Source organism: Sceloporus occidentalis, unplaced genomic scaffold, assembly GCF_023333645.1.
Source record: "Sceloporus occidentalis isolate IW3139 unplaced genomic scaffold, rSceOcc1.0.p SCAF_270, whole genome shotgun sequence".
NCBI lineage: Eukaryota > Metazoa > Chordata > Lepidosauria > Squamata > Phrynosomatidae > Sceloporus > Sceloporus occidentalis.
The window spans coordinates 380775-443569 of record NW_028317250.1 but is presented as its reverse complement, the minus strand read 5'-3'; the positions used below and the strand labels follow the sequence as shown (position 1 = coordinate 443569).

Genomic DNA, 62795 nt, shown 5'->3' with positions numbered 1-62795 from the left:
CCGCTAAAAAGATTGGCTTTGCTCCAAACTAGAAACATAGAAACTGCCGGCAGGTCGGCCCCATTCGGCCCAGGTCTAGTCTGCCGTTTCTCCTGCTGTAAAGACTCAAACCTTAATCAGTCGCTGGTTCGTCTTAGATTCAGGAGCCGTATGCCTATCCCGTGCATGTTTAATCCCCTAACTGTATTACCCTCTACCGCCTCTGCTGTAATACTGCCCTCTCAGTAATATAAACTACATGCTTAGAAGGGACGCTCAAACAAATGCTAAAAAATCATGTTTCAGCTCTTGTTTTGTTAATAAGTGGCTTAAACAGTGTTGAACAGTGCTAAGAAAATTTCTCAGGCATCAGGGGGAAGCATTTTTTGGTTGCACCTGCCCTGAGAAGCATTTCCTGTGTATAAGGACGGCTTAAGCTGTTAGCAGGAACTCTTGAGTGTGCAATTAAATCCCTTCCTCCTCCTGGAGAAGAATATAATTCCAAAAGATATTATCACAAATATATATCTAATAAATCATAAAACATTCCTTCTATAAATCAGAGGCTGCTGTTCTCGGCTACGTTTTCTTCAGTGGAAGATTATTGTATTTTAACGTTGATACATATTTTATCTGCTTTAGAAAAACCTGCCTGTTATTAACTTTTTATATACTTTTTTTATGAGACGTGGGATTTATTTTTGGCAAACAAAGAACACCAGACTGTATTAAGGGAAAACGCAGCTGTTTAACTATTGATTAGTTTAGAGTGAAAGAGAATTTATCTTGTAAATGGCAAATTAAATTCTGCAATCAAAAAATATATATTTTCTGGTTAAATATTAAAAGTTATGAGTGCGCGGGACAAATCCTTTCTCTAATTTCACATGCGATATACAAAGATCCTTCTGCTTCATTTTAGTTGGATTTTCTATGATCCCCCCCCCCTTATTTAAGTTCTATCGAGGCAGCATAGACCAGTGACTGGGATGGCCATTTATTATCATTATTGTTTGAGACAGAAACCTAAGTGGTAGAAATTTGGCGGATGCCGTGTTGTCCTCTATCCAGACTTTTGATTTTACTAATGGAAACCAAGATGTGGAATGGACCAGTCAGTCTAGGCGAGGACTACGTCATCCATGGTTTTGCAGCTCCAATCACTTAATGATAGACTTAGGGATTAGTCCATAAAAATATTAATAGCTCTCTGGGGCCCTGGATCTCGATGTTAATGAATGTCAGCTCTTGTGATCCTCAACATTTGGTTGCCTGAAGAACAGGAAAGTTGTAGTTCAACTCCGGTTATCTGCTTCTTGTCACAATGTATCTAAGGGGAATCATTAATCTCCATTGCCATTTGGTAATAATTCCCCTGTAATAATCCTAATATATGTATAGTCTGTGAGTGTTGTGTGTGTATACTGTGGTATCAGTGTGTATGCGTGTATGTGTCGGGATGTGTGTGTAAATGTATAGTACCAGAGTCAGTACGTCTAATGTATTGTAGTGCCAGAATTTAGTGTGTATTTGTCCGTATTATTTGAGTGTGTAATTTTATATATGTATAATGTTAACCTGTGTGTATCCATGTGTATAAGAGTGTGGTGCTAGCGTGTCTGGCATTAGCATGAGTGTGTACGTCAGCATATAGTGTGTGTATTAGTGTGTGGTGTTAGTATGTGTGTGCATGAGCGTAGAAGGTTAGCCAGTGTGTTACTGTAAGGTGTTTGTGAGCATAAGATGTTAGTGTGTGTGTCTGTTACTGTATGGTGTTAGAGTGTGTAAATGTATGTGAGTGTACGGCAAGGCTCGACAAATCCCTGGGGGCCAGGAAAATAAAAACATGAGCTAGCTGACTTTTCTGGCCGGCTCCTAGATCCAAACAAAATTTGTCTACCCGTGTGTTAGCCTACTAAGATTGGCCAAATAGATTCTTGGGGTTTGGGTTCTGATGATTTTAATTTAACATTTTAAATAAGTAAACCATTAATTTCAGTATAAAATCTTTCAACTTTAAATGTACAAAAAATTGCAATTTATATATTTATATATATATATATATATATATATATATATATATATATATAAATAGCCTTTTCTAATTCTATTGACAATATTGGGAAGCTTAATTCATGTATCTCACAACCAACATTATATTCCGTAGAATATTTGATAAATTTTTTGTTTTTGCCTCGGTAGGAGATAACAGATATGGAGACAAATGTAGCGTCTTTAGACAACAAAACCGGCACTTTTTGAAGGCCATGAACCCTAAAATTGATTTAACGAAAGCCGAGTCTAGTGCTTACAAGGAGGCCTAAAATATAAAGGTTGAAAACCCAATCGAAGGTTTAAATGATATAAGGTAGCCAATTTAATACAAAGGGTTTTAGCGATTAAAAAAAAAAAAAAAAGAAAATGTAAAAAAAAAAAAGATTTTTTCGCTCTTTAAACGCTGAAAATGTTCAGAAATATATGTTTACTAAATTACTTAAGTTTTTTTTCTACCCTGAGTCTACAATTCCACATTATAAGGAATCTGTTTACTGTTAAGCTTGAAATAGATCTTCCATTGGATCAATCTTTGCGGTGCTAATATTTTTTGGTTCACTTCATTGATGCTGATGACCCTAAATTAAGGAAAGGTGAACTTTTCGCAGTAAAAGTGCTTTAAGGCCACTGAGATACCAGACACTGCTTGAGAAAAGGTTATCCCAAGGGCTGTTCTATGGAGAGTTGATTCTAAGAACAATATAGAATTGTTTAGTTAACGTGTCTGGGAGCTCCGGGTATGATGGCTGATTTTTGGGCCCCCATGGCGTTCCTTTAGTGGCACCGACCCACCTCTTGCTGCCTTATGGGAAGATCGGGGGACACCTTGGGGTCAGTACTCATGGACGGGTGTTCCTGGTGGGTGATTAGTGCTTACTCCAACTCAGTGAAGGACTCAATGTGTCATCAACTCATCAATAATGACATTGACACTGACGGTATTTGTCCAACATTGGAGGTTGGCCATAACCACTCACCGTCGATCAGGTACGCGCCGAACACTTTGTAAACAACACTAGCCCTTCTATAGGCAAAAAACGACTCTGCCCAATAATATTGATCACATATTCCTGATTATCAATAAAATAATTAGGATATTTAAAAAATATAATAGTAATTATAGAAGCTATAATCTGATTTGTTGGTGAAATGGTGGGACACTCATCTTCTCTAACCATGATATATGTGTAACAATTCTATTTAGAATGTTTCATGACATGGACTGGTTTTTTTTATCGGCTTCCTTGTGTCTTCATAAGACCCAGAACCCTATAGTGTCCCAGTGACTTCACATCTGTGCTTAAACACAGGTGAGTCAATTATAAGGATATTATTATTATGGATAAATCTGGTTAGAGCAAAAAAAAATAAAAATGTTGCCGTTTAAAAAAAAATCCTTGATAAGTCTAGAAGTAAAAAAAAAAAAAAAAAAAGTAAAATAAGTTTTATAAAATAAAGCTCTTTTTGTATAAAAAGATTGCATATAATGAGCTGACATGGGTTGATGGCTTGAAATCTACTTAATGAGAAAAACAAAGATTCGCTAAAGAAATAATTATTAAAATTGTAAATTTTTTCTATGAAATTCTTGATTCTGAAACCATCCAATCGTATCCTGCCCCCCCTGTAAAATATATCAGAAAAATCAAATTTTGCCACCCGCTGAAAAAAAATGGATTAAAAAAGCCTTTGTTTTTCCCATTGAGCAGACGGCATGCGTTCGTAACGTGATTTGGCTAAAATGATTAGAAAATGTTGTCAAAAACCGCTGTATAATGATTCTGCAACGCCACAAAAAGGTGCATTCCGTACAATTAATTACATTCACAAATTTCGGGGGGGGGCAGAAAACAGATGAATTTGCTGGTGAGATAATATAACACATGTAATAACGACATCATATAAACATACACACGTAACTGTGTATCTGTCATGCTTACTGTAATGATACGGCTAAAATCCTGGGGGGAAAAAAATCAAATAATGTATTGGTTTTTGTATTTTTTTTTTTTCCTTTTTGAAATTTAAAAAATTTCAATTTCCACTGAATACTGCAAATATTCCAAGGTCAGAGGTAGATTATGGGTCAAAAAAAAAAAAAAAAGATCCAAAAAATACAAATGAAAACCATTTCTCATAAAACTGAGACAGTCCCATAACTGACCGCTAGCCATGGGATATGATCATATAGTCTACGTTTTTCTCGATTTTCTTTCTCGTAAAGGTACAAATTCACCCCCTCTTAAGTAACACTGGCTGAGGACAGGGCATATTGCTGGCATGAATCAGAATGATCAAATAGTTATTTTCTCCCCTAAAATATATATATATATATTTTGCGAGATTGTCACATACGGATCGTGCAATCCCCCCCCCCCCTTGTTTCTTTAGGCATCATTGTATATTTTTTTCTTTTTTTTTTCAGTTCCAATAAACCCGCAAATTAACTTTCCTGACCATTCTTTTTTTTTTTTTTTTTTTTCAAAGTCCATCAAATTTTATATATATTAGAAAAGCTAGTCTCTATATAATAATACACCATATTATGGATTTCCTTGCATGCTGGACAGTAAAATCCCTACAATATTTTCTAGATTTAGCTCCTAGTGATTCTTTTTGTGCTGCTTCGTTAATTTAGCTAAGAAAAAAAAACTACTTGCGGTTAGCCGTTTTTTAAAGACAATTTCTTACTACAGACGTATTTTTAAATACCCGCTACCCCCCTTCCCTCCCACGATTCAAGTTACTTTCCGTACAGCTTCCATCTAAATATCTGAACGTGACGAAATCCGCCAAGTATCAATATCCCGATAGTTCGGGAGCTGAACCCTGCTTAATATCCGTCCGGCATCGTAGTCCATGATAACAAAAAACCCCCAAAAAATAGGAAATAGAAGAATTCTAAACTTCCCTCAGAAGCCTTCTTTCTTCTTTTGATCTTCGATTAACTGCATTGAACGGTTATTCTTTCCTATTACGTAAAAAGCGAGGCTACCGACGCCCGGGATTGGGACCCTTTATGTTGTCGGACAGCCTTTTTTTTTTCTACCTTGACTTCCGTGTCCCAGAAATCTAATCGCGGCTTTGCCCACGCGTGTCGCGTGGATCACGGGACCGTCAGGGAGAAACTCGCTACCCATTAGCTACGAAAGTGGTTTTCACTCGATATCCGTACTCTACGAGGACCGAAGGTTCTAGTCATATGGACATTCCCCTAAGCGGTTTCCTACCTGCTCTGTTCATTTCTAAAATCTCTTCTTGCGCGAGCGGGCATGTGTCGCTTTGAGTACTGTGGTGCGGAGAGTTTACGACGGATTTACAATAATTGGGGGATCCCAGGTGGGGTGGTCTTGGGATATGCTTCTTTTTTTTCTTTGGTAGCTTCTGCTTAGCCATGGCTAACGAGTAATACATTCCAAAATTGTTCACTATGACGGGTACCGGCATGGCAATGGTAAGCACGCCGGCCAGAGCGCAAAGAGCTCCCACCAGCATTCCCGACCAGGTCTGAGGGTACATGTCCCCGTAGCCCAGAGTGGTCATGGTGACGACGGCCCACCAGAAACCAATGGGGATATTTTTAAAATGTGTGTGTTTACTGGCACTAGGATCGTTTGGGTTAGCACCTATTCTCTCGGCGTAATAGATCATCGTGGCGAAGATTAAGACCCCCAAAGCCAAGAATATTATGAGGAGCAAGAACTCGTTTGTGCTAGCCCGGAGAGTGTGTCCTAGAACCCTCAGGCCTACAAAATGCCTGGTCAGCTTGAAAATTCGAAGGATCCGGACGAAGCGGACAACTCTCAAGAAGCCCAAGACGTCTTTAGCAGCTTTGGAAGACAGACCGCTGAGTCCAACCTCCAGGTAGAAAGGCAGAATAGCCACAAAGTCAATGATGTTCAGGGTGTTTCTGACAAATTCCGCCTTGTTGGGACAGAACGTAATCCTCATCAAAAACTCAAAGGTAAACCAGACCACACAGACCCCTTCGATGTAGGTGAGGAACGCGTCGGTCTCCGATTCTCCGTAGAAACGCAGATGGGTCTCGTTCCCGACAATCTCCGTCTCTGTTTTGTTTACGATGGGGTTGAAGCGTTCGTGCGTCTCCAGGCAGAAGGTGGTGATGGAGACCAGGATGAAGAAAAGGGAGGCAAAAGCCACATACTGTAAAGACACAAAGAATATAATACATGCATTAAATTGTGATTGTGGAATATTTTAGACCAATACAGATTTCCAATTTTTGTTACATTTAATATTTTAATTTTCTCTTCCGTCCACCCTTTATCCGACTATATTGTTGTAATAAAATAATAACAATAATGCAATAGAAATCATAGTTGAATACCTGGGTAAAACAGTGTGCAAACTTCTATCTGTGACTTATTGAACTGTCTAAAACATCTGCAGAAGCAAAACCAGAAACTGAGATATAAGCTTAAAATTAATGGAAAAAGTAACTGATTTGCTATAGGCTTGTCACAGTTCCCAACTTCCATCCCTCGCCAAGTCCTCCCCTCTTTCCTCCCCCAAATGCCTTATTTCCTCCTCTGATGCCCCTCTTTTCTCCTGTAATTCCTCTCTCTTTTCCCTTGTGTCCCCTCTTTTCTCCTCTGATGCCCATCTTTCCTCCCCTGTGCCCCTCTTTCCCCTTCTGATGCCCGTCTTTCCAACTCTGATGCCTGTCTTTCCTCCTCTGATGCCCCTCTCTTTTCCCCTGTATTCCCTCTTTCCTCATCTGATGCCCCTCTCTTGTCCCCTGTGTCCCCTCTTTCCTCCCCTGTGCCCCTCTTTCCTCCTCTGATGCCCCTCTCTTTTTCCCTGTGTCCCCTCTTTCCCCCCCTGATGCCTCTCTGTCCTCCTCTGATGCCCCTCTTTCCTCCTCTCAGCCCCTCTTTCCTCCACTGATGCCCCTCTCTTTTCCCCTGTGTCTCATTTTCCCTCCCCTGATGCCCCTCTTGGAGCTGAGGGGGGGTTTGCTGGGTATGAGGGTCTCCACGTTGGGTGTATCTTCCCCTAATTAATCTTTTTTTTTTAAAATGTTTGCTCCGTATTAAAGGTAATAGAATTCCTCGCTGGGGGATGTTGATATTTCAGATCAGTTTCAATCCCCTACTGGATTTAACAACCTCTGATTATTCCACCGCAGCCTCATCAACTTGGAAAATAATGTTACTTGCACGCATGAGCCGCCCGTCAGCAGCCTTGATTTTCTTGGTTAGGTTCTGCATATTATGAGTGTGGATTCCAGAGTTTGCCGGGGGGCTCATTTGCCTTTCCTGGATGGGGTTTTGGAATCAGACGGGTAATAAATATTTGCTTGTATATTAAGTATGTAATATAAGGAAGTGTCAAAACACGAGTGTGAGTGGACCCTCAACAATAAAAAAATAAAAAAAATAAAAATAAAAATCTGTTCACCTGAATACCATCCAGCCTTTTTACTCCTATGGAAAAGCTCTACCAAAGCCAGACCATAATAGATTTCCCAGTTAATAAGTCATTATGTGATATAATCCAGAAATGTAGAATATAAAAAAAATAATAAATAATAAATCTAACTCTATTTCACAATATTTAATTTCAGAAAGGAAACATTTTTTTTTTTAAACATATGATCAGTCTTAGATTCAAGAGCCCTATCCCTGTCCCATGCATGTTTAAATTCCCTCGCTGTTTTAGCCTCTACCACCTCTGCTGGGAGGCTGTTCCACTTATCTACCACTCGGTTGCTGCTTGTTGAATGCAAATCATCAGTGAGTAATCATGTGCGCTGTTAAAGGCCACAGATGTATCTAGTGAGTAAACGCACGGATACGAGAGGCAGCCGCCTGCTGAGAGGAAGCAGCGTACGCAGATTGTTCTGTGCAACGGAAGGGCTCCAGCCCTTGATGCCTGCCGTGTGTGTGTGATAATATGATTTGTCCCCGGGATACGGCAGTCACAGAAATCAACATTTCCAGTCGTGTGGCTCGGCTTCTCAGGATCTGAGTCACGTAGCCCAAATAATGTGTTTTTCGTAACACCCTCCCCCCCCCCCGGAAAAAAAAAGAAACCATGAAGCCCTCAAGACGACGACTGCTTGATTTCTCAGACGTCTTACGATCCATCCCCGCAATCATCAGATTTAATGAAACTTTAATGGAAATGTTGGGTTTTGATGACCGCGCTTCATTCATTCAGAGGATTCTGGACATCGTCTCAAGAACACTGAAGGGCCGATCATCATGAGATCCCGAGGCCGTGCGTTTCATTGCCTCTGATCGCTCATCAACACTAACACCGGAAACTCTTAGAAACGGTTAATATTTCACGATCTAGAACCTAGCCATCCAGGATTCTGCTACAGTATTCCACTTTATGGAATAAACACCCGTTTCCATGCCGATAAAGGAATAGATACAATTACAATTAAAAAGAACAATAAAAAAATGACAATTCTTATATAATAAGGATTTTTTTTTTAAACCGTTTTCTCATAAAGTTGAGCCTTGTCTGTACCCATTAAATTAAGCGATATTTAGCGCTGCCATTAATCATCTCGTTAATAAATTGCATTAAATACATAAATAGTTAATGTGTATAGTCGGTCAATCTCGGCTACAGGACCGGCACTTAAGCCCTCTCTCTGCTAATCAACATTTCAAGGAGGCACCGTACGGGACGCTATATCATGGTGGCTCCGGCAGAAGAGCAGATCTCCCAGCATCCACTTGCTGCCGAATGGCATGCATCAGACAGTCCCGGGGGCCGTGCTCATCTTCCATGCATTTTTAATGTATCCTCGTCAAATATGATCAAACAAGAGTATGATCAAAATCCAGGTGGGACGGGAAAGCCTCCTCTACGGGGACGTATCTTCTAGAGCAACACATGAATGAAGTTATATGTGTAGATACATTGTGTTAATAAGTATAGGAGTTATGGAGCATGAGTATGCGATAATCCTCTCCAGCATCCAAAATAATAATCTGATAAGATTTTGGGGGCATCGTCCCACAGATCCAGCTGGTGGCCTTGGCGAAACGTGGAGATATTTGTGCCAATCAGTCTTAACCATAATATTTTGGAACGTTGGGACTCCCTCATGTTCTATAGAATTCATAAAACAAATTGAAGAGGACGGAAATGTTGCCTACACGGGACCAGTATCGGGGAGGGGGGTGTGAACAATCGACCAGAAGTCCTTTGTTTTCCGCTCTTGTAAATGTTAATCTAAATCGCTAATGCTTTTTAAATACGCCGCTTGTGATGCCAGAAGCACGTTCGTTATTAGTTGTTATTGACCCATATTGGCTGAGCTGTCTTCAATTGTAAATACTATGTACTTAAGGTTAAAAAAAATCAACCACCACCTTGGGTTAGTGTGCTATACAGTTGAGTCCCAGCCCTTAGTAAACCAAGCTTATAATAACGGAGAAGAAATATGGAAACATAGTAAAGTCTCGATGACTGCTGGGACTTCGCGTCAGTGCCTCCAGTTTCCCACCGAGTGTCTAATACAAGAAGGGTAGAGGTTGTGTAAAATTGGCAATAGCGATGAGCTTTGTTAGATGTTGAGCTTGGTGAGTCCTGCGTAGGACGAGGAATTGGGTGGCTTCCAACTCAACACTGGACATCATTGTCTATCTCCTAAAATGACCATGGTTTGGTTTTATTGGCAGGGATATAAGAGTCCAAATTGTATGTTTATCTACTTGTCCAGGTTTACTCCTTAACAGAAACCCTAAATAATGGATTAGCCATTTTGAAAAATGGCGCCCAGAAGCTTTACGTAGAGTAACAAAAAGTGACGGCTGAGCATGGGGAGTTACGTTGAGTTTTAGGGTCAACGCTAAGAATCTACTTTTGGAATCCTGTCTATAAGTCAACTTACGATCAGAGACATTAGATGATGATCATGTTGTATTTATTGGAATGTATGGTAACTGATCGACTGCAAATAAAGTAAATGTAGGCTATGATGGAAAAATAGATAAAAACATGTTTAGAGTGGTAACCATGGCAACAAAAGCTTGGGTTTGGTAGTTATGGCAACTGTGAAGTAAAGCTTAGAGTACAAGGCTAGCTTGTGACCCATGACAGTTACCAGGTTTAACCCTTCGAGTTCCAAAGAGGCAAAGCCTTGCCGTGAAGCTGCTAAAAGGGTTATTAGTGCCTTGTGCAAAAAAAGTTTGAGTAATTGACGTAATTATTTAACTTTTCTCCTTTAAAATTGAAAGTGTTTTAATGTTGAGAAGGTAAATACACGTTTATGTGTTATCCACCTGACATAAAGATATCACTAGGACAGAGTGAGACATAGTCCTCGGGCACTGTACTAATGAATAATCAGAGGGCCGTTATCGGCTCTTTACTAATGAATGGAATAAAATAAAGAAAAGCTATTAGGACTCCAGGAAGTATTAAAAGATGCATTGGTAGTAAGAGCGGGGATGACATTGTATCCGTTGACTTATAAGAACTTCTGTGAAGGAGGCAGCGTTAAATTACGGGGGGAAAAAATAAAAATATTAGCAACGCGATACATTGTTTCCCACTGTCCTGATTTAATTGCGACAACTCAAGCAGCAGGTCCACTGTCCCGATGGTCACCAAACCCAACCAGTGCTCTGAAAGTCTGTGGCCAACCAGAAAGCGTATTAAAGAAACATAACTTCTTCAAACTGGAAATGTATCAATTAACACGGATACTTAGTTATTACGTAGAATCTGTTTTTTTATGCTGTTTTTTTTTTTTGTACATAGACTGTTTCTGTGAACCCGGCTAAATATTAATTCACCTACAGAACATTCTAAATCTATGTTTGTTTTTTTAAGGTTCTAAGATCTGATTCAAATTTTCTATCTGTAAATATCGCAAATTTGGAGTTTAATGAAAGTGATGTGGGCATTAAAAAAATTGAATCTATTGATCAATTACCGGCTTGTAACTCGGGCAGTCGGCGTTTGCTATTGATTTTATATTTCGAAATGGAATTAGAAGCGTTTACAGTGGTGTATAGTTAAATCGATCTATGCAAATTAGCATTGTGTCTGATATCACACGCAGCTTTCCCTAACGAACCGGTTGCCTCCGAGGGATCATTAGACTCCAAAGGAAACATAAATAACAAAAAAAAGAAAGAGAAAAAGGTCATTTTTATGTCCTCGCCGCCTAACTGGACCTCTCACTCACACAGCTTTTAACACCATTACTTGATATTACATTTTTAATAATTAAAATTTTTCATAACTACTATAGAATTAGTGAAAAACAAAATGGAATCCTTCACTAATATTCGGATTTAATTGGTACAAATTTCCATAATGACAAAAAAAAGCTCAAAATTTTCAATTTGACATTTGTTTTTTTTTGTCACTTTCTCCCCACCTCCTCCGACAACCGCTTCTTCATTTTGGCTTCTCTTTCTCCGCTCCTCCTCATCCGCTGCTCCGGCTCTGCTTCTCCTTCTCGGAGAATCAGAGATACAGCAGATAATGAGCAGCAGAGAAGGAGAAGCGGGCCGGGAGCTTTCTCCTTCATTTGTTTTGTTGGGATCCGTTTTCAGACATTCATATGAATTAACGAATTTAACCAAATTAGTTAAAACGCAAATTTGTGCAAATCCGAATGCACAAGTCTACTAATTAATATAATTAATTAAACAATTTCCTAGTAGCAAAGCATTATAAACCATGTGAGTTTGGACAAGTACTGCTCCTTCGCTCGTTACATAAATTTAACAAATTGTCCAAAAGACCTGATAAATGGCTTTGATATCCAACTATGGGCAAACTTTAGAAAATTCCCAGGTATCTCCCATTCCTCTGTTAGATAATAAAATACGTTTGTCAGAGGATCCCCAAGGGGGTTATCTAAGTGGACACTATATCACAATGGAAGAACAGATCTTAGTTTGGTTGTCCGTGGTTCAGAATGTGAAGTGAAGTCTCAAGCGTGGAACATCCATGTTTAGTAACTTCCCTGCCGAGTTTGAGATATTGTCACATAGTATCTTTAGCAGAACTATTTATACAGGAGATGACTTAAGTACACATTCATAATTGGTCTCTGAAGCATGCGTTTTAAACAGATGTTCACACTTTCTACCCCGAAAATACACAAATCACGGGGGGGGGGGGTTAGGGGGAGCGCGCAGCTCTGACGCCAACAACTTCACAGAATTTGCAGCCGTGTGCAGAGATGGAAAATGTTGAAGGGCTTATCTGAGACCAGGTCGGCCCCCGTCTAGTCTTCCCATTTCTCCTGCTGTAAAGACTCAAACCTTAATCAGTCGTTGGTCTCGTCTTAGATTCAGGAGCCGTATGTCTATCCCATGCATGTTTAAATCCCATCACTGTATTACCCTTTACCACCTCTGCTGGGAGGCTGTTCAACTTATGTACTACTCTTTCATTAAATGAAAACTTCCTTACCTTTAATCTAAGCTTCTGACCCTCTAGTTTTAGACAATGGTCTCCTGTTCTAACATAATATATATGGATTAACCCTTTCAGTTTGTTAACATATGGCATCGTATAGGGTTTTAAACACACCGACGTGGTGGATCGATTCATCTATGCGTAGGTCCTGCCTTTATTCAGATTGCTAAAATGTATGTTTTGTGTTTAGAAACCTGCTTGTCCCAGTGATAATAACAGATTGCTCTAGGGATGAACAGATGGGATGCATTTTTAATTATTACGACTACCAGGATATTCTTTAAAATAGTCGAGTATAAGGAGACTGAAGTCCAACTGAAGTACAACTTTTAATGTTTAATACTTTGTAGTACAAAGGAGGTAGAATCTTCTTACGACCAAAGCTGGAGGGGGGTTAACAAAGTGGCATTGTGGTTTTTGTGTTAGGAAATGGTTGACTGATGGGTCAGTTGTCCCACCTGACATTTCTGGATACCCTGATGCTGGGAATGCCTTAGGAGGGTACAGATCAATTGACCGTCTCACCTGAAGGAACACTTTGATGCGCGAATTTGTAAGGCATCATATCATCCCACATGGACCTCTACTGTGATGATGTCATACCCTTGGATTCCCATTACAGACTCCAGTTGGAGACCATTGAAGACCTCTCTATGGGGAACTGTACCGGTTTTCTCAACGCAGGGCGATTCCCCCTCGCTAAATCATTGGGGAATACCCCACCGAGGAAGACGAAAACAAGAAGAAACGTGAAACATTAAGAATGCGGATGGTGGGAAAGAGATATGGGAAGCTGGCGTCAGAGAAAGGTGGTGGAGGGTCGAGAAAGAGTCTCTAAAAGGTGTTAATTTATATAGAGATGAGATTTTTTTTTATTGACCTTAAAAAATACAAAAAGATTCAACTTGCCTTAATTGGACCACAAACTCTTTGTTTAAAGACTACAGATTAAACTATGACATCAGCCGGGAACATAAAGCCTCGAGCCGAACGCTCGCCGTGGATATATCTCTGCGAGCAGCTGCTACAAAAACTGATATGAATAACAAGAAGAAAATGTTTTCTAATTAGTTTCTGGTTTATCGCCGTCCTATCTCCACTTCTCCTCACTCTGTCCCTTAATATTCAAAGCTTTCTCACAGCACTAACTAGCTCATAATTGCCTGTTATTAAAGCCCGTTATCCGTACAAAGATTTTTTTGGGCCTTTCAGAATATAGCTATAATGTAACAAGCTCTAATTTTCGTCTGTTCCGTATAAACTGAAGGTTTTAATTTAGTTTTGCTACAGAGTTCTGTTTTTTTTTTTAATGGGTCCCCTACAAAGAAGTTTAGCCTAATGTCATAGACGCTGTCATGGACACCGAAAACCATCTGTGGTTCTTAGTCCAGTTAATAGGGAACCGGGTTAAATAGGACTGCCGGTCCCAGCAACCTGCCCTACAAGTTAAGGGCACTCTCCAGTGTCCCAGGCAGGAATTTTCCCCAAATAATGCATATTAAAGTAATTTTTTAGTACTTTAATATGAATTTACTAAATTAAAAATGTTAAATGAATTACTCACCTTTAGAGGAAGCTGCAGCTCCATAGCTGCAGCAAAGCTGATCCTCCGAGGTATGTCATCGCTTTCTGCACAGATCCATGGAGGTCTTATTAGACCCCCCCCCACAGAAACACTTGTCAAACCAGCACTGGAGCTTATTAGAGGTAAGTATATCAGTTTTTAGGAGATGTATTGGGCCAAACGCATCTCCCGTTCTGCAAATAGATGGGGGCAAGAGAACGGGGCAAAAACATTTGGTGGAATCCCTCCATGAATTTGCAAAGGGGACACTACAAAAATTTCAAGGGGCCACTCAGCTTTTGTTGAAGGGCATATAATGGGCTGAGGTGTCCCTTTAATAGAACGAGCAGGGTAAGGACACATTTGGCCTCTTTAACCTTGGTGTGACCTTGGGACTTGATACCTTGGGATCAGAACTTTGCTGCTGGTGGTGAATAAATTGACTTTAAGCCCCCTATCGCGAAATCGAGCCCGCAGGCAGAGCCGGATAAATCCATGTGGAATGGTAGAGTGAGAACGAATATTTAAGGAGCCAGAAAGTTATTACCCCGCGGAGATCAATCTAAAGTAGGACAAAAAGTTTCTGTTCTTGCAGTAGAGTTTCAGGAGCCGTGGGTACCTGTTTCCTGGGATTCTTCCAACCTCGCCTGCGGGAACGAATCATAATGAGCCTCGGAACTTGTTAAATAACCAGATGGGATAATAAGAGCGGAACAAGAATTAACAAGGAGCTTCCCTAAAGCGGCATCGGTGTCCTTCACGTATCAGGTGCCCCTTATTTTGTTTGTAAGATCCAAAGCTATAAATTGCACATTTTTTATGCCAGAACAAAAATAATTTAAGAAACCGAGAAAATGGCGCCTTCGGCAACGTCAGTCACCTTGCAACATTAATCAACTAGACCTACTGGACCTAAAAGAGCCTTTATTTAATGTATCGAACAGGGCATTTTTAAAACTCTTTTAATGTCCAATCACAATGATTTTTCAATTATTGATATGAAATATCTAATTTCAATAACCATGTTTTTCCCTACCATGAAGTGTGAACATGTATCCAACCTTCTCCTCGCCTGTTTATTACCTTAATGCCGCTTGGACGGTGCTTACCTCTACCCCTCCAGGTCTATCTCTGCGCTCACCTGGCTTCCATATGATATGGGAAGGAGACTGCTCTGGGTTAGGTCCCAGCAATGATGTTCCCCAACATATAAATATGCCCTGAGCTTCTGCCTCTCATACCCTAGCTTGCCTCTGAACTCTGAGCAACTGCCCCTCTCATCCACCCCTCTTTACCTTTCCTGCCTAAAAAAATGAACAAAAAAAAATATATATTTAGTTTTTTTATCCACCTTGACTCTACAAGAACATTTAGGCAACCTGGGGAACAAATTATATACTTGGACCTACAAGAGACACAAGCATACCTGGGAACTCTCTGTGTTTTGCCCGAAACTCTGGACCAAGCGCTGTTTCTCTGGGTCTCCAAGTCACTGCAAAAACCTCCGGGTCTCGGGAGCAGTATTTAGGTGCGCCCCATTCCCCATCCATATTTCCCTGTTACCGCTTAAAATTTTTATGCGTTTGGGGATAGCCCTGCCCGCAACATCATCATCAGCAGAGCTCTTCCTTTCCCATCAGCGGAGCCCCCCACTGCCATCAGCGGACGTCCCCACTTCCATTAGCATACCTCCCCACTCCCATCAGCGGAGCCCCCCACTCCCATCGGCATACCTCCCCACTCCCATCAGCGGAGCCCCCCACTGCTATCAGCATACCTCCCCACTCCCATCAGCGGAGCCCCTTACTCCTATCAGCGGACCTCCCCACTCCCATCAGCGGACCTCCCCACTCCCATCAGTGGAGCTCCCATCCATCCATGGAGCAGCCATCCCACCCATTGACCGCGACAGACCCACCAACCCGCATCCCAAAGAGGGATGGCTCCGAGTAGCCAGAGCCTGGATGTTCTCAGGTGTGGACGCAAGCAGCTATCCAAGGACCCTGTCCTACATGCATTTATGACTAGAAATAAAACAGAAGTAGACGGCGCAGACGACTCACATTTATTAATCTTTGATTTTCTGGAGTCTTTAAGCCCATGAGCCGTAGTTACAGCAAAGCCCCTTCATGGTGGAAAAGCAACATGTTTCCTCCTTTCCTGTTCAGACATTTTTCACCCAGTCATGTAGCTAAATAGAGATGTACTATCCCTAATTTCTATATTTAATGGGAGCCGTTGGACTGATGCTACAGATTTATGACCGTGAAGAAACACCTTGTAAAAGCGGGTTGATGGAGTCGTATTAATATTAATGTAAATGAAGCAGATAGACACCCGGCTCGATGAGATTTTGCAAGGATTCTCCCTTTGTTGGCATACCTCTACTTACATCGTTTTTTTTCTTCTTCTTCTTCCCACTTCTCGGATGTGCGGTCTTAAAGTGGTTTTAAATTACTGCACAGAATCTGCCGTTGCTAAGCAAAAATTGCCATAACAACTCGTCTTTCCTAGAAACACAGATCCCGGGTGCTAACGCGTTTAATGGGAGGATGGTGCGGAGATGTCTAATGTGTCAGCTGGAGTCTTAAAGGGATGTCTCTCTACGGCAAAGGCCGTCGCCCGGCAGCAGTTTCGGAGAGATAAGGGTTTGCCTAAATCCAAGATGGAACGCTACATGTTTGTTGTTTGTTTCTGTGCATTCCTTTTTTTTTTTTTAAATTAAAAGCTTTGCCGTATTATCCTGAATCTAAGACGAGACCAATGACTGATTAAGGTTTGAGTCTTTACAGCAGGAGAAACCGGCAGGCTAGACGGGGGCCGAATGGGGGCCGATCTGCCGGCGGGTTCCATATTTCCATGTGTATCTTTTCCTCGGTGATTCTTTATAATTTGTAGAATTCTAATCTCTTTAATTCCATAGTTTGGAGGTCTACAGCCTGGTGTTGAATTAAGATGTATACCCCCCATCCGGGTCTTATCAGGGGCCAAATATCATTATCCCAACGCGAGGGCAAGTAGAGGAGCGAGTGAGTCGGAAAACCGGACAGAGAAACTAAATCAGAAAAGCTCCCATGAGATCTAAAACGTAAAAAAAAAAATGGCCGTTTCTTTGCTTTTTTCTTATAAAGATTTGGACGTTTGTTGCTGACCAACCGTTCCTTTTAGGAATGGGAAAGTTTCAAAAAATTCTGTAAACCTTAAACCCCCAGAACGTCAAGAACTTCACTTCTGGATCCTTCTTCGGGAGAACCAAGATGAGACATTTAGAATTCCTTGTTGGTCACAGTATTCCGTATTCTGGATCCACGATGACGTTGAACCGATCTCCTGTAACATTTTATTACAAGTTCCCCATAGATACAATCATAGGAAGCATATAGAATAAGGCACGGCTAGTATATTAAGCTGCATTTGTGGTCAGACTGGATGCTTTCTGTGCTCCTTCAAGTTTTTTTTGTGTGTTTTTTGTTTGATTTGCTCCATACATTTGCTCCAATATCACTGATCCTCAATATCAAAATCCTTTTAATGAGTGATGCATTTTAGACGACGCAGGAAGGAATGTTTTTCTACAGAACAGAAAACTCTGACTGTATCTTCCATTTTTTTTTTTTTCATCCGCGTGAACAATATTGTCCAAGGACATCTCCACAAGCGAAGTAATCCAATTAATTGAATGTTAATTAATTTCCATTAAATAAAAAAAAAAAAAAATTAATCATAAAAAAAACTCAATGGACCAATTAGCAGGGATGCAGTTGTATCTTGGATCAAAATCGGAAATAGGACGCCGCCGCATCAAAGCGATCCTCGAGCCGAGATTAATTAATATCCGATGTGCGAAAGCAGCAGAATGTTGTATTAAATCCCAGTATTTTTATAATCACATATTATATGGGGGTGGGCAGAAACTATATGGGGGGGGGTTAGGGGTTACAACTGTTACGGAGGCTTTAGAACAAAGGGACGTGGGGGTAAATTCCATGCTGGGGGGTACGTTTCCTATCCTAAAGCATGGGTGCCAACTCAACAGAGGTCGCTGATGTTCCAACCTCGTCCCTTAGAACCCATTTCCGAGCTCTTCAGATAAAATATAATGTATATAACAAAGTAAGAATTTTATTTTTTTTTCCAAATTTTAAAGAATTCTATCTTTTAGATTTTATTAAGAATTCCTTAAGTATTAATAAGTACCTTATGGGTAGTTTTCAGCAAAGTTGGGAGAACTTCTATAACAAGGGTGTCCAACCTGCGGCCCTCCAGCTGCTGCCGGACTACATCTCCCATACTCCTCTGCCAGCTATGGAGCTGAAAGAGCATCATGGGAGATGTAGTCCTGCAGCAGATGGAGGACACCCATGTTCTATAACCTACCAGGCATCATAAAAACCATTGTTAAATTTCCCATTTTTAAACTTTCATTTTAAAGATCCTTGCGTCTCGGGTTCATTCTAAGCTTATTTCACCCCAAGATTTCTTGTGCCTGTCGCACGATCAACCCACAGAACCGCCTGGCAGAGCAGATATAGGAATATGAAATACCAACTTTTTCAATCCCTTTAAATTTATATGGTTTTTGTCAAAAAAGTTAAATTAGGACTAACAGAATTTGGTATCTCGGCTTCCTCCTTTTACCTTTTTTTTTTGGAAGCGTAACCAGCAACAATGTATTTTCCACCCAAATTCTGCTTTTTGCTAAGCGTGTAAATATTCACTTCCTACGTTTCTATTTATAGTGTCCATTTCAAGCCCTTTGTGCAACACATCCAGGAAAGTCTATTAAACCCAGGACTTCCAAGCCGTCGGCACTTAGAAATTCTATAACGATTACTCTAAAAATAAAAAATGCAATCCCTGAACTCCGGCCAGAACGGAGCAGCCGAAACAAATGCGATTTGTGATTTATACGTACAGGGGGATGTATCTACGTATATCCCGGAATCAGGAAAACTATTCTTTTTTTATAGAAACATAGAATTTTGCCGACAGATAAGAACCATGTTGCCCGTCCAGCCTGCCCGTGTTCCTGATGTTTAACCCAATTGACATCCGAGGCATTGTTTTTAGGTATTGTAGGTTTAGTGTAGCATTAAATGTTCTTGGCCAACATATTCATAGAGCTTTACGAAGAGGCGCATGCAGACCTCACAGGTCCCTTCTTCAGGTGTAATGGAACCGCTTTTTTTTGCGGTGTTGAGGCACAAGTGGCCCCCATCTCACTGCATAACTCACTGCTACAAGACCTTGGCCACAGTGAATGTCCCATTGTACAGCACTACAGAATATGCTGGTGCTATATAAATCAATAATAAGGTCTGTAGCCAAAATCCTTGATTGTTCAATTCTATAATCCTTCTTTGTGAATGCCAAGAGCCAGGATAACCTTACATCTACCATCAAAGGGTTAACTCCAGGACACCTTGCCGTGCTCCGGATAAAGGGCTTTTAGGACGTGGTTGAACCATCAGCTACGTTACGATACTCGGCCGATGACGGTATTATCGGGGGGATGTAGTTACTCTTCCGGCAGCGATACAATCTATCACCATCATTTGGGGCTGAAAAATCTGATGGATGAGAGAATCTTCAAGGAAAAGTTCCAGCCGGAGCGATGTACGGAACGGGACGGAGGGAGGGATAGAGAGAGAGAGAGGACGAGTAGCAGCTTTCACGTCCATTAAGGGAATTAACAGCGTGCAGGAGGGGAGAATATTTCAGAGAAAAAGAGTTTCCAGAACAAATGGCCGTTCGGTAAAAGCTGGGGGGCAGAAGTCATTAATGTAGATTATTTCACGTAAAAAAAATAAATTAAAAAGGATGGAAAGCTGGGGGATGAGACATTTAGCGATGTCCGGTCTTTAAGGAGCATTTCCAGCTCCTGCCCATACCATGCTGTCTACATCACTAAACGGTGCAGTTAGGGGGTAATTACACAAAGCAGAGGGTTTTAAACTAACTTAACTCTAGCTGTAAATATATAAAGTGTGTGTTAGTGTGTGTTAGCATGTATTAATGTTACAGTGAGTGTGTGTGTGTTAGCGTGTAGGTGTGTGTTAGCATGTATTAATGTTAGAGTGAGTGTGTGTTACTGTGTAGGTGTGTTTTAGCATGTGTTAGTGTTAGAGTGAGTATGTGTGTGTTAGCGTGTAGGTGTGTGTTAGCATGTATTAGTGTTAGAGAATGTGTTAGTGTGAGTATGCGTGTGTTTGTGTGTATGTTGGATTGAGTGAGTGTGTCAGTGTATGATAGATTGAATGTGTGTTAGAGTAAGTGTATGTGTTATTTATGGGGAGCAAGGGCCGGGGGCCTGATTTAGAGCCCTGCGCGGGACTACTTTTTTAATCCCGCTCCCGCGGTTTTTAATCCCGCTCCCGTCCGCTCCCGCAATGTGGGTGTGCCGCTCCTGCCCGCTCCCGCCACATTTGTGGCCAATCCCGCCCGCTCCCGCCACATTTGTGGCCAATCCCGCCCGCTCCCGCCACATTTGTGGCCAATCATGCCCGCCTCCTTACCTGATTTCCCGCGCAGTCCCGCGCGGCTGCCCTCGAGTTGTTCCCTCACGGCGTCTCTTCTCTTGCTTCGCCCAGGAACAAGGCGGAGTCACAGGAAGTGACGTCACATCACGGGACTCCGTTTTGTTCCTGGGCGGAGCAAGCTAGGAGACACTGTAAGGGAGCAGCAAGAAGGCAGCCTTGCGGGACTGCGCGGGATTACCGGGACCCGCAGGTACAGTGCCTGACCGCCCGCTCCCGCCCGCAGCCCCAGCAAGACCGCCCGCGCCCGCAAGTTTTTTGGCGGGTCCCGCGGGACCCGCAGGACCCGCCTCCCAGTGCAGTCCTCTAGCCTGATTGCATGAATAACAACACAGAAACTTGTAAGAAGCCTTTTTAGTTTATATGGCAACAGCCTGTCGGTGTCTGCTTTTGTGTCACATGACAATTAAGCATTCCTGGAAACAAATAATTGTTTAAAATGCAAAACAATGCATTTGTAATAGCAAATGTAATATTCTGCTAAAATTTAGGTTTTATTTGACAAATGAAGAACAGAGGGGGGTGGAAAGACCCGTCAAGGTTTGAAATTTCCAGGATTTGTTCTTAGAATGTAGGGGTTTGGAAGCCAAGCTTCACACGTGACCTTGGCGTGACTCATATTTTGTATCAGTAATCCCGGGGTCTCCAATTGCTTTATATGCTGAAAAAGTTTGACCTCCCATACCCACCCCCATCCATCTTGACAATAAATCAATGTTTTCTCCTTATTTGTAACCTAAATCTGCAGAAAACAACAATACCCTTCTCTGTTAACCTTTTAAGTGCTGGAGGACCAGTAATGGACTATCTGATACGTGATATATAATCTTCCCCGGGGATCTCTAGTTACTTTCCACTCTTCCTTTCCCAGGAAGCCACATCTGAAAGCAGAGCTCATGTTATATGTTATCTCATAGCGCTGTATTCCCACCGGATCGTGCAGACATCTCTCCAGCAGGGGGCGTCTTCCCTTAAAGAAAGGTTATTATATAGTGACATTCAGCAAATATCCCGTCATCATCCTGAAAATATTAAACTCACTCTATCAAACCCCTTCATTATTTCATTATCTTCTCCTTTTTACCCAAACGTCCATCCTTGCCACTTACGCTCATTGAGCAAACTTCTGAAGGTAGGGCAGTTGCCATGAAAACCAGTAGAATGTTCCGACTTCTTTTGAGTTCCAACTTTCCGCCATACTCCTTTATTTCGCCTCTACTACATCGCCAAACCGTTTTCCATGGTTTCCTATCCCTTGTGTGAGAAACAATGTTTCCAATTCTCTTCACGTCTCTGTCTTATTATAGGGAGGAGCCTCTTGAGGATCTTGTAATATACATGGGGTGCAACCAATGGCGTATACGACAGCACAAGTACCCGTGTACCAAAGTTACAGGAACTTTTAAGGTCAGAGCATCCTTGATGTTAGAAGCCCTATAGCCAAAAACCCCCAAATTAAACAGTCTCAAGGGTTTATTTAAGCATCTATAAGGTTACAAAAACCTCCTACGGTCATAGTCCTACAGTAGGACCTTCATCAGGACGGAGGCTACAAAGTAGCAAACAGGCGACATGTTTCATTAAAAAGATACCTTATATACCTTATCGGTCCAGGTACCTAAACGCATCCATGCCATCTCAGAGCAACACCTACTCTTTTTCATGCCGCTTTTCTAAAGAATGGAGATATTACTTAATGTTGCTAAGGCCGTGGTGCTAAGGATCAGGAAGAAGCTCTACAAGAGGACAAGACCATTTTGTGTTGGTTTTCTTAAGTCAATTTTTCATACGTGCAGAGCTAACGTCGTGTCCTTCGGAAGCCCGGCCATAATCCTTGAGCCGCACGGTTTACCCAAGACAATATCGTGACTATAAGACCGCTTGCTGGGATATGAGCTGAAGTATAACCGGACCGTACAGAATGAATACTTGATTTCACAAATGCATGAAAAATCAAGCCAAGAATCCATGGAATTCTTCAATCCAGCCAAACGATTCCAAAAAACGACCATTGAAGAGAAATATATTTGGGTCTGGATGCTATGTGTTGTACAGATGTCATATATCAATGTATATTCCAATTCCCATGAATGAATGAATATGGAGATTCTACTTTGGTTAAAGTGTTTGTTCCGTCTTTATCAGAAATACGGAGCCAGTGGAATTTTATTGCATGAGCGTCGCTACTAATTTTATACCAGAACCGAACCAGTCTAGGACTAATAAACCGTTATCATCATTTGTATTGACGTTGCCGATTTCTTGTTCTTTCCATATTCTGATCCGAAATCATTCAATAAAATACACTTAGCCGCAGTTATTGTGATGTCTCCCGGGGTAAAGATTCCCATACAAGAAAACTTGGCCATTACGTTGACGCTCCATCGACGGAATGTAGCGTCCGAGCCGGATTTCCATCCAAGTTCAGCTAAACTGCCTGCATTAATCCACAATCTCAACATTAAATTGGACACGGGTCAAATCGCCGAGGGGTTTAACCCAAGATAAATGGAGGATACTTTCACCAATACAGGGTTTATAATTAGGAATTCAGAACGTATCCAATCGGGGTTTATTGGACAGACTTTGGATCATTTTATTTCAGCTACTATTTTTTTTTTTTTGAGCTTTTTAGGAAAGCCATTAAATTATCGGAAAACAACTTTAAACGACTGTATTGAAAAAGCATTTCATTAAGAAATATTTCATTTCTACTTTGGAAACAGACCCGGGAGGGATATCACAGTTCTGCCATGAATCCAAAAACGTACAAAGCCAACAGAAATCGAATCGGAGTCCTTCCTTCGCGTCATTTCTCTCGAGGCCGACAAAAACAAAAAGAGTCCGCGAGGGAAAAATTAAACGGGGGAATTGCTTCAAATAAATCCAAGTCAAATTTAGATTTGCATTAATATTCATGAATGACGACGGCGCTGAACCCTTCCTTTAGAATACGGATAGCGAGTGCGATTTGATTAACCCAAAGCTGAAATATGATGTCATCAGATGATGACCAAATCTGGGTTTACAAACTTTACTTCCTTTTATGAAGACGGAAAACATAATATAATAGTTTGAAGAAAAAGCTGCGTTAAGGTGATTATAATTTTTATAGTGATGAATATCCTTTGGTTCAAACTTTAATATTAAAACCATTAGTTAGAACAAAGTAGAATGAATGTTCCGTTATTAATATTTTATTTCGGCGTGTAATTGCTGTTAAAGTGTTGGCCCTTGATCGTTAAATTTAACGAAGTTTAAGAAATTAGCTTTAACCGCAAAAAAAAACGTAATTCATCTTTTTTTATGCATTTTTTTACTCAGTCTATGTTAAAACTAAAGCATGTGCCGGCCGAACTTTCTATGAGAGCGATAAAATGTAGCGCGTGGTTCCGGAGGACCCATAATTAATTATTAACACATCGTTTAGGAAAAACAAACTTTTCGACCCTTTAGGTTTTTGAGATAAAGGACCCTTTTTGGATACGGGAGGTTTCGCTTTATGCCGTTAAAGGACAGTATTTAAGTAATTAAATCCGCGGTTCGGTGACGGTAACGGATACAATTAGTTTTCTCTGCTCTCTCGGTGGCCTCCGTTTAAGATCTTGTGCGACTGAAGAAGATTAATTTATCTTTTGTCTTTGGAAGAGATCGTTTGAAATCCAGAATGGGAACTCTAGAAAGAAATGTGAACTATCTAAGCTGATGTCTCTGTGAATAATTTAATCAACGTGAAAGATTTTTTTTAATTCAATTTAAAAATGGTAATATATGGCCATAAAAAAAAAAATCTATATATATATTATTATTAAAATAATTATTAAGAAACATTCTAGATGCTTATAATATAGATCAAATGAATGCCTAATGAAGTGTTTTGGTCTGTCAACAATGTTTAAGCCCCACTCTTGGCCCTTTTCCTTGTGTCACATGACTACAATATAGCAAATGGGGCCTCAGTGGCGCCGCTAGGCCTCAGTCCCCTCCACCTCCGTGGTTGGCATCTCTTGCCTTTTAGTGAAGCCTGTGGAGAATGCGCTGAGCCTCCATTGATTACATAGGCCAGTCTCCCTTGTAACTGGCCCATTGTGTGTCGGCACAGCGGGGGGGGGGGTTGGTTGCCCTGGAGGGGGATATGCCCCCTACCTGGCAAATTAGTGCCCCCCCCGGACCTGCCGCCCTATGCTTGAGGCTAGTGGGCCTTGTTAGGGATACGTCACTGGGGGCCGTGCTTCTAATGCCAATTTTACTTATTAAAGCATTCTACCCCTCGGGGTTTATAAAAAGCTAATGTTTTTACCTTCATAGAATAACACGTAGAGCTAAGCTGGTGACATCCACAGAAAGATGTGAGCGCCATAGTAACGAGAAGCGTATCAACGATAATATCAGCGGGATGTGAAGCAGTGGGGGCGTGGCCAGTCAGAGGAAAATGGCGGAACTCTATATCATCTAAGATGCAGGATCACTTAGATGCATTTTTTTTATTATATTAACCCATAATGACACTGTAAATATAAAAGATGCTGGATACTTCTAAATACCCGCAGTTTGTTACTAGCCTTTGAGTGTCAAATATTTTTTTTATATTACATAGAAAGAGAGTTTGATCAGACCCATTTGGCTCCATCAAGTCTGATTTTATTCAGTCATTGGTCTTGTCTTAGATGTCTATTCCCTCACTATATCAGCCTCTACCACTTCTGCTGGGGGGCTGTTCCACTTATTCACCATCCTCATACTTGATATAGTCCTTATCAGCTATCAGTCCTTATCAGCTATACAACAGTATTTTGTAAAATTCAATGTTGTGTATTTTGTGTATTTTCTAGACAACTGTAAGTCAGATATAACTATAATATAAGTACAAACATTTTGTAAAAAAATACTCTAGAACCTAGAATATCCCATTCTCCATATCTACATTTTAAAAGCTACGACAGCAGATCTGTCAGCTTGAGAGATAAACATTCGATTGGATAAAAAAAAATGCTTTCTAGTTTGCAAAAAAAACCAAACGTTTTTTGAAAACGGTAACAAGTATTGTTGGTTCTTCTCTGTCATCGATGACTCACAAGCTTCACAAGAGAAATTATTACAGAATAAAGCAATTACTGGGCATTTTAATGCCTCGTCAGCCCGGAAAGAGAAGCTGCTCTTTTGTTGGAAAATCCAGACAGTTATTGTTGGGCTGTTTGGCTCAATAGTTATTCAGTTTGAACAATGAGGTTTAATTAACACCTCGTTTTAAGAGTCACGAGTATGGTGCAGACAGATATTCGATGACTTGTTGAAGGTCATTACTCTTAGCCCCATATCAATCACCTATATCCTGGTAAATTTTACAGTTAATAACGTATGTCCCAGTAAAATTAGATAGAGTTTGGAAATATAACACTGCCCATTAGCAGATGAGTTCTTTATCGGATTGCCGTATTGGGCATTTAAAACTTGACACCATATGAAAGCTCGACAAAGACCGTCCAGCAGCACATAAACTTCCTCCATGTCTGCTTTAAACGACTATAATCCCGATTCATTGTGAGCATTTAGAAACTAGACCATCTTTTTACCATCAGGCATGAGGAGACGCGTCTAAAGAAAAAAGCACTTCAACGCCATCCAAGGTGGTGTCATGGAGCATGGAAAAGGCAACACTCAATCCACATGGATGGCCAACCCTTTAGGCATAGGGTTTGGGACTATAATGCCAATCTGTCGGTCCTGCTGTCCCCTTGGGAGGACATGCCACCAGGTCTTCACCCTGAAACAAAGTGTTGAACCCCAAGCTAAGAGGACAAAGACTTTGAGGATAGCAGCTCTATCTGTGCTCAGTGTTGACTTGCGTTGAACTGACTCAAACTGTGGTCAAGTTTCCTTGAGTGAACTCAACTGTCAACTCAACGCAACTTCAACTTTTGTAAATAACCCCCCATTTTAGGGAGCTGGTAGATATTTTATCTAGCTACCTCCAACAAGGAAGACAATTGTTTAAAGAAACATGAAATGTGACGGCAGATAAGACCCACTCGGCCCATCTAGTCTACCCCTGATGTAAAGACTCAAACCTTCATCAGTCCTTAGCCTCTTCTTAGATTCAGGATATTATTATCATTATTATCTATATTTTACAAGAAGCTCATCTGCCATTTATATACAGAATGCCGGCCTTTACTTCGACCAAAAATACTTTGCGTGGTAACAGCGCAGCAACTGGCATTGAAAACAATAATAATCTGTGGTTCGGTACTTGGTAGCTTGCCCAAACCATCATTTTTTAAAACGAACCTGAGTGTTTTGTCATGCTGTAAGTAAATCTATCGGTTTTACAATTCATCTGTCAAATTATGTGTCGAGCTACTGTAAGATGCGTAGACGAGATCAAACGTGTTGGTGGTCAGATACACCAAAGTCTCTGTTTACGTTAGAAGCGAGGTGTACGGGTGGGCTTGTGAATCCATGTCCAATACAGACTACTATCCCAGGACATGTTCATCCAAAGGAATATCCAGAGAACAACGCCTTTCATTCTATGTTACAATGTATTTCTACAACGTCAACAGATTCCATGTGGTTAATGAGGTCATCTGTTGGAAAGGGACATGATATTAAAAGGAATGAACCTAGGAATTGATTAAATTTAACTGGCAGGGTATGGTTGGTTTGTGGAGATCCATGTGATCGTCAACAGAGAACATCTTAGGATAAAACAAATGTCTCCTCTCCTCTGAGGTGGCAGAAAGATTTCTCCGTGGATGGATACCCCATTCCATATAATTACTCTATAAAGACAACATCTCTCATTATCAAAGGATAACTTTCTATGCTCAATACCACCGATGAACAAGCCACCAGGCCCCATGTAATTGTTACTAGACTTGCGTTTTCTCGACGAATTTTACAGTTTTGTCAATTTTTTCTTCCATTTTGTCCGAATAACCAACAAACAAATGCAACATTGGCGAAAGAAAAGTAAAATGTGCTCACAGCGGCCGCCATTTTATTACACTAAGAGGAGGAGAACCTCGCCATTTTAATTAAACTTCTACTACACGTTTAATTCTTATTTCCATGGCAACACGGACAGACGAATGGGATTTCCGAAAGAGAAAATGTTGCAGGAATTTTGTCCAAACAGAAGACGGACGGATTTCGAATACAAAGAAAATCCCCCCCCCCCCCGAAAACGAACACAAATGTTCCACCAGCGCCCAACTCTAATTGTTAACGTTCCTATATACCGGTGCACATTTCTCATAGATTAATTGCCCATGTGCAATGTTTGCCTGGTTGTAATACCCCCTTAGCACTTATGCCACGCAGAAGAAGATATGTTTTTATAAAACACATGTATTAAAAAAATTATATTTTTTGATCTGTTACAAATGCCGATTGAACTCCAAATTCTGAAAATTTAATGATTCTGCAAGCCAGATCTGTGCCGCGCTCGGGAGCGGTGGCTTTCACCGAACTCACGGATATTGGCAAACGTTCCCTATTCTGTAATAAATATCTCCCCTGAAGACCCATTAAAAGAATCTGAACGACGAGCCTTTCTAAAGGGACGCTGTGTCGAGAAGTATTTAAAATGTCTCTTAAGGTCAAGGAGGTTCCCAAATTACATTAAAACTGAACATAAGAAAACCATCAGGAAGCCGTTTGATTTGCTCTGGGTCATTGCGGTTCTCTGTTCTGTTTAACATTATTTTTTGTCGAAGGAATATTTCTGAGCGGAATCCTGTTTAAATCAGGGTTTCGGTTTATTAATGTCTATGCGCTGGTGATGGATACATTTATACCCTGGGCTGAAGCTGTGATGGGCACTTTTCTGCTTGTGAACGCTTGTCACCGCGTGTCATCGAGTGTATTCACGGACTGCGTACACACTAGAAATACCACCCAGGAGCTGGATACGTCAATGCGTTTTTGGTGGGGCAGGTTGGTTGGCCTCCAACTTTACCTTCAAGACTTCGGTTGCTCCTCTCCTTGGAGAAGGACCACGAAGATCTGATCTTGGTTTCACTAGCCAGAGAGGAAAAGGGGCTACAAATCCCCTTTTTTGGGGAAGTGTGGCCCCAGAAGAATAATTACGGGGACCTGGTAATGCTCTGTGACCTTACAAGAAACAATCACCTTCACTTTTCTTCTCCTGACAATGTAAAGTACGATACCCGCTGAATAAAATCATGAAATCCAGGAGTTGAAAGTATCCCATCATATCATGGAGAAGGAATACAATCCCGGGCAAGGCGCCCAAAGAACATATTTGTCACAAGGTTCCCCCAACGTGTTTCACATGATGAGAAAGCAGATAAAGCAGCCATTACTAAGGGGTGCATTTAAAAAAAACCCAGATAAGCGATCCAGCTGCAAATTATCGCAAGCACCCATTTATTAATATACATGGAACCAAAAATACCAAAAGATGGGGACGCAACATTTTTTGGATAGAACCATCAAATTCTGCAGCTCTAACCCAATATTCCCTCTAAGATGATCGGTCCAGCATGAAGCTGTTACAAACCCTGATGTGTCACCCTAGATAGAGCATAGATTTCTACTTCTACAAGCTCGTTAGGCTCAAGTTGCCAGAAAGATACATTTAATAAATTTTATGTATTTTCTTTGAAATCCTTACTACATTATCTTTTTCTCGTACATTTTCACCCATATTCTCATTCAGATCTCTCCGATCTCACGCCCTCAGATCTATGGTAAAAATACCGTGCCAGCACGCACCTCGACAGCAGGCTTCGTGTTACCGGCTTTAAAACACATCAGGTGGTGCGACTGTATTCAGAATTCACTATAATCAATGTTTATTCACTACGCAATGTTAACCTAATCCACGCTCCACGGAGGCTGTTTAAGGACAGCCACAAGCCACACATTAATCTGCACGTCGTACGGGAAAATACAATTCACAGTTTGGTATCGTTCTCACCATAGGCAGTCCTGCTAAATAACAGTCGTCACATGTTTGTATCTCCAGAAAACCAGCGACGTGCTTTGATACATTACAGAATGTAATAATATAACGCGCCGTCGCACGTTTTGCTAATGACTATCAAGGGGCGTTCAGTCTGGCCTCATGAGTTACGTTTCATCTGTTTCATGGCAAACACTAATATTATTGCAAATTCATTTCGGAATTGGGGAAATTCGAAGAAAACAGAAACAACATACAGAAGCCTCGGAATGTCAAGGTTTGGTTCGGTCTAAAGTTGGTTGGTTTTACCCAGAATTGGTATTCAATAGACTTGGGCACCAGGGGGCTCTAAGTGTTCGTCTTCGCGCTCGTCTTCGGGGGGAAAAAATCTTCTCTTCGGGCGAATATTCGTGGACATTCTTCGTGTTCGTTTTTTCTTCGTTTTTTCCGGTTAAGGGGTTAATACGGGGTTAACGCAGCTCTGGCGCCAGGAGTTTAAATGTACGAATGAGCAACTCTATTGGTCGTCAGCAGGGGGCTCGTCTGCCATTGGTTGATGGCAGACGAGCCCCCTGCTGGCGACCAATAGGGTCGCTCGTACAGACTGTTAAACTCCTGGTGCCGTAACTTACCCTGCGGATCCCACTGGCCTCCCTGTTCTATCAGTTAAATGTCCATACGAGCGACCAATAAAGTCGCTCGTACGGACATTTAACTAATTGAACAGGGAGGGAGACCAGTGGCATCTGCAGGGTAAGTTGCAGCATTGGGGTTTTAAAAGTCTGTACGAGCGACCAACAGAGTCGCTCGTGCAGACTTTTAAAACCCCAAGTGGGGGGGGGGGGAGAATGGTAGACGAAGACGATCACGAAGATCTTCGTGGTGTGTGTCTTCGTCTTCGCCTACGTTTTACCGCCGCTGTCTTCTGTTCGGCGTGTCTTCGGAACGAACACGAAAACGCACTCTTCGTGTTCGTTTTCATGTTCGCCCGAAGACGAATGCACAAGTCTAGTATTCAACAAAAACCCAGAAGTAATCCTACATTTGTGTTATTTGGGAGATACATTTAGGGTGAAGACCATTTTGTTCCCCAAAACATGTAAAAAGAAATTCTCATTTGAAAGAGTATAAAATAGATCTTTTCACAAATAAAGTGTTGCATTATAGAAAGAAGTAGGGGTGATAACGGACAACCTTGTCTTGGCCCATAGAATCTGCCGTCTAGTCTGCCCATTTCTCCTGCTGTAAAGACTTGAACCTTAATCAGTCGTTGGTCTCTTCTTAGATTCAGGAGCCATATGCCTATCCCATGCATGTTTAATACCCTCACTGTATTACTCTCCGCATCTACCACCCTCCAAGTAAACTTAAAATTTGTAGTTGACCCCACTAATTCCCTGCCTTAGCTGTAGGTGATTTTATATATTTCCCACGATTGAATTCCGTACTGAGGAGGTACAGTGAGAACGAGCATTCACTTCTTGCTTAGTTGCAACCCATTATCTATTTACTAACAGTGATGAGTGCCGTTTAAAGGTTCTCTGGGATCTCCTTTGAGTCCAGAAAGTCCAACACTTTCGCTTGATTAATCCTGATGGTAGCTGAGGCGATGTATTATTTAACGTTGCATTAACATTGCATGTAAGAATATTTCCACTTAACTATATCCTCCACATTGATTGAGTTCAGAGTATCAGTGCGGTCAGCAGGGGAAATGGAGCGTTTTATGGAGCATTATGGAGGGATTAGGACAGGATATGCTTCACGCAAACATTTCAGCACTTACATACCGTATATTTTCTATGTTACAAATGTTTTTATTTTTTTTAAACGCTGAGCATGTAAAATAATTAAAACTTAAATTAACCCCTTCCTGGAACCTGAGTTGAGTGCTGGAAATGCATTCGTGCCGCGGCCTATTTACAGAACATTCCATGTTTCTTCTCTCTTTTGGACCTCAAGTAGGTCCCAAGCATTTGGCTGGTTGACGTAGAATCAATGCCAACAGATACCAGGTTCTTGTTGATCCCACACTGTGTATGTTTGAGTTCTAAGACAACCCAGAGTGTTTATATTCATTGTACTAGAGGCATATGTTTATAGGGCATTGGGTATTTTGGGGAAGAAACATTCCCCATCATTACTCGTCGGCTCGGTAAACACTTCCTATCATCTGCCTTCTGTGGGCTACAAAAATATGTCACCCTACAAATCTAGCCTAGAACTACTACTAAGTTGACTTGGTGCCCATGGCATGGTTCGCGTCAAGTGCATTCAGGCTGGTCAATAGAAACATGCTTTTGTTAACTAAAAAAAAGTGCTGGTTTCCTAAAGCCAACTTTTCCATGCTTTTTGGCCATTATTCAGAGTCGCCCAAGCTTAGGTTCCTCACCGATGAGCTCTAAGGTCTGACGCATGCCGAGAAGACTGCCGAGAATGGCTGGCTTGGCCCGGTTCATTATAAGTGGAAGAAGACCAGGCCGTGCTGGTGAAAATATACTTACACGTAACCATGGTAGCCCGTGAACTGAATAGATTTTTAATGCTTCTTCATTGAGCTCCTCGCTTTATGTTTTATCCCGATACAGGCATTTTTACTGATTTTATGTATATATACAGGAGAAACTTTAGATAACAGTAATGAGTTACTTTGCCAGCCTATAGACCTCTTTAATCGTCAATCACAGGTAAAAAGAAAGAAAAGCAGCTTATCATTTTTTACGGAAGATCTTTGATGAAGCTCATGATGGAAGAAGATCAGAGCAGAGGCAATAGTTATCTTGACACGCAGTTGGGATGTTCACGTACTTCCAATATGTCCTCCAAGGACATCGTGAAAGTCTACAGTTGCAGCTTAAGAATGAAAAGTCCCTAAAATGAGTTTTAACAGAAACCAGATTTGGGTCAACTTTGGCGTAAGCTAGATAAGATCTACGAGGGGTCAGAAGTTCAGCTCAGATACCCGCCAAATGGACCTCAGCCAAGTCTTGTTTTCTTTGTACCTCTTCTGAACCTCGTTTCTCTCTCTGTAGAGCAAACAGGTTCTTAAATTCAGGGTTCAGCTACAGAGTCTGGGCAAAAACGTGATTTCCTAGACAAGAAATGTCCATTGCTTTTACTTTAAGGCTTAATTGCCACGAGGCTCTGCCGTCCCTTTAAGCAAATTAATTTGGTTTTTGAAGAACCAACATGTTGAAGCTGCTGTTTTGGCCTCAAACTGGGGCCAAAAAGTGTTTATTTGAGACGTTTAAGCTGATTTGACATATTTTGGAGAAATAAAAGGACAATTTTTTCCCTGTGCATCCCGGTGAAGCTCATTGCTATTTTTATATAAATTAGATTTTCTTATCAATACCCAACGCGTCTTTTTTTTTTATTTCTAGCTCAGTGGTTTTTAGTACTTTGCCCGTGGAAGCATTTCCCTGGAAACGTCTGTCTAATGGACCCTTATTCCCTTTTTTCATTTTTAATTCTGTTCAGCAATCTGAATTTGGTACATTTAATTTACTGAAGGCGTCTCATCAAAATATAGAATTTCTCAAAGATCAATGACATTCTCCCCATCTCATCTCCATTTCCTGAAACTAGAAGGAAAAATGACTTTGCCCTTCACAATACTTTACATTATTGATAATTTGTATTGGAATCTATCCAAATCAACAAGAATTCAACATACAATACCAGCTAATTTATCTCTTACAATCAATCGATGATCGATGGAGACTGCCAGCCTCCAACTTCCATAAGATAATTTAAAATTATTTTTGTTAAATATTGTTTATTCACTTAATTGAGAGCCCGTGGGATTTGACTTTAAATAGGCTTGTTTTGGGGGTAAATTATCACTTTTCATGTTAACCTCTGGAATAAACAATGAATAAATTTTTTTTTCTTGTTGAACTAAAAGCAGAATGACCTATATAAAAGCAACTTTCTTTGATTACTTTAAAAACTTTTTAAAGTTATATATTGACCCAAAAACTTTTTTTTTTTGGTTTACCAAAGCCACAAGGATCTTGCTATTTTTGGAAAAAATATTATAAAAATACAATATAAATAAATAAACAACTAAATTCAAATGCATAAAAGCACTAAACACATGAATTTAATATTTGGATATATTAAGGATGGTGTCCTGTTCCAAATTCATACAGCAGTGTATGATTTAACCCTTTTTTGGGGTCTTTTGGGGCTAACGTTAAATCCCGTAGGATGAGCTGTCTCATCTCTCGGCTGTTTAAAATTTGGAGCAGAGGGGTGAGGAGCGGTAAATATTTATGGTAATAACGCGTAAGGAGAATCTCCATTTGTGTGTTACTAATTTGCTGAGAATTTTATGCAGGGGCTCCGGTTGCCTTGAAGCGCGAGAGATCTGTTGCTATGGAAACTGCAGTAACACGCTCGATGCACTCCCTCGGAAAAAAAAAAGAACGCCTTCATTAAATGCAGTGTGCTTTCTCTGCGTTCTACTACTCAGCCCCATCTACATATACATTGTTACCTTCCCAAAATACTTTATGGTTCCAAATGTGGAATGTTCCTGATTTCTGAATATTATTTTATTTTTTGCCTAAGGTCACGTCGTTTTTACCAAGATGGATTTTAAAAGCATAACGATGACATAAATTAGACCATTATCTTAGATATCTTAGATTTGGCACATGGGTGTTGTGTATTTTTTTTTTTTTTAAATATTAAAATTTTCAATGAAAAATTTACAAAATTAACATAAAATGTTCCACCCTGAGACCCGCATGTAGGACATTGATGAGGATTTAAAAAAAAAAATGTTTTGTATGTAGGGATAACGTTTAGAAAGGAGGAGGCTCAACGTGATATAGAATTATTGCATAATTAATTGTTATTTTGACAAAAGGCGGTCGTCCATTAAATTTAACCAATCCAAATATAATTTTTGTTGTCGCGCCATGATTAAAAATGTACAGCTTTGTCGGAAACTGGGAAAACGACCTAATAGTCAAAAATGCAATTAATTTCATTATAACTTTGGGCAAAGAAGTCTATGTTTCTATTTTAAAAGATTGGTTTCAACTTGCGCACCCAACTTCATTTGAGGGTGGATTCCTCAATTTTACTGCCCTTGCTGTAAATGGCTCCATGATATTTGGCGAATCTTACTCTTAAGTTCTTCTAACCCTATGGAACGTCTGGAAACTGAATAGTAAAATTAGGTTGAGATAGAGAAGCAAAAAAAGGGGACTATTATTATGGACGATTGGGCAAATTTAAGTAAAAATGGTGGTAAATTAGAATTTTGTAAAATGTGGAATTCCACATTTTTCGATCCACAAGACGGAATTGCTCATGTCTGCAAATCCTTGTGTAGTCTCCACCAGTAGCAAACATATTTATTCTATCATTTACGTTTTACACGTATCACGTGATTGCTGCACAGCCAATAGTAAGGCAGAACTCTCCGGTGTTTTATCTTATTTATTTCTTTGAAACTGGTTTCCCTGGTGATCAGACGATCAGTGAAGTTGAGCTGCGGATTTGGTTTTAGCAGCTGCTGACAACATTGTTACGGGTCTTTGATATGGATATTTATGCAGATTTATACTGGTTTTACAATTAATATATTCTATTACTATTGGGATATACCGGGTGTGATAAAGTTGTCGTTAATTCCAATCTGGTTATATATGTTGCAGAGGACATTGTAAAGGTTACGACATAAGATTTGGTAAGTATTGAATGTGAAAATATTATTCCAGGCTTTCCGTGATTGACCCATCGTGTGCCTACATGACTATGGATAAAGGTATGGCACCTCGAACAGGTTCACCAACCCAATGATCCAGAAAGAACCTTCCCAACGTCTTAGCCTTCCAGAAAGAGGAACATCTCCAGTCCCTAATATATGCTTTAAGTAGAAACAGTAGTAGTAGAAACATAGAACCTGCCGGCAGATCGGCCCCATTCGGCCCCCGCCTAGTCGCCCGTTTCTCCTGCTGTAAAGACTCAAACATTAATCAGTCGTTGGTCTCGTCTTAGATTCAGGAGCCGTATGTCTATCCCATGGTTACTGCAATTTATTAGTATTAGACCTTAGTCTAATTATCTCTTACTCGTTAAAATATATCTACCCAGAGACTCCCTGACCTGTTAATGGCTTTAAGGAAGTCTTTCGATTAACAGCCATTCTTAAATACTCTTCATGCAATTATTTTCAAGGAGGCCTGGGCTGCTGCTTGGGTTCACTAGATAAATGGAAATTGACACCGCCATACCCTTCTCCAATGGCTCTAAATTTTAGCAGAGCCAGGATAATAAATGGGATTTAGAGCGCTCGACCCCATACCCCTTCCATACATTGAGTGTCACATGTGGCCCTCTCAAACAGGGTCCTCCTTAGTTCATGTATTATTTTATATTCTTCTATCTCTCCGTCTTTACATTTGGCATAAAGAGATGTTGACTCTATATAAATTAACTTTAGGGGTATTGAGATGGATGCATACAAATTAGAAGGGCCAAGATAAACCAAGAAGAGATAAAAATCAAACTTTCGCTACTATGTAACAAGGACCAACTCAGCTCCTTTTGCTTATTTTCAAGCCTTTTGGCCAAAGAGATTACATAATGGGAGATGATGGGTCTGTCTCTGAATAGCTTATTCATCATCTATAGACTTTACTGCATTCGCCTTTCAGATGAAGATGACCTCTTACGATGAAGTCATTATCTGTAGAACCGTTGCCCTCCGGCACTCAGCCTGCCCTGGTTACATAAACTCAATGTTTGGTTTTTTTATTTGTTTTTTTTTACGGTTTTGTTCTTAGTGGTTTTTAACTAGTGCACTTTATGAATGTATGAATGACAATGAAGCAAAACAGCCCTTGTGACTTCATGTCAGAGTGTGAAGGAAGAGTGGAAATGGAGGAAGATAAAAATAGGTTCATTGATAAAAATCTTTAGCAGAAGGTGTTAAGTGAAGTATTTTACAATTAAAAAAAAAAACCCCACACAATCATATAAATCGTGACACCGGAATCTGATTGTATTTGTTTATCAAAGATAGCTGTTTTGCATTAATTATTCTATAAAAAAAAGATATATTACATATACTAAAAAATGTAATGTTATGCATTTGTCATATAATGTAACACATTGTCTTCCAAACATTATACATAAAAAAAACTGGGAATAAATATTTGGGATTTTTTAAACATAATGTATTGGGGGAAATGTCTTCCTTGTAAGTGTACTAAAAAAAATATTATAAAAAATATATATTTTTAATTATTTTGTGGTTTTTTTTGGTGAAATGGTTAATGTGTACATTTGTCATCTCCTCCTCTTTAGAAACTGTGTTTTGACCTGCAAACGAATGCCATACGTGCTGTCCTAGCTGCTGTGTTATATGGTAGACCTTTCGTGTTGTCCTCTAACTCATATTATATTCATTCTACAATATTGTTAGAAACATTTCCACAAATGTATTGTTATGTTAAATTATGATCTATGCTTGGTTTGTAGAAACCAGAATTTGAATATTTGACCTTTGTCCTAATTATATTTTACATTTTAATAAATAGATAAAATGAAGAAGAAAAAAACCCCAATAAAACGATATATTAGTTGGTGAAATGGATTATTATTGGATTTTTTCTCTTAAACTCTATAGAATGAATTCAATATTTCTAGGAGCAGAATGTACAGATGACTATGTTTGTTTGGGAAGACATTTTTTTCAAGGGCAGATGGTACATCGCTGCTACTGCCTTTACAATCCTGTTGAATAGAGAGAGCTTTGCTTGTTGACTTTAGAGCGAAATATATATATATAATTCTTCTTGTCTTTCGTCGCCAAAAAAATTAAACAAAATTGTTCTATAAAAGAAAAGTCTAAATTACTTGAATATATCGAGAAGAGGGACCATATTACATCATAGGACCCAGGGCAGATATAGCAATGAATAACCTTGAAGGAGATTGTATAATATATGCAGTTCTGGAACACAAACTCTACTAATTAGATTTTTTTAAGCCATACATTTAGGTATTAAGTAATTCTTCATTTCAGCTGACACCTATTTAAATATCATTAAAGACTGGTGTCAGGGATTTCATGGGTTAAATTCTTGGTTTTTGGCCATCATGTTGAATTAGTCAAGCTCCTTTCTGAAAGAATATCAACAAAAATAGAAGATGGGTCACATCACCATACCCCATCAGGGGTTGTCCATAGTATGGGTCTGTGCATTGGTTTATATGTTAACCTGTTGGTCTTAGCAGGGAAACAATGTATCTGTTCTAATTTTTGCCAATTGTATTCTATCTGATTATCTGAAAGATGGCATTTTTTCCATAGAAATGAGACTCTTCACTTTATAAAGGGTGACTTTACCTGGCAACTTTACAGACTAAGGAATAATTAATTCTTCCAAACACCCACTAAACATATGTTTACTTCTTCAGCTGCCAAAGTGAAGCTGCAACACATTTCTCTAGGAATAAACCAGATTGTGTATCCCTGTCTGTGCCTTATTAAAATATATGTCCTTCAGGACTCCATGTAGCTTGTGTCCTACCTTTTTCACCAATAATGACCTCCAGAAAATAGTCAATAACTAATACCAGCTTTATTTGTCCTTATGTTCATCATGGGAGCACCTCTGTCACTGGACCATGAAGGTTGTGGTAAGAGATGTTATCTATGCAGGAGACATCTAACTGGATTCTCAACCATCACCCACCCTCCGCATTAGGAATGACAGCATCTACAGGTCACACCAAGGGTGTATCTACCTACACTCTCACTGAAAGTGAAGATAAATCACTCACATAGTGAATTATTTGCACTTATGTACAGAGGTCACAAACACACATCATTAAAGAATGGAAAAACAGCAAAAAGGGAAAGTCTTAGACCTTTGGAAGCCAAGAGGTCAATCTTCAGATTCCTCTGGACCTTCAAAGGTGTCACTGAAGCAAGTGAACTGAGATCCTTGACACGTCTTACCCTTGCATATCTAGAAGAGTAGGGGTCTTCAAACAAAGCCCAAATTCGAGGTTGCCATCTTCTCCAGAACCCCCCTGGTTTACCATCTGGGGAGTCACTGAGGGCCAATCGTTTAGTAATTTCCAGCTCCTCTTCTCCATCACCTGAGTCTCCAGTGCCATCTACATCCCCATCATCATCCCTGTTATCCACAGGTCCGCCACCAAAACTATCCAGGGCTTCTTCTGCATCTCGGTGTTGTCTATAGGTCATCCAGCAACAAGGTTCCACATCTGTCTCATCAATGCCCCAGAAGGCCAACTCTTCTTCATAGAGTGGCCCACACACATCTGCTGGGCAGTGCAGCTTGCCAGTCCTGTAGTAATTCAGGATGTGGGCAAATACCCCAGGGTGTCTATCAAAGAAGAACTCATCAGCTCTAGGATCATAGTCAAAGTGGCTGTGGGCATCTGGCTCTGCCAACCAAGCCAACCTGGTGCCAGGCAAGGTGCGCAGGGTGCTGCGATAAGTCTGGTGCCTTGTCCCTCCCACGTTTATCACGATGCGATCTGTCTCGTCCCCTTGGCCCATGTCTCTTGTTAGGCATGTCTCGTGAGAGGTTCACTCATCAGCTCCAGCATCTCACCTCTTTGCTACTAAAAATACAAAATAACCACAAAAAATAACCAAGACAGTTCAGAGCTACAGATTTCCCCCCTAAAAGGAGGCAGGGAGGGCAAACAGTCTCCACAAGGGCATTCAGCTCCAGAAGAGATGAGGCTCCCCAAACAGCACTGAGCCCCTGCCCCAGGGTCTGGCAGTTTGCAGATCTCTGGGGGGGTAGTTTGCAGGAGCAGATTGGGATCTCATTGGCTTAGCAATGGGGATTGGTAAATAAGGTGTAACAGGTCCAGTTATTGCAAAAATCCCACCTCTCCTCCTTGTTCACAGATGAAGCCCCCTCCTTATACCTGTAGATGCAATTCCTGGGGGGGGGGAGAAGGTAATCCAGACCCTCTTTCAAAAATCAATGGCGTTGCCAGGACTAAGAGGAGCTCTACAGAGGACTCACAGCCAGTCTGACAACACGAAGCTGTCTCTCCTCCTCTCTCCTCCTGCACTCTTTGTCTATTCACCTCACATTGTGCAGGGATTCCCGATGCCTGCAGCTCCTGTCCTCATAGTCCTTCTTACCACGTCGGGGTCTGTTAGAGCTTAAAGGGCAGCTTCTGGTGACAGCTCTGCCCGGTGTGGTGCTGAATGGACAGCTCCTGCCCCCAAAGCTGTCTCCGTTAAAGGTAGCAGCGCAGCACTTAGTCCCCAGTGGGTGCCAGGTGGACAGCTCCTGGTGAAATTGCTGCTTGTCGGTCTGAAGAAAAAAAAAGACAGCTACTGACCCCAAAGCTGTCTCAGTTGGTGATTAAAGCGCAGCTCTTGGTCACACATCTGCCTCAGTAGGTGGTAGATGGACAGCTCCTGGACACCCATCTGCCCCTGGACAGCTCCTGGACACACATCTGCCCCCGTAGGTGTTAGATGGACAGCTCCTGGACACACATCTGCCCCAGTAGGTGTTAGATGGACAGCTCCTAGACACACATCTGCCCCAGTAGGTGTTAGATAGACATCTCCTGGACACACATCTGCCCCAGTAGGTGTTAGATAGACATCTCCTGGACACACATCTGCCCCAGTAGGTGTTAGATAGACATCTCCTGGCCACACATCTGCCCCAGTAGGTGTTAGATAGACATCTCCTGGCCACACATCTGCCCCAGTAGGTGTTAGATAGACAGCTTCTGGACACACATTTCCCCACTGGGTGCTGGATGTGCTGGTGCTAAAAGGACAGCTCCTCAGCGCCTCCCTCCGGTGTCTCCTCTGCGGGGTCACTTCCCAGGCTCTGCTCAGAGGCTCTGCTCCCCGGGCTGCTTCTTACGCTGGGATCCAGTGATGTGCAGGCAGGCAGGCAGGCGAGCAGGTCCCTGAGCACACCATCTGCGCATGCTCGCTGCCTTGTTGCTTCTAAGAAAGACTGATTCACTTGGGTCCTAGTGCAGGCAGCACTCTAATCCAACACAGGAGTAAGAGTGGGAGTTCATTTATTCAGACAGGAGAGATACCAAGAGAGATCAGTGATTTCACACACTAAGGGGTTAATTCATAGCCTAACAAGATGTGTTTTTGTCAAATTTATGACTATTATGGGACATTATTAGCTTTAAACTTTAATTTCACATGTTTGTACTAAATATTACAGTTTCTGCTTGTGAATGCACTCCAGTTCCACAATAATAATAATAATCATCCAAGTATAATTAATTTATAATTATACTTTAACTTTTCTATTGTTTCTCAAGTAATAGATATTAATAACATTTTTACGATCATATAAAAAAACCTACACAATTTTTAGACATGAGAAGATAGGAATGGGTTAAATCCAAATTATTTATCTGAATGTATAGAAAACTGCTATATAAATTCTACCACAATCAGAATTTTTATTAGAAAAAAAATAAATTTTTTTTTGTAACTGTCATCATGGGTTACATTGTGCAATTTTTACCAGTCCCTTGGTTAACCCAAATTCAGAAGTTCAGATAGAATGTAAGGAAGTATTAATTTACTGAGAGGGTGGTAGGTAAGTGGAGCAGCCTCCCAGCAGAAGTGGTAGAGGCTAATACAGTGAGGGTATTAAACATGCATGGGATAGACATACGGCTCCTGAATCTAAGACGAGACCAACGACTTGATTTTTAAATGAATATATTCCAACTTCCCATACTATATGCACGTCTATGCAAATCTTTTTACATTTCTTATGGATGATGGTATCGGGCTAAATGCTGGGATCTGATGTATTAATGTCAGCTGCGTCAGCTACATCCAGAACAATCTCCAGTCCCTCGCAGGCTTCTGTGGCCACGTATGATACATGAAGAGCCGGATCATGTAGCGTTACCTTGTATCCATTTACTGGAAATTCAACAAAAGGGAAAATGTCCTTGAATCAGACCATCAGATTCTATATTATCACGAACATTATAGTCCATCAGGTTCATGCAGCCTATAGTTCCAACATATGGAAATATTTATACCATAGTGACATCATTAAGGGGGGAAGAGATAACAGAGTCTTAAAATCGGGTTATTTTAATAATCCGGGCCACCTTGGACAGTTATACCGGTATATCATAGGATGGCACCATTTATACTATGAGATAAGTTGAAGTATTTTGGCATTACCTCTCTAAATCATTGTTTGTTTTGGTCTGATGTCCCCTTATACCTTCGAAATGATTGACAGCTGTGTCTTATGAGAGCTTCTACTGGTTACCAGTAGATTCTCTGCATTGGAGGGTCTACTGGCTACATCCAAGGTTGAATAGGAGATAAAAGACCATCGAGTGGACAACCACAGCCCAGTTGATAGGTTAATGGAGAACCTAATGGAGAACCTAATGGAGAACCTAATGGTTACCTTGTGGAGAAACATTAGAACTGAATGAAAGCACCAAACCTGAAAAAAATGTTAATAGTAACCATAATGGAGCCATGAGGACGTCTTACCACCATGAAAACTTCTATCCAACCACATCTGGTGTACAAAGCCTTAAACCTACATGTACCTTGGGCCCTATTACTATGTTTTACAGATGTTCACTATTTGGAATGTAAATATGACAGGAGATGAGATTAGTTAGATGAGAGTAGTTAAGACCAGGCTTATGTCACCCAAGGAGGCAACACAAGATCAACCAACAGATCAAGGACCACCAGTGGTCATGAATGGTCAGGTAAGCCTACTATGTCAAATTTCTACAATAGTTGGTTGTGAAAATATATTTAAAGTTCTTTGTTTAAGTCCATCACCTACAATCCCGACCGACGTCATGAGCACCAACAACCGAAATCCCATCAGCTGTTTGAAGACATGAGCTCAGCAGAATCCATTAGCATCTAGGACCCCATTTCAACAAATACCCAGAATAGGACTAGCCTTTTACCAGCATTATACACTCCTAGGGCACTTGGTGGGTTAAAAGAATACCATTACTTATACAACATTGAATTGAGTGCGTTCCAAGGATTGTAATATCATTACCTCTAATAATAGTAAGTGAAACTGGATGGCATCCCAGGTTCCTGAACTCTACGCAGAGAACGCAAGGCTCATCCGTCTGGCCGATCCCTAATAATATCTGAAAGCCAATCTAGGAGATGGACTCGCTCACCGATAGCAGGACGTTCGGAACTTTAACTGTCATGCACTGCAAAAGATGCATTCAGTGCAGAATTACTACAAATTCCTACAAAGGAATATCTATTTTGTAACATATTACTTATGTGATGGAGCTTTTCACCTAGTATTGAATGGTTATATTAGCCAATTGCCCCGTTTAATGTACCGGGGACATCAATTGTATATATGGATTTAGGGGTGATTATAGTTATATTGGGGACTAGTCAACATTCAGTGATTGATCATGAGCCACATTAATGATTATTTACATTTTTTATTTTACATTTTTTATTTAATGTAAGTTAATTATGTAATGGAGTATTTATGTAAACCCTAAATTGTGCAAATGTCTGTAAAATATAGACCTAAGATCACTTCTGAGACAATAGAGGAGAAACTGTTTTACAAAAAAAAATCACAAAAATACAATTAGTATTTTTTGAATTATTATTAATACACATTTTATTATGAATTACTCTATTCCTACCAGGCTTGGCAATTACCTTGTAACATGTCAATTGTTACTTTTATGACAGAAAAACTGTTACATTGTAATTGCCAAGCCTGATATGAAGAATGTTTGCTTATATTTTATTTTTTTGATTCATATTTCCTGTACTAAGCTTGTTATGAATAACAATATATGAAGTTGTTACAAAATTAAACAAAAAATGTGACAGTAATATCGTATTTTCCAGACTGACTATGATGAGAATTGTACATTTAAGGGCAAAACTTTTGAATAAAAAATGTTTAGTCTTTTATAAATAAATATATATATTTTTAAATTTCTGTAATAAATGAGTTTGAAAAACGTGTGCACACAGAAAATTGAATTTCACAATAATAACATCTGGAAATTACTTAACAGAATGGCGCCCTCTAGTGCTTAATTTATAAAATGCACGTGAGATATCAATAAATACATCGAACTGCTCAGTGTATGCGATGTAATCTGTCATTCACATGGTTTTTATGTTTGCAACAACTTAAGTATAATTGTATTTCTTTTTAATACAATAATTCTCACACAATCATGTTACAATTATTTTGGTAAATTCAATATGGACCTGACTGTTTTGAACATTTCTAGCTATGAGGATTTCTAGAGCAATTTATTTTATTATTCATTGTATACACTAAATAAAATTATAGAATTGTGTTTACAAATAAAAATAAGCAGTACAGATTAAGTGTATATCATGAGAGCAGCCATGTTAACTTCCAGCTCTCAGGGACTCAGTTTTACTTTACTGAGAGGGTGGAAGATAAGTGGAACAGCTTCCCAGCAGAAGTGATAGAGGGTACTACAGTGAGGGAATTTAAACATGCATGGGATAGGCATACGGCTCCTGAATCTAAGACGAGACCAACGACTGGTTAAGGGTTGAGTCTTTACAGCAGGAGAAATGGCCATCTAGATGGGCCTGAATGGGATTGATCTGCTAGCCGGTTCTAGGTTTCTATGATTCCTGTTTATGGGTACAGGCGGCCTTTGTAATCGGGCTGAAGAAGAATGGAGAGAACTCCAGGACATGAAATCAGTCATAAATCTGCCCAAAACAATTATACAGATTTCGTTTTGAAAAAACATATGCACATTCTGACCCCACATTCTGCGCATTCTGCCACTATTCCAAAGATGACCCTTTGCTAAATATAAAAATATGTTTTACCTGCTGATCTCAGTAGTAAGCTTAAGTGGGCTGCTAGTCAGAGCAGGGAGCTCTACCCAATGTACCCGACCGTTTGATATTTACTTATGATAGCACACAACAGAACTGGGAAACTCAGTATATACATGGATGAGAGACCACATCCATATTCAGTATCTTTGTATTGCAATTAATATTAACCTGTTAAATTCCTTCTACATTAGCTTGGGTTAATTAACTATGATGACACTTGTTTTAATACTGAATGATAAAGCATCAGGAACTGGGAATATATATTGCCACCTAGTGGCTATAATGGGAACTGCAAGAAAGTGCCTGAAGATTGAAGGAAATTATAAATATTTAAAATTGGTACATTTTAGGAGAATGCGTAACACATTTAACATTTTTCAGGTACACGTTAGTGTCCACGGGATTTTTTGAGGATTTGCAAAATATTTTCCCTATCCAAAAAGGTTGGGAATAAGCATTTTTAGGGAATTTCCAGAGGGGGGGGAAGCAAGTGCCCCTAGTTGCCCCTTTAATGAGGACACCTATGGATGTACATATGAGTACGAAAAGAAAACCCAGTTTGTACCGGTGGCCACTGTCTGTTATCGCGCCATTGCTTTGCAGTATGTGGCCACCGGCTAGACAAGCCTGGCTATGTGCTTCGTGAGCATTAAACGTAACACTGTTATATTCAGCCATTGGTGGCTCTTACATCATTAGGAGGCCACCGGCCTTAAAGTGGCAAGGCTGGTTCCTTATTCCCAGTGTGGTTCTGATTCCCCACCTTTACATACACAGACATGTATACTGGGAACACTAAATGCTATGGGTATGAGGGCAATAGTTGTCTTAAACACAGAGCAGGACACCAAATTACATATTTAATATTTTATTCTACCAGAGTTTGATTATTTTCAGATTCACATGTATCACTGCGGTGCGCGGAGAATATTATCCTGATATTCTTAGAGTTCCGTGGACTCTGGAATGAATCTAAATACAGTTGACCGACATTGGGCTCTGGAAACAGAAGTTTACTAATTTCTTCTGGATCCCAAGAAGCACACAAGGAACACAATTAATCACAATAACTGAATATACAGCAGTTTAATCACATGCTGACGGTGGGAGATGACGGTCCAGCCGTATGTGTCTCCAAACCCAAAGGGTTGGCCAAATGCACGATCCGAGGTTGTACAAGTCTCGACACCTGTGCCCTCGTGTTTGTGTTGACACCTGTGACTTGGGTTTAGTATCGATGAAGCAAAATGGTGTTTGTCAACTTCACCTCCTCCGAGTTGCGCGCCATTCACATGATGACCTCTGTGATGAACAAATGTCCTCACTTGGTGGCCCAAATACTCAACTCGTAGGCAAATGTTACGAGCACTCTCCGGATCGGGGCACGCGGAGAGAGACCACGGCCATTTGCAATCCCAGGATGGACTTCCACGCACAGACACAGGAACAGTTGTCTTCTGATGTAGACACTTCTTTGTGTGTTAAGAAAACAGTCCTTACCTGGCCAGGAAGTGGCCATCCTTTCATTGTAGCAAAATGCAAATTGTACATCACAGGCCACCATGTCGCATCTGTCTGTGAACCTGCAATGAGTTAATTACCGGGAGCGTGGAAACTAATTGAGGACAACAGACAAGCTCTCTTTATAAAGTCCCTATCTGCTGAGGAATGAGTCTCATCACCATCCAGACAACCCGAAAAAGCCATAAGCCGTGGATCAGATGCACAAGAAAACAAAACATAACACAGCGTGCAAATTGATTTAGATCGCCTATGAATGGGTTTCTGGATCTGTTAAAATGTTTTGGGGCAGGAAATGTATGACAAGATTAATCAAATGTATAAAACAAGAGGGTGATGGATGAGTAGAACAGCCTCCCAGCAGAAGTGGTAGAGGATAATACAGTGAGGGTATTTAAACATCCCTCGTGGAATACTTTTTAGGGCCAAGTGAAATGGTATCTGGCTGTAGCCCCTGTGATCATGTATGTTGGGGTATTACCAGGCAGAGGAGCCTGGTGATTAAAGGGTTTAGGTTACCATCTGGTTTATCCCCCCCCCCCCATGCACTAAACTAAAGTCCATGAAGGTGAAAACCACATTTTAGTGAATTATTCCCATAATCATGATATCATACATCATGGCATACAGTATTTCTTAACATCACTCAACGTTCTCTCCAGATAGATGTCACCATTTGACCATACGGCGGTGGTTCATGTAATATAAGGATGTTTTATTTTACTGCGAGGGAAGGTAGACAAGTGGAACGGCATCCCAGCAGAGGTGGTAGAGGCTAATGCAATGAAGGCATTTAAACATGCCTGGGACAGGCATATAGCTCCTAAATCCTGGACGAAACTGACTGAGGTTTGATCTGCTGTCAAATTGTGTGTTTCTAGGATAAATTGTTAATTTAGACATTAGGAGTTTACCATGGAAATTGTCACAATAAACTATAAAAAAGGATCTTTGGGAGAGGATCCATACTAGGATCCATCCCTTATTTGTATAATAATATTAATACTGTATAATAATAATAATAATAATATAAAATACTAATCAGCTATTATTATTTTTATTCTTTGGGAAGAACAAATTAATAAAACGACATCAGATATTTGCAGGATTGAATTTCCATCGCGATTGGCTTTCCCGGGTAACATGAAAAACATCCACAGTTTATAAATAAGGTTCTTTATTTAGAATACTATTGGAAACATTCCGGCATTCACGCTGTATAAATATATAAAGTTAACATTTGTCACAACAAACTAAGCCATATTAAATATTTGACCTTTCTTACTTTGCATGGCAAATCTTATTTACACGTATATAAAAGTTTTACAAAACTGGTCCACAAAACTGATTTTTTAGACTTAACGAGGGAAATACAATAATAATATTATTACAATAAAATTGTCATGTTAAACTTGCATATCGTTTTCTAGCAAATTAGTGGGTTTTGGGGTTTTTTCCTGGCTTTTAATGACATGGGTTTCAAATGATTCTGGCTCGCTCAGATATCAGATTCCTGGCGAGGAGAGGAAAGCCCCAGCTGCTGCAGAAGATCTTTCGGCAGCCTAAAGGATAATGGGCACTCCGATTCTTATTACAGGTGTTAAGACCTCTAGCGGACGAATGGTCCCCCCAAAATACTAAAAACACACACACACAAGCCCCCCCTACCCACTTTAAGTTCACTATTAACCTGTCTCAGCTCATGTAGCAGGAAGCAACTGAAAGGGTTAATCACCATTTATACTACATACAAAATTTGGAACGAAATTGGCATTTGAGCTTTTTTTCTTTTGGATTATTTGTATTTACAATAGAATTGGAATAAAAAAAAACCTGGTAGATACATTGTTTTTGGAAATGAGAATAATAAATAGGTATTGGTAAGAACTCTTGTCGTTCGCTTGGTTTCCTGAAGGAATTCTTAAAGAAGCTCGAGAAGTGGAAATTGTTTAAGTCTATAATTTCTTAGTCTTTGGTTATTAGAATGTTGCAGTTTTTTTTTCTTGCATTTATAACACTTGGTATATGGAACTGCTGCTGTCTGGGGTCAGCTGTGAGCAGGTAGTGTTGGGAGAGGGTATGGTGATTTCTCTCTCACTCAGTGTCTCCCCCTGGAGGGGAGAACAGGGACTGCCTTCAGATCCACTTTCTACAGCTGGAAGTACTGTGCAAGTGGGGGTCTCTGTGGAGATTCTTTCCACGATGCTGGACAGGCAGTCTAAACTGGAGATCACCGAATTCTTGCCATGCCTTGTATCTATAAAACAATCATAAGGAAATGTCAGTGAAACATGTCTAACAGGATCATATAGCAGCCAACAAAGAATGAGCTGAGGCTGTGAAAAGAGGGTGAGAAGAGGGTGAGAGAAAGGAGAAAGAGAAAATAAGGAAAGATAAGAGAGGGACAGAGAGAGAGAGAGGGGGGGGGGGAGAAAGTGAAAGAAGGAGATACAAATGAGAGAGAGGAGAGAGAGAGAAATAAATAAATAGAGACAGAGGATAAGGCAATGAAGAGATGAGAGAGAGGGGAGAAGGAGAAATATGAGAGAGAGAGAGAGAGAGAGAGAGAGAGAGAGAGAGAGAGAGAGAGAGAGAGAGAGAGAGAGAGAGAGAAAGAGGGAGAGGGATGGGTAGAGAGAGAAAGAGAGATCGAGCTGCATAAATATGTCCAAACACATATAGCAATAACTCGATAATAAGAAGTAGAACCCTTCTGTATAAGAGAACTAATACCCCAATTGCCCCTCTGTCTGTATTAGGTAAGGTCTGTTACCTACCATTTGGGGTGTCATTATAATAGCTCTCTCGCCGCCTGATGTTGCAGGGGGGTCCAGTAAAATCCATCTGTAAAGAGAAGAGTCCCATTAAAACCAATTCATAAAATAAGCCCAGAAAGGCTTTCCTGAGCTGAATGCGACCCTATTAAAGCTTACAATGTTTCGGACTCATTTATCAGTCTGCCTCCCTTAGAATCTGACAGACAGGCAGGATGCTTCCAGTTACCATGGAGAAAAATTCCAATATAAAAATATTTTCACAGGCATGAATTTATTTTTTTATTTCACCTATAACTATATTTTTCCACTAATTTGCATGATTAGAAATCGCAACATTCTAAAAAAAATATTAAATAAGCCCAAAAATTATTTTTTGGGGGGATTTGAAATAAGTTTTTTTAATTGAATGAAAATATTGAAAATTATTTCTCCCCAGAAAAAAAACAAATATTTATAGCCCTCTGTAACAAGGAACCTGTAAGTAGATACAGAAGTTATTTACCAAACAGCAGCAGTTACTAAGTTCTGAAAGTTTATTTAGTAGATGTGGGATTTTTTCTCCCCCCGAGTGTCAGTTTCAGATGCAGCCCGGACTCCTCAGTGTCTGCTAATTGGCTATTTTTACATTCTTAATGCAAAGTGTGAATGAAGGGAGCAGGGTGTTCAGGGCAGGGGGTAACCCCTGGGATCAAGAGGATTTCAACTGAAATGTTATTCCGAAAAGTAGTTGCATGTTTACATGTCCTGTACTTTTTTTAAAATATATATATATATATATAAAAAATAACTTAAAAAAAAATTTCACCAGTAAAATAGTTTTAAAAAAATAAATAAATAAAAAATATATATTTTGCATTTTGAGCAGTAAAATTCCACCTTAATAATAATAATAATAATAATAATAACAATAATAATGATATACACATCCTCACATTTACATGGTGTAATTATTCTCTGGAGGGTTCTGATCTAAAATACATTTTAATGTCATGGATATAATTTTTTTTGCTGTAATCAATACCACCCCGGGGGTAAAAATATAAACCCTGACTTTTTAACTACTGCTGTGTGGTGATTGGCTGAAGCAGATGAACATTAATTTGGATTAATTAGAGTTTTCCAAGAGGGCATAGAAGTCTCCTGTACACTCACCATGCCATCTGAGCAGTTAGATCTTGGACTGGAGGCATCTGAGTCCCCACTGTAATGTTCCAGAACTGGGTAATAATTATCTTCCTGGTCCCTGAGCAGAGACTGGAGACTTTCAATATAACGAATGGCATTTCTTAGGATCTCAACCTTGGGTAGTCTTTGGTTGGGGTTGGTGGAGGTGCATCGCTTGAGGGTCTCAAAAGCCTCATTGACTTTGCTGAGCCTCCTTCTCTCTCTCATGGTGGCTGCCTTCCTGCGGTCAGCATTGGTGGTTTTCCTCTTGCAAGCTTTGCAAGCCCAGAGGAGGCATCTACCTGCCTGGTGGTGGCCACTGGGTGCCCTGACATGTTCATCCTCATTGTGATGGTGGTCATCTGGCTTCAGCAAGCTCACATGCACCAGCCTGGGGTCCAGGTCTTCAAAAAAGTGCATGTCAGAAGTATTAAAGCAGGGGTCATCATAAAAGTCATCTGCTGCTGAGAAGGAGCATAAGGAGCTCTCTGTGATCTCCATATCCCGAAGAGGATGAGCCAGCAAGTCCATGGGGGCCAGGCAAAAATAAATTAAGCGAAAATTAAAAATAAAACCAGTTTTGAGAAGTTTGGAGAAGTGTGGAGCCTACACCTCAGATACAAGGTCCTTGGTCCAAGATGTGTCCACCACTTATCTGGTCCCCTAATATCTTGGGGCAATTGGGTCAATAAGATGATACTGGGGAGTCTGTCAGCTCTCACACCCTCAGGGTATCTAAGTCTTGTCAAAAAGTGCCTGTATTTATCTGAGGGTCTTGGGCAGGGAGGGCACCCCCCTGGCTTGTCCCTCTGCTTCTTCTGACCAATCAGGACAAGAGCCAAGGGAGTGGGCGTCGCCTCCTTGGTGGCGCAAAGCTGCCTCTGATTGGCTGAAGGATTAAATCCCCCATGGGTAATATTCCATGGGCCATCCAACGAATATCTCATGTGCATAACTTGTTGCTGAAGCAAAGTTTACCAGGGTCCTGAGGGTTATTTTCCGCTTAATTCGAATCAACTTTTTTTTTTAATTCGAAATTCAAAACAATTTTCCCACATGGAGAAGTTCAGTGCTCAGAAACAGGAGGTTTAAATGTAACTATTTCATTTTTTTTTGGTTTATTTTGTTTCCATATTATTATTATTATTATTTTTTAGTTACCAGAGACCTGTATAGAACTGGAATTTTAATTTTCTTCTTACATTAAAAAAATAGTATTTTTTAAAAATGTAGATTAATGCTCGTTTCAGTTCTCTAAAATTCCTTGAGATATTACAATTGTAATGTATTTTTGTAAGAGCAGATACGAAAATTATTCAAATAATTGCAATTATTATAGTTTAGGGAAAATGTGGTTTTCATAACAATTGTTTCCTAAATTTATACTGTTTAAATAAAAAAAATCGATTCGATCTATTTATTTACTTATTTACAGAAGTCAATAAGAAATCAATACTATCCGAATGGAAAAATATATCTTTAATTAAAAAACAGGCTAGAAGAAATCCAAGTACAATTACTGCAATCATAATAAAGTACTATATTTGGTCGGATTACAATGTTTCACTTTTTTGGTTATTTTTGTTTTATTATTGTTTTGGTTCCAACCACATCCTTACTCAAAATGTGTAAACTTTCAAGTTGTTTAGATTTCAGTGAAAACATTTGAAAATGTCCTCTTTTAATATTATAACTATAATACCATAATGTGACCTCGAACACTATAATTTGTGATATTTAAATGATTTTTTACTTCTGTTATTTTTATTGTTAAATTTTAGTGTCGTATATATTTCATGTTTATATTTTTAAACACTATTTGTAATATAATACAAACGTGCAATTTATATTAAATTTTAATAAAACCTAACTTTATAAATCATTTTGTATGTTATTTTTGTGCTACACGTATGGCAAAAATCACAATCTATTCTTGTTTTAAAGAAATAATAATTTATTTTTCACAAATAACACTTCAAAGCTCCTTTATATATTTTTATAAAACACTGAATTATTACGTAATTCTGAATCTGAAGAATTTGTAATAAACCATGAAATTCAGTTTTACACATTAATCTCTGTGTTAAGCATCTAAAAGCTAGACATTATTTTTAGGATTGAGCATGTCCAAATGTTGTGCTGCAATAAATACCAGTAAATTAAATTTTTACCGATCTCTCTTCGTTTTGTATAAATATAAGGACAATTTTATATCATATTCTGAGTCAGTGAATGTGATCCTAATTCTCATCCAGGATAACATTTGCCCCAAAACTCCAAACTTTAAGGCAATTTAATCGTACATGGTTGCAAAACCTGCATTCAATAAATTAGTACAATATAGTGAATATTATAAATCAATATATATATCTATATATATATATATACATATATACACATACATATATTTAACTGGGTGTATTAAGACAACTCTATATTTTATATCATTAAAACAGTTTTTTTCTAAAAATGAAAAAAGAAAACAATTTATGCTAGATTTCTCATTTTTGCACTGTACAGGACAAATAACATGAACCCATTACATATATTAAAAGTAACAAAATTATTACATTTTATACTGCAGTTTATATTATCAGGAACTGTATTGTATATTATTATATATTATTTGTAAGCTTGTTTTAAAAAAAAAAAAAAAATAGCCATCCAGAGAGAAATATATATATATATATACATATATCTATATATATCTATATATATCTATATCTATATATATATATAGATATATCTATATATATATATGTATATATATATATATATGTATATATATATAGATATATATATATATAATTTTTATTTTTTTTAATAACATTTATTTTTCCCCCTTGTAATGATACAGATTAATAGGCATTGAGACCCCCATTTCATTGGAGTTTACTTGACACGGAGGGTATCTGGGTTACAGGCCGGGAAGCTGTTGAGGTGTTTTGGGGCTGAATGGGTTAACTTGTAGTGTAAGAAGGTGTCAGTGAAGGTGTTTATTTTGTGATCTCCTGTGATCACCATTAAAGGTGCTAATATTCAAGAGCTTCCCTTCTCAACCTCATGGAAAGTCATTATTAAATATATCACCTCCCAGCAAAATGCCCCATTAGGGGCAGATCAAAGACCCCAGGATTCCTGTCATAGGTAAATCTTCTCACTTCCTGAGTGGGGACAGGTCTAGCTGTTGCTCTGCTTGTTGGGTACGGTTGTCTCCACTAGGTGGCGATATTTCCTACAGCACAGCCTGGATATGTCGACCATAACATAAGAGACATTTGGACCTTCTACATGGAACATTTTTAGCTGAAAAGCTAATACTCATTAGTCTTTGATGATTGCCCTTATGAATAGTCATAATTGATGTTTCATAGAAGAAAGCAGATACCTGGATTGACCTTCCAGTAGAGGTGGTAAAAGAACCCCCGCAATCCTCAATTGTCCACTCCTGTTCATATACTCTTGTTTGAGTGCCTCTCATTCATATATATTTATATACAGTATATAGTTTAGAAATTGATACCTGGAAAGGTCTTCCAGTAGAGATGGCAGTTGCAGAACTGTATTTTAACAATTGCAGTCATTAGTCTTCCACCCCTCATCATATACCCCTGTTTTAACCCAACCCCCAATCATCTCTCGGGGTGAGAATATATATATATATATATATATATAGGTTACGTGTATTCTTATATACTGCCTTTGCATATCTTTCCTTTAATTAATTGAACGCACTGAGCGGCCTGTGTTGTTTGAGCAGCTGGACAGAGCGTTCCAGGACAGGACAGAGCGGCGTCTTCTTTCCTTCTCTTCCCCATTAATTAATTGAGAGCAGAGAACAGGGTTCAGTCATTCAGGGACTGATCACCTATTAGCATTACAAGCCCAACGCGCTTCTCACCGGCCAACGACTAACATTTCCCAGGAGTCTCCTCAGTACGAAGTCCCTTTGTATTTAAATATTATTTTTCTTAATGGCGTTACTGTGTGCACAGCATGAGAACCCTCCGCAGCCGGATCGAAGTGATAGGGGTCTGTCTCTCGAGGTGACATTGATTTAGACGTGAATTTTGCAGGACAAAACCTTAATAAAAGAGAGACCCGCCATGGTTCGCTTTTCCTGTCCAGTATATGTGAGGTGGGATATTTCTTTCCATCCCAAATCATCTGCAGTGCTCGGAAAAACAGAATCTATTGACCTCTACCACTTCTACTGGGAGGCGCTTCCACTTATCCACCACCCCTAGGTGGTAAAACCTTACATTACATCTAAGCCTCTGACCTACTAGTTTGTGATTATGGCATTTCTGGACAATGATTTTATACAAATATACAGACGCAGTCTTTTATTGTATGGATCCCTCCTATGGTATATATGCTGCAGGACACACATTTACTGCCGGATCTTATAGCCCCCGCTTTCACAGGCGATTGTAACCTTGTTTAAACCATCTATTGGTATAGAGAGTCCTGCGGGGAGTTATACCGCTGTGCATGCACGACACGGTGTCTAATGGGAACACATGTGAAGGTTAAAACTCTCAGTTTTAACTATCTGTCCTTCTGCCAAAGTCGTGATTCAGATTTAACGCCGAGACGCTCCGTGCAGCGAACAAGGCCTTCTGTTTCCTGTGTCCTGGGGTTGAGGCCTCACAGCAGCTTTTACTGGGAGGAGGGAAACAGGACCAGTAATTCCCAGTACAAGTTGATGTGGGATGGTTACTTCTCTTTGGTAAATACAATATATGTACCCCATTGTATGGTGTTTTTGCCCCAGATACATGAAGACACAGAGAGTCTGTCCCCCCCCCATTATCTCAGACCCCATCAATTAATATGCATTATTAAAATATCTTATTGGCAACAAATGGAATTCTCAGTCTTATGCAAGGTTCACTTGTTACGTGTAAAGGTGGACCGAAAACTTTGCCTACATTCTAAAAATGGAAGACAAAATGTAAACTCTGGCGTCCAAAGTTTCCGTGGCCAGTGATGTTGGGTCATTATGTTGGCATCATAGCTCATGTGCTGTTTTAGGAAGCAGAAGCACCAAGTGGGTTGTGGAACCAGCGAAAGAATATTTAAAGTGTGTCCACTTCTTCTGCAGTTGTCAGGGTTCCATCAGGAGGTCACAAAGTATCTGCAAACCATTCTGCTCATTTACCCAAGTTATCGAAGAGCCGAGAAACGAGACTCTCCTCTGTTATACTGTATCTAGAGAGAGTTCCGGATGTAGTTATTTGAATGTCATGAGACCATCATCTCGAGACAGCTGGGTCTTTGAATCCCTTCATCAGGTTCTAAAGATCTATGTCTTAGAATCCCAGGTAACCGAGTCTTCACTGGAGAGAATTCTTTCCAACCTATAACCCCTGAGTACATATCCATCTCTGCCAGTCCTGTCTACTCTACAATGTTGCCTGCTATGATCCTCTTCAGACAGGTCCATGAAAAATGGTAAAATTCCTGGTAGGACCATCCCGAGGTGACATTAACGACCATATCCTCAGGTTCCCTGCCCAAAAGAAGTCAATAACTCAAGAACCGTGTCTGTCCCATTGACAGCAGCTTATCGAATTCCACCCACTGTCAGCGACTAACCTAAGAATATCAATTCACCTGAATGTTTCTGCTAAGAACGTTCATGGGTATTTACGGCGATTTTAGGGCCGTATAAATTCCAGTTTTGAGTTTCTTTTTACGTGCATTTGCATGCGGGATATTTACGAATACTTCAGTTACACGGAGCGGTTGATTATTGGACATTTGATCTATTTTGCTAAGTCTCTGGAATGTATGGAGTACGGTAGACACAGGTGATTTACATGGTCCCTCCAGCTGGACATGAAGGGAGTTATTTAATCTCTAAGATAACAATTTACTCTGGATGGGATATCGTCATGGAAATGATACATAAAAGGATCACGCCAATCAGCTAACCAAATAACCGCAGAAACCTCGTATGGTCTTCTGCATCAACCGTAACCCAACGGGAGCAAAGTCAAGGAAACTTAGCCTTGGTGCCATTTTTCCATAGGGGATTCCGGAGGTGAAATGTATTTTTCCCCCCAACTTATTGGGTGTGTTTAAAAAAGTACATCTAACATACACAGAACCTGTGCCCCATTCGGCCCCATTCGGCCCCCGTCTACTCGCCCGTTTCTCCTGCTGTAAAGACTCAAACCTTAATCAGTCTTTGGTCTCGTCTTAGATTCTGGAGCCGTATGTCTATCCCATGCATGTTTAAATACACTTGTGGATACAGTTTTGTAGATATCTCTATGACAAATAATTTTAAAGCGATCATCATATAAATTGCAATAAAAAAAAATCGATAAAACAAGGAGAAATTATTCAGATTCCTTAACTGAGATTATAAAATTATAGTGCCATTATTTTCCGCAGTGCTGTACAATGTATCACTGAATCGAGCCCAATGCGCCACCTTGACCTTTAGATCAACCGATCACCAGTAATTTGCTGGTTGATTACAAAGTATCCCAAGTAATGACGTTTAATATGACAGATTTAAGAAAAAAACACAAAAAACTAATTATATATATATATTTTATTAATGCTTGTTTACAAATAAGAGGTTTAAAAAATATACTATGCAGAACTTTATCATATAACTATCCATACAATATTATACAAATTCTAGAAATATAAGGAAAAATAAATGCACAAAATTGAAAAACAAAAAGATGTCATTTTTTTTTCAAAACATGTAAAAAATTAAGTAAAATCTAGTTACATTAGCAATACATCATATTATTTGAAACAGATATCTATTTTGGTTTGGAACGAGGAACACCTAAGAAGAAATGTGGCAGCCAACGATGATGGAATGGAGTCTCAGTCCTGGCTGTCTCCCATTGACTGTAAGATCATATATATATATATATATATATATATATATATACTATATATTTGAATGTACGCCATATTATTATAAGATGTGCATTTGGAGCTGTATCTCCTAGGTTGTATAGATTAGAGAATTTAGATTTTTTTTCATAAGACTAAATGGATTACTGTCTGATAATTCCAGATTGAATAATAATAATAATAATAATAATAATAATGTTATTATATTATTATTATTATTAGATTAATTTGTTTTGAGATGTAACTGCCTTTACATTTTTTTTGAAAAAAAAAATACTTTAATACTCTTCGGTGTCTTACTGAAAACAATGTTCAAAAATAACATATATAGACACCAATTAGTGAGATGGAGTGATACATCTTAAAAGGAACATTAACCAGAAATAATCCGGCCAACTGGTGACAATTCACAACATTGAGATGATGGGGGTACATTCTGTTCCTAACGGCGGCATGTGGCACCATAGCCGGTACAGTTACCCTGACAATTGTAATTAATGACGTTCTGTAATAAAACCTGTATAGGGTTTCCGCTGGAATTCTGCTACAGACGAGTGAATTTACCCCTTGGTTATGGAGACACATGACTATTAATAAATTCGGGGCATCTGGCTACATTTTTCAAAATTATCAAAAAAACCCCACCAAACCATTGAAATATTACCGAAAGTGTTAAAACATGAGTGTGTTAAAATTATGTTTTATTGTGGCTTAATGTGTACAGAGGGGGTGATAAAATCCCTGTCTATAAAAATTCTATCCATAAAAGACTATAAAAGACATTATAATAGCGGTGTTACAAAAGTAACCGATATTATTACAAAGGGGAAACATACACCAAAACTGCCTTAGCTGTTGTCTATAAAAAAAAACAACAAAAAAAAACTTCCAGCAACTTTATTTTAACAATTTTTTCCTTAATGTTCAATAAAACTGATTAAGTCATATTTATTGGCTTTGTTTTGGATCAAGTTCTGGCTTGTTTCTTCTTGCGCAATACAATCTTTATTTACAAGTGTTCTATTTAGTTGCTACAGAACAAAGCATTTAATTCCACTATTCCCATACTAATATATATATATTATAGGCCCATCCTAAGCAGACGTAGATCAATAAACCATGTTTGGGTCTGAAAAACTGAAAAATGCAGCCTGTGAACCCATATTAGAGAGCCCTTTATCATCACCCCGAGGGGTCATTCATTCAGTTCCTCCTGCAACTTGTCAATAAGATACTCCCCAAAACTGCTTTGGCCATTGTGGGTGCAGTCGAGTCTCCGTGCGTTGGTGAGAATATCTCCCGTCAGTTTGACTTTCCTTATCTTGGGTTCAACGAAATACTTCTTGATAACGCCAGCGCTGTGAGGATCCGAGCAGTCAACGCTTAAATTGTACAGCTCCTCGAAATAGCCCAACGTTGTCCTCCACTGATCCAGCGCAACGTAACACGCTGTCGTGACATCACGGACGTGGTCACAGTTTGGCTTCTATGTAGAAATCAAAACAACAAACCAACAGTTAAATTAAGACTATGAGAAATGATTAACGATTACAGCCTGTCTTACTGGTGTGTGGGTTTGATGGCGCATAACTCTTTACTGGTCTTTATTGATGCCCCTCAATGGCAAAGACTGAGGGCAATAGTTATGATGTCATAGCTTAGTGACATGAACTGGCAGAGCATGCATCATGCAATAAGTTAGCAGAGACGTTTGCGGTCAGAGGCACTTCAACCATCTTCAACCAGACACCCAAGAGGGGAAAACAGGTGGATACATCTGGAGACACCCAACCAATTTAGTTAATAGTCAAGTGACTGTTGATGTGGAAATTTCAGGTAGCCAGAAACAAGTTAAATAACGGATTATAATTGTGTTGGACAATATGTATGTATTTTTTTTTTTTGGGCAGTTATTTTATGAGCAATGCCAGTAGGGACAGCGGCAAAGGGTTCTCACTGACCTAAAATAGGCGCATGTTGCTGCCCCATGATTGACCCAGTTCATGCTATGACATCCCAGTTACATGTCCCGTCCCTCTGCCTCCAATATACTGTATATATGAACGGAGTTGAGTATATATTTCAGTTGCCCCTGCAGCTGCCATTGGACTCTCATTTAACCTTTAACCTTCCCAAGTTCAATGGAAAAGCCCTTTAGCAGCTGTCAACTGAACTTGAGAAGAAGATGCCACAAGCTCCTCTGTTTCCTAGTCGGAGTCTTCTCACCAATAATGGTCTAGTGGGCACAGTGTTTGTGCCCTATGGGGTAAGTGATCAAGATACCCCTTTATGGGGTGTGGGTTACAGAATATATAGGAATGTGAGCCCTGGACCAGCGTGGACAAGGTTGTCCTTACCTCTATAGTTTTTGAGCAGTAATAGCCTCCTCGTTCTGCCATGTGTTTCAGCAAATATTCAGCTGCTTCTTTTTCCCGTTTTGCTTGTTTGTGGAAAAAGTTTGAGACGCGAGGAAGTGCCACATCGGCCTGGTCAAATATTTCAGCCTGAACAAAAATAACAAAGACAACCCATCAAAACCCCCGGTCCCTGATTATTTATCGTACGCTTGCCTCAGAGGTGGTCCACATGATGGCCAACAGAGGAGGTGTCAAAATTTGAGGCTCCACCAATAGGCAGCCCTGATTTATATCCATACATGAAAAAAGTTGAAATGAAAAGAAAAAAACACATTTTGTAACTTTTCATGTCTTGAAAAAATGGCCTTCCTAAATCTCGGATATTAACAGCATTGTTTGGATGAAAAGCTCGAAGTTCTGATGTTTCTAATGTTTTACCCCAAAATATTATTTTGGAAAGAGCTTATAGAAGTTTCCCAAAATCCCCTTGTCACGAATACCGACCTGACATCGAATAATTGGGTTCTTCTTCCTAACTTTATAATTTTTTAAATAATGTAAAAGAGTTTGGTGACCAATAACACAAAACACGTATAGAGCCCCAGAAACAATGTATCAAACGCCAAAAATAAATCATAACAATAAGGAAACCAAAAACTAAATCTGCCAGCGTGACTGTTACGTAATCTCATTGCAAAACACGCTTTGGGCAATAAAGGAAGAACATTTCCCCGCATTCTCATCGCTCGACCTTCTGCGAATTTCTCTTTAGAGGCACAAGATGAGGAAGTCATTTCATGATCTGATTAATACAATTAATTAATATATTAATTAATAATAATTAAAAAAATGGCAAATTTACTCAGATTGCTGATTCTCGGGGGTAGGTTATACCCTAAATACTGTTAGTGGCTGTGCCGGCAGTGATTGTGTTAATAGCATTTATTTACAGGTAAATATATATGCAAATATTATTAGTTAACCCCTTCGAAGAGCTGAGAGCTTTGGAAGGCCCTGGATGGGGTAAAAGTGACTTCTTGTAGAAGTGGCAAACCTCAGGTGCAAATATTGCCCTCCCCTCATTAACCCATTGTATGCCAGTGTGGGGAGATCACACCACCCTGGGGCACTGAGAGACCCTGCATTGCCCAGACCCAGCTGCCCCCCAGTGGGCTGCATAATGTATTGCCCCAGGTGATGTGAGGGGTGGGTGACACAGGGGGCAGCCTGGTAACCCCCCCCCCCCCCCGGAATTGCCTCCTTACCAGGGCTTGGAAGTTGTAGGAGAGCCGGAGTAAGGCATTGGTGACCCCGCAGAGACCACCCTCCACCTCCGGGGGCAGATTCTGCCTCACCCCGCTGCCGGTATTTCTAGGGTGCAGGGGGCAGATGGGGAGGGTGCCCTTCAGCCTCTTCTGCTTGGGTTCTGCCATGCTGTGTATGTGACACCCGGCAGTGATCGGTCTGTGACCCTCCAGCACCGGGGAGGAGCAGGAACTCATTCTAATCCCAGACTCTTGAGTCTGCACTCACCCCCTCCAGCTGCCAAAGGGTTAATCACAGAGCACCCAGAGAGAGAGAGAGCCCATAAAATAGTTTACAGAGAGGGTTAAAGGGGGAGAAAGACAGAGAGAGGAGAAGAGAGGGGGAGACAAAAGTGGAGAGGAGAAAGGAGAAGAGAGAGATTGAGAGAGAGAAGAAGAGAATTATACAGAAGGTGGGGGGGAGAGAGAGAAAGAAGGAGTAATAGAGAGGCAGGCAGAGAAGAAGAAAGACAGAGAGGGGTGTAAAGAAGGAGAAACAGAGACAGAGAAACAAAGGAAGAGAGATTGAGAGAGGAAGAGACATATAGAGAAAGTGGAGAGGAGAGAAAGGAAGGAGAGATAGATAAAGGAGGAGAAAGAGAGTAGGAGGCAGAGGAGGTGTAAACAGAGGGAGAGAGGAAGAGATGGAGAAAGAGAGATGGAGAAAGAGAGGGGGACAATTGGAGTGTTGAGCATTATTGTCAATCAGAACTCAAAAGCTGTATTATTATTATTATGATTATTTACCCTAAACCTAACATGTATTTTTATTTTGTGTTAATTAGAAAGATAATATGTTTAACGGGATGGCCGTGTAGTTTAGCGGTTGCAGCGGCAGCGAATGGACAGACTTATTTACCCCCACGGCTCCCTTTAGTGGGACAGGGGCAGCTCTTTTGGAAATCCTGTGTGGTGGTTTTATATTTATTGAGTGAGTGGTATATAAGCGGAACAGCCTCCCAGCAGAAGTGGTAGAGGGTAATACAGCGAGGGTATTAAACATGCATGAGATAGACATACGGCTCCTGAATCTAAGACAATAATAATAATTTTAAATGTTTTAAAGGTTCTGTCCCGCTAAGACAACAAAATAATTGATCTCACTATCATGTTAAGCAACCATTTTATTCTATCCTCTGAAGAGTTAATCACATCATTTATTTTCAATTTATATGTCAACAGCCTATCAGTGCCTGCTTTTTTTGTCACATGAAAATTATGCATTCCCTTAAAAATGAGTAATGAAGCCAAATCTTACATGGTTTAAAAAGTATTTCTGCAAAGAGGTTTCTGATGCTGTATTAAGTTCTGCAGAGTAAATGGAACGGCATCTTTAACCAGTCACTACGAAGATTAAACAAACTCCATATAAATTCCGCTGTGGTTTCCGTCACGATATTCTCAGCTGTCTGCGACGCAAAAATGAAACCACAGACATCGGTTCCAAATATCTAACACATTCCAGGTATTAATACATTTGTCACTGGATTAGATTATTTAGCTTTAAAAGTCAGGTACTTTACTGGTGTGGTCGGGGACAGCGGCTGCTGTGGACTCCAACTCCCATCATGGTCAGCCCGTACATGGAAATGCTAGATATGGTAGCAGCCAATATCCATAACTGGGAACATTCAGGGTTTTTTGCCCCAGTCTCAGGGTGAGGGGGCAGATTCTGGGGGTCACACAGTCTGGAACGGACTATTCCACCCCCGCTGTGATCATATATAAGACTCCCGGCTGGTGTTCTTATTATGTATTATTAATATTATTATTAAAACTATTATTATTAGCAGTATGTACCAGTAGTGGTATTTTTTATTATTATTATTTAGTAGAAGTAGTAGTATTTATTATTATTATTATTTTATTATAGGCAGTAGAAGTAATAGGAATAATAGTGGTATTTATTATTATTACTATTATTATTAGCAGTAGTAGCAGTAGTAGTAGTTATCACTATTATTATTATTATTATTATTAGCAGTAGTTGCAATAGAAGTAGTAGAGTAATATTTATTATTTATATAATAATAATTATTAGCAATAGTAGTAGCAGTAGTAGTATTTATTATTATTATTAGCAGTAGTAGTATTTATTATTATTATTAGCAGTAGTAGTATTTATTATTATTATTATTTTTATTATTAGCAGTTGAAGTAGTAGTAATAAGAATTAATATTCCATATTATAGCATTTTTTCTCAAATGTGTCTTTATTTGTACAGCTAAATGTATGGATCAAACTCTTTAATATTCTTGTGGTCCTGAGTGGCTGGGGGGATCAGTAGTCGGTGTGTAAAAGATTCTGCATCCCGGCTGCAGCTCGTCGTGCCCCTGGGTTAAATAAACCGGCTACTGTTATTCCTTAGAGCAGGTGTGAAGTCACCGTCTGTCACA

At 39.9% G+C, this 62795-nt stretch overlaps 3 protein-coding genes across 3 annotated transcripts; all 3 read right to left on the bottom strand.

Annotated features, from left to right (window-relative positions):
- Nucleotides 1-5232: 5232 nt before the first annotated feature.
- LOC149275706 (voltage-gated potassium channel KCNC1) lies at nucleotides 5233-39044 on the bottom strand. Its single transcript, XM_089504393.1, has 2 exons — nucleotides 38475-39044; nucleotides 5233-6198 (listed from the first exon to the last, which is right to left on the bottom strand). Exons 1-2 carry the CDS (start codon nucleotides 39042-39044, stop codon nucleotides 5233-5235), a joined length of 1536 nt encoding a protein of 511 aa, XP_089360519.1.
- Nucleotides 39045-47917: 8873 nt separating this feature from the next.
- LOC149275705 (myoblast determination protein 1 homolog A-like) lies at nucleotides 47918-50380 on the bottom strand. The gene is made up of 3 exons (XM_089504397.1): nucleotides 49838-50380; nucleotides 48686-48752; nucleotides 47918-48165 (listed from the first exon to the last, which is right to left on the bottom strand). The coding sequence occupies exons 1-3, from the start codon at nucleotides 50378-50380 to the stop codon at nucleotides 47918-47920; spliced, it is 858 nt and encodes a 285-aa protein (XP_089360523.1).
- A 7552-nt stretch (nucleotides 50381-57932) lies between these two features.
- On the bottom strand, nucleotides 57933-60527 carry LOC149275704 (ferritin light chain-like). The gene is made up of 3 exons (XM_089504407.1): nucleotides 60360-60527; nucleotides 59095-59241; nucleotides 57933-58223 (listed from the first exon to the last, which is right to left on the bottom strand). The coding sequence occupies exons 1-3, from the start codon at nucleotides 60525-60527 to the stop codon at nucleotides 57933-57935; spliced, it is 606 nt and encodes a 201-aa protein (XP_089360533.1).
- Between the last annotated feature and the right edge of the window lie 2268 nt (nucleotides 60528-62795).

Coding starts and splice junctions, on each gene's coding strand:
- LOC149275706 (XM_089504393.1), bottom strand. CDS start 39,044: ATGGGCCAAGGGGACGAGACAGATCGCATCGTGATAAACGTGGGAGGG. Junction 6,199..38,474: donor ACTCTTCTAGATATGCAAGG/GTAAGACGTGTC, acceptor GTGTCTTTACAG/TATGTGGCTTTTGCCTCCCT.
- LOC149275705 (XM_089504397.1), bottom strand. CDS start 50,380: ATGGACTTGCTGGCTCATCCTCTTCGGGATATGGAGATCACAGAGAGC. Junction 48,753..49,837: donor CTAACTGCTCAGATGGCATG/GTGAGTGTACAG, acceptor TTCTCTTTACAG/ATGGATTTTACTGGACCCCC. Junction 48,166..48,685: donor TTATAATGACACCCCAAATG/GTAGGTAACAGA, acceptor ATTGTTTTATAG/ATACAAGGCATGGCAAGAAT.
- LOC149275704 (XM_089504407.1), bottom strand. CDS start 60,527: ATGGCAGAACCCAAGCAGAAGAGGCTGAAGGGCACCCTCCCCATCTGC. Junction 59,242..60,359: donor CCTACAACTTCCAAGCCCTG/GTAAGGAGGCAA, acceptor ATTTTTGTTCAG/GCTGAAATATTTGACCAGGC. Junction 58,224..59,094: donor ACTGCTCAAAAACTATAGAG/GTAAGGACAACC, acceptor ATTTCTACATAG/AAGCCAAACTGTGACCACGT.